Raw genomic sequence first — 72,089 nt, forward strand, 5'->3', positions numbered from 1 at the left:
TATTACCTTATTGTATTTCTTTGAAGATTTCAGACAGATTCATTTCAAACTTGTTTTCATCTGTCACCTCAAGATATAAATTTCTCTTTTATAACTACTTTTCATTGTGCTAAATGTGTTTCTAAACTTTTCCTTGAAATCTCATACTGTGTGGGAATTTTCTCCTCTACTTCCCTTGTCTGTGTGGTAATTTCTTAACTGCCTTAGCCTTGGTCTCCATGGATTGACCAAACACAATCCATGTCATATATTTACAGTTTAGCTCAGAACTCCCCATTTCTGTAGCAACAATTCTCCAGAATTCACATGGTACAGACCGGGAGGGGACTCTGCTATGGACACTGGCCCTGAGCAAGTAGTGTGTTTCTGCCATAATCTAGATGTGTGGGTGGAGCTATGTCACCCACTGTTCTTGGGTGGGAAGCCCAGCACAGGTTCTTCTTACAGAAGGTGCATTCTGGCTTACCTAGGAGGTATTTAACTCCACTTTTGCTTGCCTGGCTCCAGTCCTACCTTTGGTTCCCGTGACTTAACATTTTGCTTATTGTTTAAGTTTGTCTCTCTGTTTTGAGCCACTGAGATTTTGCTCTTGTGTTTTGAGAGTAGTGTTTAAATATATATCTTAATATATTATCTCTCATTCTTATAGATTTGAGGTGCAAGAAATAGGATTGAGTATATTTATTTTGAGAACCTTTTCTAGAGGTTTTTATGCCTCTTAAAAAGTGAGAATGAGGGGCACCTGGGTGGCTCAGCAGATGAGCAATTGGCTCATGATCCTGGGGTCCTGGGATTGAGCCTCATGGGCTCTCTGCTCAGCAAGGAACCTGCTTCTCCCTCTCCTTCTGCTATCCCTCCCCCTGCTTGTGCTTGCTCGTTCTCAATCTCTCTCTCTCTCTCTCTCTCTGTCAAATAAATAAATAAAATCTTAAAAAAAAAAAAAAAGAATGCCTTGGCCACATAACATGATGTTTTGATTACAAAAGATGGTTCTGATGGCTACAAACCAGAGGAAGCTTTGTGGTGTGGGATTGTTGGTTGTGATCAGATCACTTTTCAGTAGCACCAGTTGAAGATAAAGAGCAAGAAGGCAGGACTAGGAAGGGATGGCAGATGGCAAGAATCTCCAGTTTGCAGGCAACTGGCCAGGATCCAGGCTCTGATGAACATCTAGGAGATTGCGGTAGGGGCCAGTTGGCAGGAGCCATAATGGGGAGCTAACATTTATTGAAGGGTTGCTGAGTTTGGGCCAGGCACTGTTTAGACCCTGAAAATAGAGATGAACAAGACATAATTCTTACCTTCATGAAACTTAAGAGTCTAGGGCAGTGTTGTGCCCAAGATCGCGAATCCGAGAAACCACCGAGGAGCCAACACCGATGCAAACGAGGGTTTATTTACAAGCTCGAGCTTGGGTCCAAGTATACCCGACACAGCAGAGCAGGGACTTGGACCCCAAGGTGGGTTTCAGCTTAGTTTTAAGGGCTGGTGTAGGGGACCCCCAGAAGGGGTGGAGGAATTTCTCAAGTTCTGTTTACATTCTGATATGGGGGTTTCAAGCGCATTGAGCTCTGTTCTTATTCTAATAGGGGCTTCCTGCCCTTGGCTTGGGCTGTTTTTATTCTAATGTGAGGCTTTCTAGGATATTAAGCTGTAAACTGTTTTCTTCCTGTAACTGAAGTAAGGTAAAGTTCAGCTCTTATTCACAGGGGCCAGGGTTGGCTGTACTTGTGCTAACACTGAATTTAAGGTGGAATGGCCTTAATTTTCTCGGCCTCCACACTTGAAACAGGCAGAATGACATTACTTGAGGGACTCAGCTGTCTCAGTGTTAATACTTTGCTAAGAGCAGCAGGTAATCTTAGCCAGACCTCCAGGATCCTATAAGTCTACTTCAACATATAAAAATTCCTTTAGGGGCACCTAGGTGGCTCAGCAGGTTAAGCGTCTGCCTTCGGCTTGGGTCATGATCTCACAGTCCTGGGATCAAACCCTGCATCGGGCTCCCTGCTAAGTGGAGAGCCTGCTTCTCCTTCTTCCTCTGCCCCATCTTCTGCTTGTGCACACTCTCTCTTGCTGAAGTAAATATAAAATAAAAATAAAGTAAAAATAAAAATTCCTTTAAAAATTTCCCTTATCTCTAAACCTTCCAAGATACGTGTTGGCAATCATTCCCTAAGCATATGGCCCAAAAATATACATTTGAAGGGTCTCATGTCTAAGGTTTTATTAAACCCAACAATAGCTAGCCCTCTCAAGGTCCTGGAAACCTTGCTTCCAAAATTTCTTAGAGACTTACCCTACCCCTAAACCCCTCCCAACTTGAAAGTATATAATTGGCCACTCCTCATAACCCCAGTGCAGCTCTTTCTGCCCAGGTGTCCTGTCCCCATGCTTAATAAAATCACCTTTTTTGCACCAAAGATGTCTCAAGAATTCTTTCATGGCCTTTGGCTTTGAATCCTAACATCTTTCCTATATCAGCTGCAAGAAAGATTAGTGAGGTCAGTGTGAAGGCTCTAGATGAGGCTGAAGGTGTCATCATACACAGGTAGCACCCAGGAAAAGACAGTCTGAACCAGACAGGTTTGGTTTGATTGTGTGTGACTTTGTTCTGATTTGTTTGTTTGAAGACATTGGCTAGAGAATAGTTAGAGAATGTTCTATGATGGTGAAGAGAGAGAGGAGCAAGCAGGAATGGAAGGTGGGTCAGTAATTAGAAAGAAACTAGCATTTGGTGTTCAGATCTTCCCTCCCTCCCTCCCTTCCTTCTTTTTCTCCTTCCTTGCCTCTATCCTTTATTTTTTAAAAAAGATTTTATTTATTTATTTGAGAGAGAGGGACAGAGATAGTGAGAGAGAGACAGCACAAGTGGGGAAAAGAGGGAGAAGCAGACTCCCTGCTGAGTAAGGAACCTGATGCCAGGCTAGATCTGAGGACCCTGAGATCATGACCTGAGCTGAAGGCAGATGCTTAACCTAATGAGCTACCCAGAGGCCTATCATTTCTTTTTTTAAATATAGAGGGGATGAGAGAACAAGAAGATATTTAGTGAGTGCCACCTCATGAGAGTTGCCATGAAACGCAAACCTACTAAAATATTATTTGCTGTTTATCTGATAGTCACAATTAAGCTGCATCCTGTATTTGTATTTGCTAAATGTAGGCATCCTGTACTTACCCAGCCTTGGCTTTTCCACTTCAGCCTCAGTTAGGGAATCTCTGGGAAGACAGCTGCCACCAGAGGTAGCCGGGTGCTAAACTGACTCTAGATGACAGCAGTCTTAGGGCTTCTGGGTAACTCTGAGGGTGCCTTCCTTTCTCCTCCAACACACCCCATCCCCACCCCCAACTCAACCGCAACTTTCCACTGCTCTCTCCTAATCTTGCTCTGTTAAAATAGCTAAACTCTGGAAACATTTAAAACCCTTTCTAAATGTAAAAAGAATCTGTAATGTGATCTACATCCTGCCTTCCTAGTTCATTGCAGCCACAAATTCTTTCTTCCTTTAGAAACCTGAATTTGGGCAGCCCCGGTGGTGCAGAGGTTTAGCACCGCCTTCAGCTGGGGGTGTGATCCTGGAGACCCGGGACCACGGTTGGTCGGGCTCCCTGCATGGAGCCTGCTTCTCCCTCTGCCTGGGTCTCTGCCTCTCTCTCTCTCTCTCTCTCTCTCTCTCTCTCTCTGTCATGAATAAATAAAATCTTAAAAAAAAAATAAAAACCTGAATTTGGCTTTAAAGCTCTTGTCACTCACCCTGTTGACCTGGGTGTCCCCTACTCTCCCTGCCTTCTCTCCTGCCCTCTAACTACACAGGCTCTTTGCTCCCTCATCTCCCCACCTCCTCCTGATGCTGCTCATCACCATGGTTACGTGGGAACCTGTTTCTGTGGTGCCCTCTTCCATAGCTTGCTTCTGAGGTAATTTCCCCAGTGAATTCCAGCTCCTCTCAGCTATCTCTGCCCTCATCTTCCTCCAATGAAGAAAAAAAATTTGGGGAGAGAGAGAGAGAGGGAGGAAAGAGAGAGAGAGAAGAGAGAAAATCCCAGCTGCTCAGATATAAAAATTCTATCTGCAGCTGAGAGATTTTCTCTAGGTAATGTTATCCCTTCTTTTTGTTTTCCCTGTTTAAGGAGGAAAAGCCACTTTTGTCCTCTCATACTGTGGTGTCACCTAAATCCATATGTAATGTAACATTTAATTAATTGCTTTTTGGTCTTGGGGCTATAATAACACCCAGTAACTGTTTTCTTCTATAACTGCCTTCAATTCTGGAAGTTAAAAGTGTCCTTTCAGGACAGAAAAAGGAACTGCACTGAACCAAGATCACTGGCTCTGTCACGTGGGGGAGGCATCAATGTAAAAGCATCAGCTGGGTCGGGCTGGGTCATGCCAGAGGTTCTGGAGGACAGTCTTCAGCTGTGTAATGAGATGGCAAAGCTAAAGGTCCCTAGAAAAAGGAACTTTCCAAGAGGGATGGAGTGGAAAGATCTCCAACAGTTTTCAAGCCACAGAAATGATTCTGAAAAGCTTTAGGTGCAGCAACATGGAAGCAAAGATCAGAAACAGCAGTGTTTCGATACGTCTTTGGCTTTTGATTTGCTTGGCTTTTGGTATGCTGATATTCTGTGAGTTAGGTATTTTTCCATGTTCCTCATGCACTGCAGGATAACCTACTCAAATTATGCAAATGATCATTCAAAGGAAGAGGCAGAATTATGTTAGTGTCTATAATTCTATTGTAACTATGATTCATAGGGTCCACTCTCAGAGAAGACTTGCATCAAATGAACAGTTGAGCAACTTTTTTTTTTTTTTTTTAATGTCATTAAAGGCTGTAACTCACAGAAACACTTAGAATTCCTGTGTCTTCAGTCACCCACTCCCCTTCCACAGCTGCTGCTGGCCCTCTTGCTTCTAAAACACGGATTTGGACATCCTCTTTCAGCCTGATCTGTGAGTTTTTTTGTGTTATTCCCCTCCCAATTTTGCTTCATGAGAGTCTCTAAAACAGGACCCTGCTGGGAGGACCATGGGAAAGGAAGAAACCGAACAGAAAAAGGCAGAACCCTCTTTAGCTTATAGGGCCAGGGGAAGGACTGGAAATATGTTAACATCAATGTTTTTGTCTGGTTAGACTTACATTTTTGATAACAAAGCTAGCCATAATTTCTTTAAAGCATCTGAGCATCTGCCCAGACCTTTTGGGACAGCTGTCTTAATAGCTATGATTCTTAGTGGTACATCTTACTTGACCCTACTTCTACACATGAGGTCGAAGGAGTCTTGCTAGTTTTCAAAAGCGGTAAAATTCAGCTATACTCTGTCATCTCTGGCTTAACCAAAGAAGAATGGGAGGCAATGAAGTAGGCCCTCACTTTGTGTGTATTGCCCATACTTACCATCTTCTGAATGAGAACACTGACTTTCTAGAAAAGAAGATGGAGGGCAGGACATCTATAGGGAAAATGAGAGTTAAGTGTTTATATTATCTCTCTGGTGTGTGTGTGTGTGTGTGTGTGTGTGTGTTTGTGTGTGTTTAAGATTTTATTTATTTATTCATAAGAGACACAGAAAAAGAGGCAGAGACATAGACAGAGGGAGAAGCAGGATCATGCAGGGAGCTGATTCGGGACTCGATCCCAGGACCCCGGGATCAAACGCCCTGAGCCAAAGGCAGATGCTCAACTGCTGAGCCAGCCAGGTGCCCCAGTATCCCTGTGTCGTGGAGGCAGTGGACATTGGTGGCACAGGCAATGTAATGGTAAATCTGTTGGGGAACACAGGGAAGGATGCACTGATTCAGGCTGAATTTAATGAATCGTTTATATCTTGATTGAGTTATTAGGAGTTTATGTTCTAGTATTCAGCTTTGCATGATCCAAATTGCCATTCTGACTGTTCCTCTTGGGATGACTAGGCTTTGGAAGATTAATCTCCCAGGAGGCAGGACAGTGGATAGATTTCATGGAAGAATGTTATCACTGGGAAGGAAATCTCTTTCCCCCAAACCCCTCCCCACTATAGCTGTACCTTTTCTGGCACTACCCTTTGTGGTCCTGGTCTCCTGCAGCACAGATGTCCACAGCAGTTGCCACGGTCACTGGAGTCACTTGCAGGAGTAGTCTGGTTCTGCTGCCCTCTGCTGGCCACAGGGGGCATATTCCGCCTGTTAACCATTGGGTCATTGTCTCTCCCCCAAAAGGCTGCGATTATTACCCTCTAATTCTTTTTCCTTTGCAATCCCTCTTATTATTAAGGAGGGTGGCATGGAGCCAGGTTTCAGCTTCCATGTAGAGTTTATCTATCTAACATCCCCGGGTGAATGATTCTGGCACCCATCACAATGGATAATGGGTTATTTCTGGGAAGGGCCCTGAAATATGTCCAGGAAATATCTGAGCTCATCAACTATGCCCTGACTCATTCAATATGTTATCAAATGATATCTCTTGACCTTGCCCCCATATATTATGATAGTTTCTATTTGGGAGCCTCTAAAGAGAAAGCCACTTTCTATAGCATAATAATAATTGCTATTGTTATACTTCCTCTACTATAGTATCCTTGAAGCAGTAGCTGAGTGTTGCAGATATCTCAAATCTTAGCATCAGGTTGACCCTTTAAACTGAAAGTAAAGGGGAGAAGTTTTGGAAAGATGCTAATGGGGGTGAAATTGGGTATCCTGAAGATAAGGGACACTAAGTTTAGATAGCCCAATGTGCCAGGTTATCAGGGACCAAATAACACATGCCAAATTTTATTGTATGCTGTAGACCGCCTTAGAATCTTGGGCTAGCCCCTCTGGCCCTTCCTGGCACACCAATGCAGTCTGGCAGTGCTATGCTTGGGCTATATTTCTGGGAGAATATACCCACCATGTAACCTTTCTTCTTTGTCATGGAAGAGCCTTTTAGCAGATGTGTGTGTATAAAAGTGGTCAGCACTTTGCCCCTACACCAGTGTAAATATTGTAAATATGACCATCTGGCCATGTCATTGATAACTACAGGGCATATTTGCCTCATATTAGGAGGGCAAGACAGGACGGGATGAGCACTGGCTGATATACTATATGTTGGCAAATTGAACTCCAATAAAAAAAAAAAGGAGGGCAAGACAGTAAAATCTTCATCAAACAGAGACATCTCCAAGGACTGAGGCCCTTTTAATCTTTTGAGAGAAACTTCCCTTTAAAAAAGTTATCCAAGTATTAAATGAAAATAGATTTTAAGGGTTGGGAGTGCAGAGCGGATGGAATTGATTCAATCCAGTTCCAAGCTGGGCTATGGAGCAGGTAAATGAACTAGCTAAAAGAAAAGGCAATAAGGCCCTGAGTGCAGGCAACATCGATGATGCGTTATAGAGCTCCTCTGAGGCTATTAGGTCAGATCCCCAGAACCACTTGCTTTATGGTAATCGCTCAGCAGCCTATGCCAAGAGAAGTGACAACCAGAAGGCTTATGAGGATGGTTGCAATACCATTAACTTAAAGCCTGACTGGGGCAAGTTCTATTCACTAAAAGCAGCAGCTCTTGAGTTCTTAAACCAATCTGAAGAAGCTAAGTGAACCTATGAAGAGGGTTTAAAACATGCAGCAAATAATCCTTAGATCAAAGAAGGCTTACAGAAAATGGAGGCCCTGGTTGTGCAGAGAGGAAACCCATGGATTATTTCAACATGCTCAATCTGTACCAGAAGTTGGAGAGTGATCCCAGAACAAGGATGCTGTTCACTAATCCTACCTACCAGCAGCTGATAGAGCAACTATGAAGCAAGCCATCTGACCTGGGTACAAAACTAAGATCCAGGGATTGTGACTATTCTCAGTGCCCTCCTGGGAGTGGATCTGGGCAGTATGGATGAGGAAGAGGGAGTTGCAACAGCTCTACTGCTACTTCCTCCCAAAAAGGATACCAAGCCAGAGCCAGTGGAAGAAGATCTTCCATAGGATAAGAAGCAGGCACTGAAAGAGAAAGAACTGGGGAATGAGGCCTACAAGACAAAAAGACTTTGATATAGCCTTGAAGCACTATGACAGAGCCAAGGACCTGGATCCTACCAACACGACCTATGTGACCAGTAAGGCAGCTGTGTACTTCGAGGAGGATGACTGCAGTAAATGCTGGGAGCTTTGTAAGGCCATTGAGGTGGTGTCAGAAAATTGAGAAGACTATTTCCAAAGCTTATGCTTGAATTGGCAACTCCTATTTCAAAGAAGAAAAGTACAAGGATGCCATCCATTTCTATAACAAGTCTTTGGCAGAGCACAGAACCCAAGATGTGCTCAAGAAATACCAACAGGTGGAGAAAATCATCAAGGACAGGGAGCAGCTGACTTACATGTAAACCCTGACCTGGCATTGGACGAGAAGAACAAAGGCAATGAATATTTTCAGAAAGGGGACTCTCCCTAGGCCATGAAGCATTAATACAGAAGTCATCTAACAGAACTCAAGAGATGCCAACATGTACAGCAATGGAGCTGCCTGCTATACCAAACTCCAGCGCCAGCGGAAACTGTGAGGACTGTGAGGAATGTATCCAGCTGGCGCCAACCTTCATCAAGGGTTACACACAGCAAGCAGCTGCACTAGAGGAGATGAAGCACTGCATTAAAGCCATGGATGTCTACCTGAAGGCATTAGATCTGGACTCCAATTGTAAGGTGGCGGCAGATGGTTACCAATGCTATATGATGGCCTAATAGAACCAATGTGACAGCCTGGGGGTGCAGCAGATAATGAGTGATATGGTCATACAGCTTATGCTAGAACAGATGCAGAAGGACCCCTAAGCACTCAGTGAGCACTTGAAGAATCGTGTAAGAACACAGAAGATCCCGAAGCTGATGGATGTGTGGGTCTGATCACAATTTGGTGATGACTGGCTCATCATCCTCTTTCCTTCACCCTCATGTAGAAAGAGCAGGGACTGCAGCAGCGAGTAGCATGGAGCAGAGAGGACAGCAAGGAAAAGCAAACAATTTCTCTCTCTCTGTTTACATAGACCTATGTGGAAGATACAGAGTCTTACTGACTTTACTCGTACTGCCACTGCCTCTGGGCCCTCCCAGCACATGCATGGGCTCTTCTGCTGCCCTGGGGTTCCATGTTTGCTTCTCCATTCCCAGTCACTGTGTCACCTGCTCTCCCATAGCTGGTTATTTTTTATTTGAGGCAATGAGCATGTGTGGGGAGGGGAGGATAGTCTTCCCGACCTCAGGTCCCAACTATATTCACATTGTTTTTAAAAACTCAGATAAAGAATTCTAATAAAAGCAGTAGTAGCAGTCATGCATACTTTGCCATGGCTCTTTTTCCCTCTGATACTGTTATTTAGTAATAGTGGCTATTCCATCAATTCATGTGTTGATGGAATAGATTATGATGACTTGGAACAGTGCTCTCAGTAACATGAACAAGAAATAAGTCTTTATTATTTTAAGCCAGTAATATTTGAGTGCTACCCAAGTATTAATAATCCAGCTTATCCTGACTGATAACGATCAGTGTAAGTACATCAGTGTAAGTCAGTCATTAGGGCCCTGATTGCAGACACCTGGTTTGAATCCTAGTTTAGCTGTTAGCTACATGCCTTACATAGACTTCCTTACCTCTCTGAACTTCCGTTTTTTCTTTAGAAAAAACTAATAATAATAGCATTGTTACAGGGGTTGAATGACTAAATACACATAAAATATTCAGCACGTTCTACATATATTAAGTGCTCAATAAATGGTAGCTATTATTATTGCTTTCAATCATTAACAATATTTTAACCTACTAACCATAAGTATGCAGGCCATGCGAAGACAGGAGGCATGTGTGTGAGCCAGTAGAGTTATTAAAGTAGATGGAATGCTGCCTTTTAGGAGCTATAAAAAGGGGTAAGTTCTTCCAGCTTTGTGGTGAAAATATGTACATGTATGACTATTCTGTGATGGGGAGGGGGATTATATTTGGTCTTTTAAAATAGTATCTCTGCTTGTTCACACTCCATTCACAGAACAAGCCCTCTTTACTAAAACTTAGAGAATTCTGTGCTAAAAATATTCCATTCCCATTTGGTGTAGTGAAATGTCATATCCATTAAACACCAACATACCAAATGCTGCTTGCAGATTCTCAACCCAGCAAACCCAAGTCAACAGGAAATCATGATCAACCTCAGCTTGTTCATACTGTACATCTTGACAATTATTTTAGAGAATATTCTAAGGCTTAAGTGTTATCTTACAGCTATCTTACAGTTATAATTCATGTACTCCAGCCAACTAATTTTTAAAGAAAAGCAATTGTGAGCAAGGAAGTGCAAGTGACTTCTCAAGGTCACAAAAGTATAAAGGTGGTTGTATGAGCCAAGATCTCCAAACTTCCAAGCTACGTTTTTCTCCTATAATAGAGAGTTACAGATATTTCAGAGCTCTAAGGACCTGTAGGTTGACCTGATCCAGTTCCAATATCTTATAAAGAAAACTAAGGCTAAAAGAAACTCAATGTCTTGCTTTAGGTAATCCTTAAAGCTAGCACATTGGAAAGCTTTGGCCAAGTATTGTAACCACAGGCTTGGTGTTCCTGACGTGCTGCTGGTCAGTTCAATGTGATTGGCTAACAACATCACAATCACCTAAGGAATGTTTAAAAATAAAAAATTCCTGGGTCCTGTTCTTTGAAGATTCAGTTTCAGTGGCTCTAAGGTGGGGTCCCAGGAAGCTAGATAGTTTTTGCTTTCTAGGTGGTTCTGGGAGGGAAACCAGTTGGGGGAACCATTATTAATAGAAGTCAGTGTTTTGTGTTCTTCTCTTCTTTGCTAAGGTTGATCTATGATAATTTCCAGCTAATGCCTAGATACCTGTGGGAAAGCTAAGTAAGGAAAATCCTGGGCCAGTAAGGAGCCTTTAAGATTTTAATCTTGAAGCCAATCTCAAGGTGATCGGAGCAAAGAGACAGCTGCCCTTGCCAGGTGAAGATTGATCTGAAGTGGAAGCACATCCAGAATAAAAAGTGAGCTAGGAATGCTTGATCTCATCTCCCAGGGAATGGGTGGCCACTAAATCAGAATTGGCAGCTTGATTTCACTTGGGAAAACATCATTTTGAAACAGAGGATATCAGTTTAAATATTTTAAAACAGAATGTTTGAGAGAACACCATTTACAAATGTATATAGCAATTGTAACAGTGAATCGTCATGAATAATAGACAAAGATGGGAGATTATATTTTGTCAAGTTTTGCAAAATAGGAGCCGGAAGGACTCTTTGAAACCTTTTAGTGAAGGGCTTCTAGACACATTTAAGGGTGTGGCCCCTTTCCTGGTAACTCTGGCTCTCTGAATCGAGATTCTCCACAGAGACCACACCTCCGGTTGATGACTGTTGTTGTTTTGCCTGTTCAGCATCCTTTTTTATTTTTAACAACACTACAATTTTGCTTTAGGGAAATATTCTTACCTCACTCTCATTGCACATGATTCTCACCCATGGGTTCCAGGGGTGGGCATGTGACCCACACCCGGCCAATCAGAGCCTTCTCTCCTTAGCCAGAACAATTGCTTCAGGGATGAGCCCTGGGCCAATGAGCATCAGCTTCAAACTTTTGCTAGAACTACTGGAAAAGGAGCACTGTGTTTTTATTAAGCACAGCTAAATTGGCAAGATGTCCTGTTGGAGGAGCTGATGGGTATTTCTGTACCACAAAAGGAGAGACTGATTAGATAGAAGTCAACAATAGAGTCAGAGATAAACAGATTCATGAAAATAGCATCTGAATATCTGGTCCAGGTATTTCTAAAGTTATATGTATTTTTATATTTAAACTATTGTAGTTGGATTTCAGCAACTTATAACAAAAAGAATCTAATCCACTATGTCTCCCCAGGGATCAGATCCTGGGTGGAGAAATGATTAATGATTAATTAATTTGTCTAAGTTTATAGTTTGTGAACAGCCACAATGAAATGCAAACCCAGGTCTGTCTGCATCTAAACACATGTTGTTAACTACTATGTCCCCTGCTCTAAAGAGAGAAATATTGTGGCCAACAGCAGGTTAGATCTACAGGCAAAAAGCAAGAAAACACAGGTCATGTTTCACTTTTCCTTTAGATCCCTAAAGAACTTACTTTTGCCCCTTTTATTGTTTTTGCATGCTGCCTTTTAGAAATAAACCCCAGAGGTACATAAATCCTTTAAGGGTAGGGACAATTTCTCGCTCATTTTTGTTTTCTTCATACCATCTTCCATAGTACTTTGCCTATAATAGATGTTCAGGAAATGTTTTTGATAAAATTGAGCTTTTTGTGTCCATTGGTGTAAGTACTAGTCAATAGTCCTAGGATACTTGGAATGTTCTGGGGTCTTGACTGGGGTGTTTATCTGGCAGCTTACAAGAGTCCTGACATTTAAAAAAAGATTTATTTATTTATTTGAGAGAGAGAGAGAGAGAGCACCAGCACAAGCAGGAGGAGCAGAGGGAGAGGGAGGGAAAATCTTAAGTGCACTCTGTGCTGAGTGAAGAGCCCTACTCAGGGCTGAATCCCAAGACCCAGAGATCAGACCTGAGCCAAAACCAAGGGTTGGACACTCAACTAACTGTGCCACTCAGACACCCCAAGAGTCCCAGGACCCTGAGATCCTGACCTGAGCTGAAGGCAGACGCTTAACCCACTGAGCCACTCAGGCACCCTGAGTTCTGAATTTTTAAAATATATTTTGTCTTTAAGAACATTATAGCATGGTGTGTCACTGATGGATACTACCCAAAATGAATCTTGACTTTGCATCTTAACTGGCTATGTGGCTGGGAAAGTTACTTAGCTGTTTTAAGACTAAGCTTTCTAATTTGTAAAACAATGCCCTATTGCAGAATCACAGAGGATGGAATAACAATACAGATAAAGCACATAGTATAGTGCCTGGCTCATAGTAGGTGCTTAATAAATGCCACTTATTATTATAATGAAATTAAAATGTTAAAATATAAATTATAATATTAAATTAAAATATTAACATTTCTAAAGTTTTGTGGTATTTATTTATTTATTTATTTATTTTAGAATTGTTAAATATGTGTGGGTAGACAAGGTTAAGGGAATAAAGGACAAAGAACAGTTGTCCTGGGATCTGGCACTGTTGGGAGGACTGATTTCTGGGACACAGTTTTGCAGAGAATTATTGTTAAAAGCTTCAGCTAGGGAAGATGCTTCTTTCGGGACATCTCTGAGTAGTGCTGACCATGGATGTGGATCCTTCTCGGGGATAAAACTTTCAAAGGGCATAGACTTTCTGAAAGTGTTAGTATCAAGCTTCTTGTTCTTGGGTCTCCATGGATTAATTAAATTAGTTCCCATCCTTCATTTTTGTGGATCAGTTGTTAGGTAGATTTGCTTCTTATGCTTGAATGGAGATTTACTTAGAAAATAAATTATGTCTTTTTATCTTCTAGAATACCCCAGTTATCCCAGGGAAGCAGGTAGGCTTGTGCAGGTCTATTCTTTTGGGGTAATCCATGACCAGGATTCTTTATGGGGCTGGAAATTTGCTGTAGGGGAGGAAACTGCTTCTGAGATATGCAAACAAGAAGGCTAAAGCTGGTGGGCTTAAAGCTATTTCATTTCCACCAGCTTTTTTTCTACAACATAAGACTATTCCAGGGGATAAAGGGGGGGATGGGATGTAAAAATCACAGACCCCTAAGACACAGTCCTGACCTGCAGAGATGTGTAACCTGGTAGGAGAGATGGATAGAACAACAACCAACCATAATACAAGGCAGAATGAACTATGAACCTTGCTTATGGTAAAAACCATGGGTTGAGAAAGCTGGAGAAAGGAGAAACCATATCTAGGTGGTTAGGTGAGGACTAAGATGTTCAAAGGTAGAAGAGTTGGGAAAGGGCATTATTGGTGGTAGGGTAGCCTGGGCACAGAAGCAAGTACATGCTCAGATGAACAGGGATTGGCAAATTGTGAGTGTAAAGGAAGTGTGGGTAAAACAGAGGATGCTGGAGTGGAAGGAGAAGCTGGCTAGATTTTGAACTCAACCTTTAGGACTTTATAGGGCCACTTGTAGGTCTTCGTAGGCTGGTGGTGGTCCTAGATGTTCTATGCAATGGACATCCATTCAATCATGTTAAAATGCATCTACATCCCACACTAAGATCAACATGTAAGAACTGCGTTGAGGGAGTGGAGCCCTCATTGACTAGTCAGTGTACCTACAGATGTGATCCCAGGACCAATATCAGGCCAGATGGAGTCTGGAATCAGTTTGGGATGAAATGAGTACAAGACTTGAGAGGAAATGTTGAGGAGCTTTTACGGCAATCTGTCATTGCCACAATAATAAAGTGTGTGATTAATTTTCTGGTAATTCAGTTTTATTTTAATTTCCAAAAACATTGGTCTACAACACAATGGAAAGACATTGGCCAAAAATACATTGGATTTTTTTTTTTTAATTTCCACAGTTTAATTTTTTTAAACATTGGAACAATTTTTAAAAGTGAGCAGCTCTGATCTAGTCAAAGTAATATTACTTTTTAAAGAAATGAGCTAAGAGATGACAGAGAAGAGAGTCTGTGAACTTGAAGATAAGATCAATAGAAATCAAACAGTTTGAATAGCAGAGGAAAAGGAGATGGAAATATCCAGTACTCAGCATCGTATCCACACTGAGGTAACTATGCCTATACATTCTGACTTAGGTAAAGATAATTGTGTGGCAAGTACAGAAATCCATTCAAACTAACATAGAACAAAGCCAAATGTGTATGTGTGGTGATGGTGGGGCAGGGTTGTTAGTAGAAGGCTCCAGAAGTACGTCAAGGAATTCAGGGGCAGGCAATGCCATTGCACATAATGAGGGATGAGTGGGAAATGGACAGTCACTAGGAATCTCTTTCACTCTTCTCTCTCTCCCTCTTTCCCCCTGCCATGCATGCTGTGTTGCATTGCCCAGATCCTCCTTCAGGAATAAAAGACTTACTTTCCTAGCTGCTGGGAGGACTCAGAAACAGCCTCTGTTACCTCTGCTAGCCTCTGGGGATTGCTGTGGTTAAAACACAGCCTCACTTGGGGCCATGCTTTCTTCCAGCCTACATCCAGTGACTAATCACCATGGAGGTGAAAAGATCTGGTGGGTCTCCTTGCTCCAACTTGGGATACCTGAGAAGGAGAATCTCAGTTCCCTACAGGGCTGCTTTTATTGGAACTGCATCATGACTCAGCTGCTCTCTGCCAAATTCTCCTTTCTTCTCATCCTTTCCAGGTGGCATCCCAAGGGTACCACCTAATAAATGTGTGTATGCTAGCTTCACAGAGTCTGGTTCTCAGGCGAATTTACCAGGGTCACCAGACCTCCCTCCCTCTTCCTTTTCCTCCCTTTTCTCTCTCTCCTTTTTTCTCTCTCTTTGCTCTTCCTCCTCCTCCCCCTCAGACTATAGCTTCTCACCTTCGCTTCTCTCTGACCTTCTACATCATTCTCTTCTTACCTTTCAGACCAGCTTCCTCTGCTCTTACAGCTGCTCCAAAATGGTGTCTTCAGCATCTCTGTCATTGTGCCTGTAGCATATGCCCTTGTTTCCCGCCCAGAGGCTCTTTATTGGGTTGAAGTACCCATCCTGCAGCTGCCATGGGTGTCAGTTCATAACAGCCTAGATTTGCATACTTATCCGGAGGATTGTCCTTAGCCAACGGGAACCTTCATTGCTGGAGATGTCCGAGAGGTCATCTCTTTCATGTCCCCATACTCTTTGGTCAGAGACTATCAGATGGGAGGTATAAACATCCATTCTCCTTGCCTCAAGGCAGGACACACTGTGTGGTACGATTCACACTCTGGATTTCTGGATTGGAGTCAGTCTGAAGCTAACTTCTCCTGAAAGGACGTCTCTGTGTAGAACCTTCACCTGCCCTGGTCTTATTCCCTTATAAGTATAGCAGGAGAGCACTCCCTCAGTAAATCCCTTTGCTTTGAGGGAACCAGATTTAAGATAGTCACTTTACAAATCTGATGCCTGTAGCCAATTGACCCAGCCACTGTGGTCCTAATTCCAGATATCCAGGAGAGAGAACTAGATCAGTTCAGGCTGAGCCCAGTCCAGTTTCCGGGCTGAACCCTGGATCAGGAGTACCTCCAGGTTCAATCATCTGTGGCTGGAGAGGAGCCAGGGTTATATAGTATAGGATAGAAGATGGGTACAGAGAGAGAGAGAGGGCAACTCTCAGGAAGGATTGGCCAATTCCTGTGAACATGGGCCCTACCATCTGTCCTTCTCAGTTTTTCTTAAATTCTTGTCAGTCTTCTCACTCCTCACCTCTTCCCCATCTACAATCCTATGTTTGGATTGGAGGGTGAGGTGTTGAAAGGTAGTACCATATGATGAAGAAAGATCTGGATTGAGTGTCTGTAGGCTTAGGTTGTAGCTGCCTCCCTCTGCTCGCTTTGCTTTGTATCTCTAGCTCTCAGGTTTCAGGTAAATTAGAGAGTCGGTTTGCCAATTTAAATAGTCATGCTTCTGTGAAAACAAAGAATCTAGGCCTTTCTTTCTTTCTTTTTTCTTTTCTTTTTTTAAAGATTTATTTATTTATGAGAGAGAGAGAGAGAGAGAGAGAGAGAGAGAGGCAGAGACACAGGAGGAGGGAGAAGCAGGCTCCATGCCGGGAGCCCGATGCGGGACTCGATCCCCGGACCCCAGGACCGCACCCTGGGCCAAAGGCAGGCAATAAACCGCTGAGCCACCCAGGGATCCCCTAGGCCTTTCATCTCTGCATCTCTGAACTCGGCAGATGGGCTGGCACAGAGTTAGAACACTGGCAACATATTGAAAACAAGAGATATCCTTTCAAAAGGAAATGACCATGAATTACATTAAGGTAATAATGTAGAGCTTGACCCAGAAGCATGCAATATTCTGAGTGTGGAGCCAGCACACTTAGTAAGTGCTAATTTGTGTCAGGTCTCTGTTAAGTACTTTGTGTGCTGTTCTGATCACTGCTGCAATGTAACAAATCACCACAAAACTTAGATGCTTAAATTGACCATTTTATTATGCTCATAAATTCTGTGGGTCAGGAATTTGGACCAGATGCTTTGGGAATGGCTTGTCTCTGCTTCATAATGTCCAGGGCCTCGGTTGGGAAGATTTGACATCGAGGAGCTGGAATCACCCAGAGGCATCTTCACTCATATGACCAGTGCTTCATGTAATGTTAAATGGGACCTCAGCTGGGGCTGTCGACCAAAGCCTGGACTTCCTCGGAATGGTGGCTTCAGCCTAGTGGGATCTTGTAGGTGGCAGCTCTGAGTTCCAAAAGCAATTGGCCCAGTTCACAAGATAGAAGCTTTGTTGTTTTTATGATCTAGGCTCAAAAGTCAAACTGCATTATCTCCACCACATTCTACACATTCTATTGATTACAAGCCTGCCCAGATTTAAGAATAATGGAATTAGACACTACCTCTTGAGGTGAGGGGCAAAGTTCTCATAGAACATGTAGGTTAGAAAATATTGTGGCCATATTTGGAAAATTCAATCCACCAAATGCATATTATCTCATTTAATCTTTCCCCTGTACTTGGAGTAGGCATTATTGTCCCTTTACAGATAAAGAAACTGAGATTCAGAGGACTTCAGTAACTTGCCTGTAGACAAAGCCAGGACATGGCAAGACTGGATTTAAATCCAGTCTGTACAAAGCAGGTGTTCTTCAACAGCATATATGCCACTTATAGAAAAAGGGAACTGAAAAAAATAAAGAAATCCAAAGGCCAGTTCTCCCTGGGCGCAAGATCAGGAATAGGTAAGACTTCTTATCACCCATAACTCTAGTGTCAGTTAATATCTTCCTCACGTGGTAAAGGAATTTGTTTCCTATGTATAACTTCCTGAGGTATTGCTTCTTGGAAAATGTGTAACCATTGTGTGTACCTTTGGTGCTTCAACTTTGCCCAGTATATGCTGGCAGTGGGGTTGATGTCTGCCTTCCTCCCCCTACCCATTCATTCGGCAAAGGATTGTGGGGAATAAAAAGCTGGAGGAAGCTCTGATTCACACAGAACCAATTCATGCCATGAGTATCTTCTCCGCCGTGATCCCCTTTTGAAGCCATATGTCCCCTTTAAGTTCAAACAAGGACCACTTCCTCCAGGAACTCATCTTTGATACTCCCAGGATTTTTATAATCAGAATGTTCAGATGATGGTTGGCACTTACAGCTTACTCTGTAGGTTTCTGTGTCCTAACCCTCCAATTAATCTAAGGCCCCAGAGGGTAAGGGCCATGTCCTATTCCTCCTCAATTCTTCTCCACAACACCACAAGAACAATACCCCATTCTGAACAGGTACTCAATAAATAGGACTGATTAGATCAGAGGGACTTAGAAGTTTATTATTATATTGTATCAGGAGGACACACATGCATCTTCAAAAGCAGTTTTGAGAGCCTACCCTATCATAGGCATTGTGCTAGGTGCTAACAATCCATGTGATCCAGGAGCAGGAGTTTAGAAATCAAATATGAGCCTCCTGGGTACTCTGCAACATGTCAATAACATCCGAACTGATGTCTAGAAGTGAAGCATCCTTAATCAGATTTGGAGGCCTCCATATAGGGTGAATTTGAGGCAAGTAGTATAAGGTTACAATCTCAATCAGCTCTTAGATGATTCTAGGTTCAGACACTTAGAAAGTCCCTAAATACGGTTTTTAAAATTCAAAATCTTGACTTTCACTTCTTTAATAAGTTTTTTGAATATTTTTTTTTAGCTAGAGCTATCAGATAGGAAAAGGATGCTGGCCTTACTAGTCTTTATTTCCAATTAGTCTTCCCTTCCAATTTGTAATAAGCAAATTTCTCTATCCTGCTTTAAATTTGTCACTATTTCACCACAAAATGTTCTTAAAAGCTATGACCTTTGGAAACACCCTTAAGTGTTCCAAATCAGCCAAAAAAAACCAAACCCTGTTCATAAATCTTGGGTAATGAATATTAGTGTTTCATTTTCACTCCTTATTCATACCATGAGCTCTTGATCTAAACATAACCCTGTTGTATAATACTATTTCCTCAACATACCATCACCAAGAATAAAACAACCATAAATAATTACCTTTGGGATATGAAAGAAAATGTAAACATTTTATTTGGCAGTTGTTTCTGAACACATGAATAAATAAATGGAAAAGTACATATTAATATTTCTTTTTGGAGTAACAGATACCATTAAACACTTATTTACACATCTTCACTGCAAAGAACAGTCACACGATTCAATTTTGTCTTATAAAAGGTCACTTCCCACACCACTGGACTGGACAGTTAGGGATGGAGATACTGGTAGTGCTTGGTTCTAGTAGTCTCAATGTTTGAAAGGCATTCATTTGCAAGTGTGATAAGAAGAGTCATCATGCATTGAGTTCATCCGGATCATGTACTGTAGAAAGTTTCTGATGGCAGCCACAGAATTTGGTGTGTCATGCGCTTAAGTCAACTATGACATGTTTGTAAATCTGTGTATTTCCCTTAAAACTGGAAGCAAAAAGAAAATTACGCTTATTAATGGACACATGTGTGAATGATCTCGGCGCCTGAACATTTAATTCCTGAAATTTCACAAATTTGGCTTTCTCTGCATCCCAGTTATACACTTGAGTAAAGGAATAATCACTTCCAAGAATTGCATATTGGTAGTTATTTATCTGAAGAGGCTGGAACACCATGGATCCTCGTGATGGCATCCTCTGAATATCCTGAAATGAGGAACCTCCCCATTTCATTACTTTGGAATCACCAATGAATCTTGTCAAGCAAATGTACACGTCACCTTTCACGGAGAAGTGCTTAACAGCATATACATCCTCCATGTTAGGGATGTCAGTTTGGTTAGTGAATAATTGTGTTGCTTTGTTCCACTGATAAATTACAGGACGCTGGGAACTACTAGACAGGATTAAATGAGGCGTTCTGAGTGTCTGAGGTGTTCTGGCTATTTCTAGATATTCCACATCAGTGTCCCTGTACCACGCATGTAAGGATTGATGGGAGTAGAATCCATTTCCATTCCATTTATAAATGGTAGTAAAACCAGCTTTTGAACTGTCAGCAACAACAAAGTACCAGTTGTTTTCAATCTTGAATGTTTCAATGTCATTGGGCTTTCGGATTTTGAGAATTTCAATATCCTGGATTTTTATAAATTTATTTGCAAAACTGTCTCGCTTATAGATGTGAGAGCCGCCAAACAGCTGGGCCACAATAACATAGAGCTGAGTTTCAATGACTATAGGCTTGCACACTACAGTGGACGTGCCTGGGAAAAGACAAATGAGAGATTAGTTGGATGGCCATCCTCTTTTGCAGCATGTAAATGTGCAGGCTGAGGCCATACAACTTCCACCAAGATCAGCCTGGAATAAGACATTTCCTTGGTTGAATAGGCAAGGCCAATCTCCAAGGCCCAATGGCAGCAGGATTATGAAGTTCTGTGCCTTTGTGCCTCATGAGGCCTTTTACCGAAAACTGAGTTGTCAAGTCACATCCAACCTGCACTAGACGTTCAGGACACACAGCTACAGCCTGAGTTTTCTCCTCTCACTTCTTGCAGAAAGAAAGCATTGCTTTCCCTGACACATCATGAGTTAATTACCATAATTATAATGAAAGTTGCCGTTTCTTGAGCACTATGTGCTTTGCCAAATCATCGCATTAAAAATTCCCAATAATCTTAAGACATAAATATCATTATCCTCCCTTTTGTAAGTGAGCAGACTGAAGCTCAGAGAGTTTCAGTGCTGCTAGGAGAAGGCAAAGTTGTGAATCAAATCCAGGTCTACCAGAGTCTCTATGCTTTTAACCCAACCTTTGGGGAGGTGAGCTATTCCAGGGCTTCCAACTTGGACTAGAATCCCACAAGTTTCTAGAAACCTTGAAACAAAGTTGTTTTGTTTTGTTTTTTTTAAATATTTTATTTAATTATTCATGAAAGACACACACAGAGAGAGGCAGAGACACAGGCAGAGGGAGAAGCAGGCTCCACGCAGGGAGCCCGATGTGGACCCTGGGATCACGACTTGAGCCAAAGGCAAACGCTTAACTACTGAGCCACCCAGGAGTCCCCCGACTTACAAAGTCTTGAACAGTGATCTGGGTAGCCCATGGTTCTACCTGTAATTAGTTTGTTCCTAGTGTGAATGGCTTCTTGCTCTAAAAATAACCTGATTTTCCCCTAAGGAAGAAAAGAGATGCCACTTGTCATTTTTCTGATGCTTTAGGTCACTGGTGGCAAGAGAGAAGACAAGGAAGAGGAATCCTTGAGAAAAATGAAAAGAGGGTTACAGTCACAGGTAAAACTCCTGAAAGTTATTTTGGGATATTGCAGAAAACAATATGGATCAGTATCCTTGCTCAGTATCCTTTCGGTAAGAGTTTGACATATATCAGTAAATTCTGATCAACTAGAGGGAGCTTGGCTCTAGGAAATCTAAACAGAGCAGGGAAAATCTGGGCCTCAAGCCTTTTCTAATTTTGAAAGCTCCAAAGCAGTAAGATCTGCATCAACTCTTTCTACTAAGGTGAAACTATTCTATTTGTAACACTTTTCAGGATTCCAGTGATTGTGTGATTTTGGGAAAATCACTTAACTTCTCTGTAATTCAGTTTTCACTCTGTACAATAAGGGTTTGGACTAGATTACGGATGGCCACTAGATCTCAACTATGTATCAATACTGATCAACTGATTGATTGGAAAACTGTGTTGAGAAGGATTCTGTAGCTCTGTCTGCACTCTGTAAGTAAGAACACCATGAATGATTAGCAATATCTTTCTGGAGTAAGGGAGGTCATAGTGGATGCATCATTTGGAATATATTTGTTATCTTTGATGAGATAATGTCCTCTGAAAGTCTGTATATATGTGATTCATTTCTCTTTCAAGTGTTCATCTGAAGAATCATCTAGAATAATTGATAGACTATACACAGGTAAGAACCTAATTTAAACTGCACAAAGCTGTTGCAGTTCATTGGAAAACTGAGGGGTTTGGGAGAAAGGGAAGCATGATCTTCCTCCTTGAGAAAGAAGGAAGCTTCTGGGAGGACTTCAGTTTGGAGAAAATCTCTTCATCTGGGCACCTCAGTCTCAAGCAAACTCCAGACCTGTCTTGATCCTGTAAGTAATGGGGCTGAAGGCCACCAACATAATCTAATTATGACCCTTCCCACCCCAAAAGGGTACTCTTATACAGGGAGGTTTGAACGTTCTTAGGAGCAGATTTCTTTTTTTAAAATTTTAAAAAGGATTTTATTTATTTATTTGAGAGAGAGAGAGAAAGAGTGAGAGAGAGCATAAGCAGGAAGAGGGAGAGGGAGAAGCAGACTCTCTTCTGAGCAGGGAACCCAAAGCGGGGCTTGATTGATCCCAGGACCCTGGGATCATGACCTGAACTGAAGGCAGATGCTTAACCAACTATACCATCCAGGTCCCCCTTAAGAGCAGATTTAAAGGTATTAGAAGCTAAAGCTGATGGAAGCATTTCAGAGGAAGCTCCATATTCTAACTTGTTTAAAAACTATAAACTTGTGGAAATGAGAACAAAATTTAAGAGGTCACCTAAGTAAAAGTTTTCATGGAAAAAAAGTGGTTCCCAAGCTCAAATTAAATGCACAAAACACTGGAAAGAGGCTTCCTCACTGCTAGACTTCTCAGAGCCTCATATGTGTATTATTATGAATCTCTAAGAGGGCGATATGGCTCACAGATTTATTGAACCAAAAATCATTTTTGTCACAAGGTGTACATTAACATTTTTTAGGAGTCACATTTGTGCAACAGCTTGCAGAGTCATTGATCTAAAATAACATCTTTATTTTATTGTTAAGAAAAAAGGAAGGCTCAGTGAGGGTGAGTAGCTCACCCAGCTAGTTTGTGGCAGAACCTGGATTAAAACTCATGATTCCTAGTCCAATACTTTTATTTTGAAGAAAAATAATCCATCTTTTATTGCATATTTACTTTGCTAAATTCTATGCTAAGTTTCTTGAATATGTGATCACATTATCTTATGATTACATCATCTTACGACAATCCTGTGAGTTAGGTACTATTATTCTCATTTACAAGTCAGGAAATTGAGGTTTAGGAGAGTCCTCAGTCACTTAGTAAATGATACAGTTGGGAATTAAAGGACTCTAAGCCTGCCCACGCATCCCCTATATCAGTTGTCTTTCTCTGTTGTCCTTGGTCCAACTTGCTTGACTTTCTATTCAAAATATGATTAGGCTTTTCATACCTGTAATGTTGTCATAATTTCGGAAGGTCTTTTCTACGTGGTCCCATTCAAGGAAAATGCACTTTCCAGTAAAAGGCTGAGCAATGACTACATACTCATCATTCATATAAGAAAAAGTATCTATGGACAGTGATTGATAAGGCAGGTCTTGAGACTTTGCAAATTCTGCAAAAATAGGAAATGATGATGAATAACCATGTGCTAATGCGTCACTCCTTGGCTAGATCTCAAATATTCTTAAGAGATACATTTATTTAAGAGTAATAGTAAAATGATCATTTTACTTTGCTTTTAAACACACGAAGTTTTAATGCTTTATCAAATTTTAAAAAGTAAAATTGGTTGGTTGGCTTTTAAAGATATAAAAAATATCAATTCCTGCACACACAAAAATGTAGCCCTATTTTTAGCTTTATGAGGTGGAATGATTTGGAATAATTACCTGTAATAATGCAATCAAAATCCTTGGGAGAGAGACTATTGATTTTGCGTTTTTTGTATTCTGGGGGGCCTTCACAGTAGATGTCTTCAACAGTTGCATTGGTGTGGCCCAGCCATTCTACCAGCCACTTCAGTTTACAATCACAATTAAATGAATTTCCTCTCAGGTCCCTGAAAGACAAACTTCAGTTGCTTTTGCTGTAGGATTATTCTACCTAAACAGGTATGACTTACTACTTCAGCAATTAACACATGGAGAATGCCTTTACCCAGTTTTACATCATGCCCCATAATCTACCTTGAACTTGACTGACAATTCATTTTAGAGAGTTCCCACAGTTCATCCTTGAATGCCACCCAGTCAATAGAACTTCATAACTTATTCCCTCTTGGATCAAAGGTAGCTCTGTCTAGAGCTGTGCTGTCCGTAGAACTACAGTGTGAACTATATATGTAATTTAAATTTTTCTGTATTTCTGAAAAAACAAGAAGTAACAAGAAGTAGGTGAAACTATTTTTAAAGATGTATTTTATTTAAAATAACTTATTTTATTAATTTTAAAATAATATAATTTATTTAATATTTCACACAAAATATTATCATTTAGATGTGTAGCCAATACAAACATTATTAATGAGATATTTTACAGTTTTAAAAAATATCTCAATTTGGATGCTAAGTTTTCATCAGAAGTATGTAATCTATATTTAGATTTCATAAAATTTATAGTTGGAAAAAATAATTTCACACATCCAAGTTGTTCCAAACATAATTCTTTCAATAATTGAACTGAGAATCTGTTTTTCAATTTAAATTTAGTTTTTTACTTAATTTTTTCAGAATTAAGTGAAATTTTTTTTTTTTTTTTTTAAAGAATTAAGTGAAATCTAAAGCTTTGCTCCTTAGATGCACCTGGAACGCTGCTTGGTAACCACATGTGTGGCTACCATGTTGGCCAGTGCAGGTCTAGAGGGTAGAATATAGTCCTTATTGTATCATATTCAATTAAATCAAGGGAGCTATTTGTTTTTGTTCTTCCTCACAGATGTAATTCATCCTGATGCTATTCCATGGTCTACAAATTCAATTTTAATAGGAAATGGCTTTGACACAGCAGAGTTAACTCAGATGTACAGCAGCTCATGTCTGTGATAAACTATACAGCATGGATAATTTCAGTTTCCACATATGATCCCAACTCACCAAGCTTTCTGTTTATTTGCATTGCTTCTGTTCAGAAATTCCAGCTCCTTCCTAGACCCTTCTCAGTCACGCAGAATTCCTACGATAGATACTGCCTCATCTTCACACAGCACGTGAATAATTTTTAAATGTTGAAGCATTTAAAAAAGTTTTTTTTGGGATACATTCAAGAAAACCAAGAAATTTGCTAAAAGACAAGTTGGCAAGGATCCTTGTACTTCTTAGAATTAAGAATTATCTTAATTTGGGTATATCAGAGTAGGCCCAAGAGGCCAAACCCATTATGGGATTTCCATAGAGACTGAGTCAATTTCAAGTGTGTTTTTGTTGTTGTTGTTGTTGTTGGTTTTTTTTGCTTTTTTTTTTTCTTTCAAGGATGGGCCAGAGGATGACGCCCAAATAAGCTGCATCCTCAAGTCTGCCATGGCGTATCATCTAACTTCCAAGACATTCCCAAGACTGACTTCATCTCCCAAGAATATTCTGACCCTAAATAATGAGTGTGAACTTCTCTGGGTGATTGTAAACCAGAACGGATAACTGTGGTCTGTCCGAGACCCTCTTGGATGTGTCTTGCTTCTGGCACTCTCTTGGAAATAAATCATCATTCAGGAATTGGGGCACTAGGCATTGAGGCGGGGCTGGGGAAATACCAGAAGGAACAAAGAAAGTTTTTCATTAGCTTACTGATTTGAAGTTAAATACTAGGTTTAGGAGAAAATACTTGACTCAGATCTCAGATTGGAGAAAAGTTGTTTTGAGTATATATTCTGTAGCAAAATACCTTAATTGATAAGAAACCTTTTTTTTCATATATCCTTTCATTTGTCCTTGTATCTACCTTATGACCATTTAAATACCCTTCTAATGTCTGGAAGGAACTTAATGAAGCTAAATTGCTTTTGAGAGAGTTAGGCATATATTACTTGTTTTGCTTACAACAAAATATACAAATTCCTTACAAAGATCTTTCACTCTGAGGCTTAAAAGTCAAAGTTTGAAAGCTCTTTTGTTTGAAAAAGGGTCAAAAATAATTAAGTTCATTCCTTTTCCTGGGGCTTAAGCCAAATTCCTGGGGATTAAGCCTAGAGTTGTTGTTCAGTCTAAGGAGAGAAAAGGCAAACTTGCCTCCCTTCCCCCACTTCCTGCTCCATTTCTCTGTTGACTGACCAACCCATGGGTGTAACCTTTCTTCTACACTCGGTCAGTTTCCCAGACTCCTTTATGTTTTTCCTTTTGTAGCCCCATTTCCTGGACCTCATGAGAAAAAAGGCATCTTGAAATTTTACTCTGGGCCTCCTCTTCCCACCCCCTCAAAGTCGCTTATCAGCACCTCCTCCCATAGGGCACACACTTTGCCCCAAGGAATGCCTGGGCACTTTATGTTCAGAATTTCCAGTGGGAAATACCATAGAAGACTCAAACATTAGTTCAAGTAAATTTAAAATTTAAGCCAATTTAAAATTTAAATTGTAAGGCCCTAATTAAAATTTAAAGCCAATTACAAATTCTAAACATCAATACTAGGCTTCTTTGTTAACTACTACAAATTAATTAATCAATGATTTCTTAGTTCCTCTTACACATTTGTTAAAGAATCCAGGCCTTTGAAAATATCTTTTGGGAGTGTCTGGAGATTGTTGTTTGCAAGGCTCCTGGAAAAAGAAAAAAAAAAAAAAAGACTGATGTAAACTATAATGATAAACTAAATAAAATGCATTTTATGATAAAACTTAATTATGAATTCCTTTTATTCTTTCCTGACTTCACTAAATTACTTGCAGTACCTTTTTTATTTCTTCTTCTAAAATACTACTAACATTCCCACTATCATATTTTCAATTCTTGGTTTCTTTGCTTTAATGCTCACTCAGTCTTTATGGCACTTTATATATCATGGCAAAAAAGAAACTGACAACCCCCAACTCACCAGCAACAAAATGAATGACATTGGGCATTGATCTTTCTATGTAGAATGGAATATGAGATTCATACTCTTAGACATTCAGTCTAGGGGATGTGTCCCAAATGATGACTAACTAAATGGGTGACAGTGCCCATTTCCCTTCACACTCAGGCTGCCCCTGCTCCTCCCTCTCTTCTCATTTGCTTCAGACCATGGCCAAACCCCAACTGACAGTGCCAATAGCTCTAGAGTTTGGGGATCTACCTAACACACATCGTTTCTTCTTTCCAAAGTATATACTCCTTTTTTATATTTTTCTTTTAGTTCCATTCATCTGACCTCAGAAAACAACTTTCTCACAAATATCCATCCATATGTCCATCCATCCATCCATCCATCCATCCATCCATCCTTTTTAATCATCTCCTTTCCTTTTCTTCCAATTGTCTTATTGTCACAGGAATTGTTTTCTCTTTCTCCTTCTATGTGTTCTTTCATGAATCACTATAATTTTTCTAATCAAAGCTAATGAGTAAGGAGTGATGGTATCAAGAAAAGAGAAATGTGTCCATATTGCAGAAGTGTAGACATAACAAGGAGTGGCCCCTGCATGATAAGAAGGGATGTAGGTGCTGATAATTTTCTCTTAACCAGACTTGTGTGTGTATATACCTGTTATATACTTTTCTTATGAATGTTTTCCTTCCACAAAAAAATTAAAAACTAAACTGAAGCAAAGAGCTTATGTTGTTGGCCTTCAAAGTCCTTGAAAATTCTCTCAAATTCCATTTAAAAGACTCTTAAAACTCTTCTGTCTTTTACCTGCTCTAATTAATATGAGATTTCTCAAGTGCAAACATTCAAGACTTTTAAAACCTATTTTTAAGTTAATTATGTTGTTTTCCTGAGTTTTAGAAATTGTGAGTAGGTTGGAAAACTCTTTTCAATGGACCTTGGAACATAAGAATGGGAACTGAATCTGAATGTTCCAGTCTCAATGATGGTTCATTATGTAAAGAAGGGCAGTTTTGGAGCTATTCAGAGCTTGGTTTGAATCCTGCCTGACTCCACTATTTCCTGGCAGTGTGACTTTAACTATGAATCTTCTTTAGGACTTAGCTTTTTCGATTTTAGGGGAAGGTAATAATACCTCGTGTCACAAGATAGAGAAAGTAAATGAGATAACTCCTGATGGTACCTGGCATCTGGTCTACTTTTTAACAAAGAGCAGCAGGGAAGAGGGTGAGAGGAAAAGCAGGAGAAGGGCTTGCCAAATAAACAACATTTAGAAAATTGGTCATATGAAAGAACCACTATGACTGTAGTGGTATTAGGATTAATAAAATGTTGCTAAAGAAGACTTTTCAAAAGAATGTCTCTATAATTCACCTTTCTGCCTAGTTGAATGAAGAGACTTTCTGGTGTCTTGGACTAGTCCTGAGTCACTCCCAAGTTGTGTGTCTTAAAGTTCTCGTGTGAACTTCTAAGTGGATGAAACAAAATGCAACTGGTTGCAGGGTGCAAATTTAGAGGAGGCTGGGTCATAGGACAGTGGGCGTGAAGTGAAGAAACAGTTAAGTCCTGAATTACTACTGCCATCAGGGTTGCCCAGGGAGAGGCACCATGTTTGCGTTGCTGCCCAAAGCAGTTCTTTTAAACAATGAGCAAATCTGGGAGTTCCACTTGCTGCCCAAAGGTTAGAAGCTCTAGGCCTCACATACCCAAGGTGAAGGCTGTTGGGGCCAGGCAGGAAGAGAAACTCCTCAAGATGGCGGATACCCCAAAATGGCTGAGGTTCCTGTCACCACCTCCACCTGGGACGTCAATGGACCAATGACCTGCTGACAGCTTGACGCAGACCCTTAGACCTCTCCTTTGGACTTCCCCAACCGGACCCAATGCCCTTCAAACCCCAGAGGAGGAAGTCACCTTTGACTGACCGAATTGCAATCCTTCCTTTGCATAGTGAGGGTCACTCTGACGGGTTGGATTGCAATCCTTCCTTTGCATATGAGCCAACCAATAGGAAACCGTTCTGCCTTACAACGTTATGTAAACCCCCTGCCACCTTGTCTTGGCGCGACTTCCCCGACTCACTCTTTCCCTCCGTGAGTCGTGGAACCTCGCCCGAGGGTGCCTGCAATAAAATCTGTTCTTGGACCCTCGCTTGCCTTGGCGGTCTCATTTCCATTTAGTTACTAAAAAACCTAACAAAGGCCAACTACAGAAGCAGCTGTTAAGACATAGACTTAGGGCTACAATGCTTCTGGGGTAAAGAGAGATCATTTTTCCATGACAAGATGGGGGTCTTTTAATTCAACAGCCTTGGGGGATGGGGCTGATGAGGGCAGGCTGGCATTCTTGGGCTGTAAAATGAGGCTTTATGCCTTTTGAGGACTTCTTGTCACAGGCAGGCTCTCACTCTGGGGATCAGTGGGTGGGGGAGGCAGGGAGGCAGGAGAGGTGCCAGAGACAGAAATGGTGGATGGATTTATTGCACTTAATGTGACTCTCTTCCTGTTCCACTGCCAAAATTCAGTGAAATACTGACTCACAGTGGATTGTTTCTGAAAAAGATAGGACGGAGCTTCATCCCTAGGTTTGCTGAGGAGTAGGCATAAGAAGTCTGCCTGGCCACATAAAAGAGGCAGAAACAAGAGGAAGTAAGACCCAGAAAGGACACGAAGGCTTCTGGATGGATGCCTGAGGTCCAAGAAGGATTTATTTTTTTTTAAGATTTTTATTTATTTATGAGAAACATGAGAGAGAGAGAGAGAGAGAGAGCACGACAGAGACATAGGCAGAAGGAGAAGCAGGCTCCATGCAAGGAGACTGACGTGGGACTTGATCCTGGTACTCCAGGATCACACCCTGGACCAAAGGCAAGTGCTCAACCACTGATCCACTCAGGCTTCCCCCAAGAAGGATTTAGATAGTTTACCTAAAGTCTTTGGGAGGCCTCAGTGACTGGGTTTACATTTGCATAAAAAGAAAGGAGGCAGAAGGGACTGGAGCAGAGAATGTCCTAGGAAAGCAATTCTGAGAAATCCCAGGAATTATTCTGCAAAACAAATGCAACAGCCCTAATATAAAGTAGCTTTCCAGTGCGGACTGATGGGTAAATGGTGAAGGATGCATAGGGCATATAGGAGACCAGCAGAATATGCAAAGTTAAGAAGAGAGATACGAAAAGCCTCCACACATTAATTAGCTGGCCAATTAAGAGTATTTACCAATTTACCAAGTGAAGAGGAGTTGAATTATTTTGAGCACAATTGGGGAAAGATATTCATTCTAGCATTATGTCTAATAGAAAAGAATTGGAAACAACCTACATGTCCATTAATAAGAGATTGTGTAAATAAGTGATGGTTTATACTTAGCATGGAATATATTGCAGGATATTTTATTTTATTTTATTTTATTTTATTTTATTTTATTTTTTTGCAGGAAATTTTAAAACATGAGGTAGAGCTCAATGATTTAACACAAAATGATGCTTAAGGGGAAAAAAAGGAAATTGGAGAATAGTAAGTAGAGAGTAATTCCACTTGGGGAGGGAGGACACATATCTAACAATGCATAAAGAAAGGTCTAGAAGGAGACATAATCTTTTACATTTGGAATCTTTTACTTTTGCTATATAGACGTCTAGATTGTGAGATTTTTTTTATCATCAAGCACGTATTGTTATTCTAAATTCAGAAGAAACAAAGAATAAAGTTGAGGTTTTAAAAACACCCCATTGGGCAGCCCTGGTGGCTCAGGGGTTTAGCGCCTGCCTTCAGCCCAGGGCCTGATCCTGGAGATCCCGGATGGAGTCCCACGTCAGGCTCTCTGCATGGAGCCTGCTTCTCCCTCTGCCTCTCTCTCTCTCTCTCTATCTCTCTGTTTCTCATGAATAAATAAATAAAATCTTTTAAAAAAATAAAAATAAATAAAAACACCCCATTGCTTAGTATGTGTGTATGGAATGGTTCTGTCCAGTGAGGATTTAGTGATTCTAAAACAGCCATTTTATTTCATTCATAAAGCCCCAAAGTTACTGACCTGGAGTGTGAATAAATGTCAGGGTCAGTATGTGGGTGCCTGAATGGTCAGATGATATCAACTCTTTCATGAGATGGGTTTCAGGATGGAGCTCCCATTTTTCTCACAAGATTCCCACAGGGTTTCAGGCCCTCATCCTCTGGAGAATTTTAGGACTGCAGTTAGTCTAGATTGGGAGCCATCCCTCTGATTTTTTGTACCAGCTGAAACTCAGCTTTGAGGAGCACCTGGAGCTTCAAAAACCATCTCAGGCATCTGGGGGCCTAAGGGAAATTCTCTGCGGGGGGTGGGGTGGGATAGGGTCTCCTGAGGACTCTGCACCAGGGTGGCCAGGAAGAAAAAGTAGCAACTTCCCAATGCTCCCTGAAGCCTGCTCAGCATTTGGTCCTTAGGTGAAAAGGGTGAAGATCTGGTGCCTATTAGGTTATTTAAACAGCTAGAGAGATTGAGTTAGCATTTCATGGGTTAGAGGTAGAGTTTTTAGGCTTGATGTTAGGATCATTTGATTCTTCAGATTCCATCCCTGCATTGAGTCTTGCTACTGGAGAACAAAATGGAAAAATCAAATGCATTAAATTTTCTCAGTTTCTCCTTTCCCTCCATCATCCCCCCAGCTTCACAGAGTAACAGCTTCATATTATTATTCCCTTTTCCCTAATAGAGGCTCTAGTTGAAATATGTTCTGTGTCTTTTGTAAAACTGGCTGTCATTCTCATCCCTGGCATCACTGAGTGAAGCCCTCTCAAGCAGACAGGGCTTCAGTTTGAGTGTCCTCATTTTCAGGAGTATGCCTTTCACCTACTTGATTTAACCTCTTTTGGTTTCCGCTTCTCCATCTGCAAAATGGAGTAAAGAATACCAATTTCATTTATTGTGAAAAAAGTTTTTTTTAAAGATTTTATTTATTTATTCATGAAAGAGAGAGGGGTGGGGGCAGAGACACAGGCAGAGGGAGAAGCAGGCTCCAGGCAGGGAGCTCGATGTGGGACTCGATCTTGGGACTCCGGGATCACACCCTGAGCCAAAGGCAGATGCTCAACTGCTGAGCCACCCAGGCATCCCCATTTGTTGTGAAAATTAACACACACAACAAATTTTTTTTATACACATGCTTTTGAAGTGGATTCCAGATAAAACTTCTGCATCTCTAGGTGAATATTTAAACCTTATGTCAGATAATTAAGGCCACAAAACTAATTTGTTTGTTGTTGTCAAAACCAGTGATATTTAATACCTAAGAACTTTTGAATGCTCAGCTCAGGAGGATGAAATCATCTATTTTCTTTGCCTCTCTGAATAGACAAGACTCTGTGCCTTGGTATTTTTAAGTGTTTCATCTTTAATGATATACATAAAACATATACATATATTTTTAATGTGATATATATGTCACTGGCATATATATTTTTTCTTATATATATATATACATGCATACATATATATGTAATATTATTTCTTCAAGAAAATTTGGTAAGTGTAAAAGTTATTTTTTTAAAGGATAAAATAATCATCTGGCAGAGGTAATCACCCTTAAGATTTTTGTCATATTTTCTTTCAATCATTAATACAGATTTCATCTCATGGGGGATATTTATTTCGAAAGCAAGTGATTGCAGAGAGACGTGCTACTGGTCCTCAAGGTCTAGAGACTTTCTTCTCTCCCCTTCTGGTCCAGAGTAAGATGGCATGAAAGAGTGTGAGCATGAATTGGGGGGGGGGTGTCCTCCTTCCTCTTTGAAAGTCTGTTAGGTGAGCAAGGGCCAAATCGGTGCTGGATTTTAAAACTAAATACAAGTATCATTAGGAATAAGAGAAAAACAAATTAGAAGGCTGATGGAAAGAGAGGCAAGGAGACAGAGGTGGCCACCAGAGTTGTCAGGAAAAGATGTTCAGTGTGGTATGACTGAAGGAAATCCTGGTGACTGTCCATGCTGACCCTCTGCCTGTCTGCCCTCTTCATGGCTCCTTGGATTGGGCAGGGGAGTGGGGTGGAAATGACGTAGTCCAGGAATGGCATATCTGGGTTTGAGTCCTGGCTGTCTTCTTTTGTATAAAGTAAATGGTCACTTGGTCAGAATTATTTGCAAGTTCTATTCTAGTTCTGAAATTACATCTTTATGCTTTTCACCATGAAAGTCTATGGCTTCATCTTTAAAAATCATGAAATGATATGAGGAGAGGCAACACTTTAAGCCACGTAGTTTTGAGTCAGTGAGTTTTTATACAGAATAGGATGGCACTGGAATGTCTGAGTAGGGCAGGGCAGGGTGGGGGAGGGTGGGAGGGGCACAGATAGAACTGATCAGGAGGTTAGTGAAGACAAGGGGATGAAAGGTTCGAGGACATATTTCATCGATGTTAATTTTTTTCTAGGTTGATTCTGCTGTGAGTACTGGAAGGATGCTCTTCTTACCACTGTATTCTTAGTGATTGGCACAAAGTAAGCCCTCAGTAGATACTTTGAAAGTAATGAATGAATGGGGCAGGCTGGAGTGGAGGAGAGGAAGGACAGCAATCTAGACAAAGAAAAGAGTAGAGGATGCTTCTCTTAGACCCCTTGTACCAAGACACTGAGTTGGGAAGAAAGTGCAAACCCTGGGAACTGCCCTTGCCACCCACCCCCACATCACATGGACCTGCTGCTCACAATGTGCCCTCCTCCTCCTTTTCACCTCCGTGTGGCAATCATTCCAAAGCAGTGTGGAGGCTCTCTAAAGTGTGCCTTCAACTAAGCACCATTTCCTGGTGATTCAAAGCCAGCCTAAGAAACATTCCTTAAGATACCAGAAACTGCCCAACCGAACATCTAGTTGCCTTGAAACTAGATGAGAAGTTTCAAGCATTCCTATTGGCAGGCAGTCTTTCCTTCCCAACAGAGGGGATGACCATTCCCTCCACTTTGGTGTCATCCTGGTTTACCTGAGAAAACCTCTGATTATGACTATGGAATCTACTGGAAAGTCTTCTCTTTAAGGCAGACCAGACTGGCTCAGATAGCACGTTTGTTTCAGTGCCACTGGGCTCCACTGCTAAGAAAGCAGCGCCCACAGCCATCTGGGGTGCTCCCAGCCTCCCTGCAGTGCAGATTCTCAGCTTGAGTCGGTGTCTCACTGATTTTGCGGTGTTTCAAGTGCAGTTATTTTAATTTCATACAAAATGCTTAAAGTGGATAAAAACTGCAGCATTTGGAATCCTGATCCAGGACCAACAGAGGTTAGGCAGCAAGTGTTAGTTTATTCCTACATAATGCTATTTACTGCATACCAGGTTCTGTTCTAAGCATCTTGCATTGATTAACTCATTTGATCTTAGGACAACCTTAGGAGCCAGGTACTCCTACATACCTTATTATCTCCTGTCCCTGTTTTTACAGATTATTATCACTCCCATTTTACACTTGAGAAATCTGAGGCACAGTGAAGCTAAGTGACCTGATATCCCACAGATGTTCAGGCTTTGAACCTGGACAGTGCAGTGGCAGAGGTCACTGTCAGCCACTACACTGCACTGCCTCTTTATATACATGTCATTGTGAAGGCTGAAATGAAGACATCCTACCTGACTGACTGGGGATACACAGGCATCCTGAGTTTGGGGACTACTGTATATATCTCTTGCACCCCCCACCCCCCAGTGCTGAGGAATCAGCAGGTGCTCCACAACACATATAGATTGATGACAATTTTCCCCAAATATTTTTATACATGCATGCCAACAGTCCTGCTTCTATTGGGCCTTAGTCACAGTGATACATATGTGATACCAAAGGAAATCACTACTAAAAAATCTGGAGTTAACAGAAACCAATACATCATGTTTAGAGATTTTGGTCATCATTGGCCATAAGCTATTTTTTTTTTTTCGGCCATAAGCTATTTTTAATGCATTTTCACTCTGATTTCATCAGAAAAATTCAAACCTTGTTGAAAAATATGAACTATTCAAACATTAAAGTTAAACACGTATAACATTGGGACAGTAACTCAGAATAAAGTAATAAGATAGAGGGTCCCAGGATTTGACTGGCATTGTAAGGACTGAAATGTAAGGAATTTTCCCTTTTCTGAAAGCTAGCTTGAGAGGGAAGAGGTATATATAGTAACTTTCAAGTTGTCTATAAATCTCTTTTTAGAAGTTAAGTCTCCTGAGATAGATGCATTTGAAAGTGAGATAAGTTTGTTGCTTCCTTAGGAACTAATGGAATTTGTAAAAATGCTCAGGTAGGTGCAATGTTAGGCCAGAGTGGGAACCAGTTGGATCTAAAAGTATATGTCTGAATACAACTATTTGCATTTGGAGTCTAAAAGCAAAGTTAGGGCCCCTGTCTTCAGGATCTTCTTCTCTAGTCATATTTGCTCCTGAGACCATGTCTTGTGGAAGGATCCAGGCAGCTCAGTCAAAGCTTTCTGGTCCTGCTATGACTGACACAATGGAGAGGGCATGAGACATCCCATTAATGAACCCAAGAAACTTCTGCCTTTACTACTACTAGATGGGGAGCAGCTTAAATGCAGGGTACACCTCCATGTTCTCATCTGTCAACCAGGGGTAGTGTGCTAAGCACTATTTTGTAAGGTCACCAGGAAACTATCATGAGGTCAAGAATCTGAAAGAGCTTTGTAAACTTTTCCTCCAGTGTTTCCCTTTGATTGGGTAGAGTTGGTCTGAGGTGGAAGAAAGTGCATTTAAAGCCTAAAATCCTAGAAAGGAAACTAATGGCTCAAACAAATGTCAGATTTATTTATAGGTGGTAAATAATGGAAAATTAATTTGATGTAGTGAGCAGTCAGAGGGACATTTGAGTTTCAAATCCTCCCTACCCATCTCTCCTTGAAAGGAAGAAAGGAAAGGAAAAAAAAAAAAAAGAAGGAAGGGAGGGAAGGAGGGAGGGAGGAAGGAGGAAATACATCTTGAATAGCATAATTAGAAAGGAGAACATAACTTGGGGACAAAGGCACTCAGTGAGAAAATATTTGTTTGTCTAATTCCTCTTGTCAGACTGAGCTCCTCCAGGTTGGAACTGGATCTTATTCATCTTTGTGTGGCACTTCCTAGAGACTATTTAGGATGAACCATATGGCGTTGCATTTTTGTAGATCAAAAACAGTCTAATACTGGCAATGCCATATGAGTCAACCTAACTGTTAGATAAAGATGCAAGAGACCCAAGGGTCATATTCACTCAATTAACTTTAACCTGTTCCCTCCTAACACTTTCTTCCCACCTCTAGCATCTGGTCAGAGGGTTAGACTTCCCTTTCACTGTCTGACCTTTTAGATTCATGCTTCTCTCTTTGAAGACTGACTTTGGTGTTCCCTTGAGCTTGAAAATGTCTGGATACTAAGCACATGCTATACTAGTGTCTCCTTGTGATAAAAGGCCTCATTATGACACAAATTTCAATTCCCATTTCATTTGATGGACCTAATAGGCTCCAGTTAAACAAAATAGATATTTTTCATTAGTGTGTTACATAAATTTTTTTCATTCTCCCTTGCTCCCCATTGCTCCTCTCTTTCCTTCTGTTTTCTCTTCCCCTTCTTTCCTTCCTTTCTCCCTCTCTCCTTTAACTCTTTTGTCTATCCTTTTTTCCTCTCTTCCATCCTTTCTTCCTTCCTTCCTCTTTTTCTTCTGTGTCAGGTAATCCTTTACACTGGAGAGAAGATACACCTGAATGGACCAATGGGAACAGCAAGGCTTATATCCCGAGTTCCCAGAGAGGGCACCTGGATTTTACATCTTTCCTTTAGCACTTTATGATGCTGAGCATCACACAGAAGCTATGTTGAATGGGATTTATGTGAATTAAGCATCTCTCAAGTTGAGGTGATGACTCCCATTTCCCCTTTCATATATTTGTTTCTGTTTTTTTTTTTTAAATTATTTTCTAAACAATGGGGTTTATCAGTGTTTGGCTCTCTGACAAAATGGCATAATGTTTATACCATACACAGCTATTTTTGCATTGTGTTACATCATTGACATGTAGCATAGCATAGCAAATATTTTTTATTATAATGACTTTTTATAGAAGACTTGAAGAACCTAATGATTTGAGCATAATACATCTGCCCATCAGTGCCCCATTACTGCAAATCCAAACAGCAGTTGAGACAAGTTCGGTGAGAGGAAGTGTAATGGCTATGTGGACATACTAGAATGTAGATTCAAAAGGCAAGTATTTTTGTCTGCCTTGTTCCCTGCTGCATTCTGAGGCTTAGAACAATTGTCAGTGAGGTATTATGAGGGACATGTAAAAGTTAACAGAATGACATCGGGATCTCCTGCATCTATGTCTTAATATTAATGAGACACATATTAGGCACTTGAAAAATACTCTTGAATGAATGAGTAGCCCTTGCAGTTCAACTGTTGAATTGATGTTATAATCCCATAACTATTCAGCTCACTCGTCATATATCTCCTCCAGGTCTCTGTTTTCTCATTTCTAAAATGGGGATTATTGTGTCTATCTGGCAGGATTGTTGAGAGGATTAAATGAAAATCCAAGTAAAGCAAATTGACTGACCTAATAGTAGGCACTTAATAAATCTTAGTGCCTTTTCTTCCCATGCCCTCTAGCTTCCTTCAAAGTGTGTGTGTGTGTGTGTGTGTGTGTGTGTGTGTGTGTGTGTGTGTGTGTGTGTGTAGGAGGTGAGAGAGGCTAGGAGAAATAAGTTATTTGGTTCATGTTTTTCAGGGCTTCCCAGCCTCAGCACTATGCCATTTCAGGGTGCAGATTCCATTTTTGTGGGGGCTGTCTTGTATATTGCAGGGTTTTTAGGAGAGCATCGCTGTCCTCTACCCACCAGATATCAGTTACAGCACTGAGTTCTGACAACTAAACTTGTCTCTAGATATTGATGAATGTTCCCTAAGAGGCACAATTGTCTCCTGTTAAGAACAACTATTGTAGCTCTAGTCGTTCATTGAATAATTAAATATTTAATTTATAAACAAATTGTTCAGATATTGTGTAAACATAGCTGGTGTTTATAGTATATGTCTAAATGTATATAAAGTCAGGGCTTACACAGAAAAAGAAAAACAGCACATATCAAATTAAGGTATATAGTCAACCCATAATTACCCATGAAGGGAGTAATGATGTAGATGATAAAAAAGTTATTTCAGTCACACAACTTTCCTGCATTAGGTTGTTTTCCTAATTATGGTTGGATTTGGCTAATCATATCAATAGTAATCAATTTCCTGAACCCACACTGGCTGATGACTGGGAGATATATGGCACGTGTGCATGGGGATAAATCATTCTTAAATTTTCATGGGCTACCTATGAAGTGGGCATTTGAACCACAGATTATCAAACTGCATTGTCCCTTAGTACACTTAAAAAGTAAGAGCAACATTCATACTTACAGGTGAATTAAAGACTTTAGTCCCCGGAAAGTATGTCTTGAAATGGACTTGATGTTGTTGTTTTCTATGAATCTGCAATGGGTTATAATATTTGTTGTCAGACAGCTGTAGGAAACTGAGAACACTTGTCCTGAATCATTATGTCAAAAAAAAAAAAAGTTTCTTTACTTACAAATACTCTAGATGTGGAAGACCAATAAAAGCATCATCACTGATCACATCAAAGGAGTTCGATGTGAATAATCTGCCCAGAAAAAGTACACAATGAAAATGGTTAACCTGACAGGGAAATGAGTGAGAGTTGTATATGAAAAAATGACTGGGTATCTGCCTTTTACAGTGTTATTTATTTAGGTAATCTTTGCAGCTTTTTTTTTACCCCCAATTATTTCCTCATCAAATACACATTGGGAGAGGCTTTATGTCCCATTTCTCACAGTGATGGATGTCACATACCTTGGGTAACATTTTGAGATACAATTGGACAAGTATGACAGTCAAAGCAGCCAAAGCAACATTTTGCACATTTTCACAACAAAGACACTAACAGAATCTTTCCCTCTTGCTCTAGAAACTACTGGAACATTCTATCTTCAAACAATGGTAACTCAGGGTATTAAGCCTGGAAACCCTGGAAAAGTATCTCCATCAAAGCCTAGTTATGCTTTGATATCTCATAGTAGATAAGCTATTGACACTGGCTCAATGAACATCAACTAACCTTCGAAAATAGAACAGGCTGAAGACGGGAAACAATGCAGTTTAGGAAAGGTCTTAGACCCATTTTATTACTAACTAGTTGAAAAGAACAGTTTCACTTGGACACATTTATTTGCAATTTCAAAATCCACAAGAATTTGTTTTGAAATTATTGATGAAAAGGAACATCAACTAGCAGTCCCAACGTCATGTTGAACAGTTTGGAAAAGTTGCCACTCTCTGAATGGGAGATTTAAAAGACGTGATTGTAGGCCAAATAATACAGAGTTGGTTTTTTTTGTTTTGTTTTCTTAGAGTATTAATTTATGAAATTCATTAGATAAAATGTTGATACAAGCTAAAAATAAGATTGTAAATGTACTGATGACAAATTTATAGTGGATTCAAGTGATGTTCAGTCTACATATTAAGGTTCTTGTGTGGGGAGCCTCTTATTCCACTTATAACTATTATCCAATATGTGACCATGGTCATGGATCAGACCAGATGTTTGACATAACTTGACAATTCATGTCTCATACATGCCGTTTAACTGCACTATGTAAAGTCCAATATTCTCTGTTAGTAACCTTTTTGACTTTTGAAGTCTAGGAATTAAAAATAATTGCTACTAACCACGTTGGTGACTTTGCCTCTCTGTGCTGATAAACTAAGGAGATTAAAACTAAGAGACCTCACTTTCTGAACATTTATGAATAACTTATTTGATATCTGGGATTTCTTCCAAATAATCAGGGGAGGAGAAAGCAGTGGGTTAGAGATGAATTGAGCATGATTGATAATCTTTGAAGGTAAAAGATGGATACATGGAAGTGAATTTTGCTATTATCTCCACTTTGATATATGCTTGACATTTTCCATAAAAATGAGGTAAAACCAAACCAAACAAATAAAATTAGATGATCTGTTCCATTTCTTCTTAAGCTATCAATTCTGGAGTGATGTTGGATTCTCTATCTCTCCTCCTCCGTCATAGCTTTATACTCAAATCATTCACTAGGCTCTGAAATGTCAACATTAATGAATAATGATACATATTAGATACTTGTAGCTATTAAAACAAATTCAAAGACTTATTATTTCAGTCCAACTTTGGCCACTGTTTCTTCTTACTACAGGGTTTGGGAAAGCAATAAGATTTCCCATCTTTACTCCAAGGTAAGCTAACATCCAAAGCCTTCCTTAAGTTTCAGATTTTTGTTTCATTCTGTACAGGCAGTATCAGGGATGGAGAGAATAGAATAAGGCAAAATAGATACAGAGAAATACCTCCCGTGCTCACTGGTTCACAAGCTGCCTCATGGTTGGACCAGCGATTTCAAAACTGTATACCCAAGTCTCCAGAAGAAATAGCTTTCAGTACTAGTCTCCCTTATGTTGAAAGCAGATGCGCAACAGAGCAGGAAATGGATATTAGTGGGCAGAACTTGCCCACACATGTCAGGGAAATAAAACAGAGAATTTCCACTAGAATTTGTATCTGCTTGTTCATTGCTTATCCCTAGCACCTGTGATACTGCCTGTCCCATAGTGGACACTGAACAAATATTTGTTAAACCAAAAGGAATTCACTCTACATTAAATTCTTGTCATTACTACATTACTAGATTGAATGTTCTTTATAGCAAGGGCTTACCCTTGTTTGCCTTTGTGTCCCCAGCCCTGAGCATAGTTCCTGGTTAAATAATGCTTGTTGAACCAGATTTCAAGGATCAAAATCTCTGGCTAAAGCTGAAACTACATGCAAAAATATGAATGAATCTCACAAACCTAAGTTGAGAGAAAGAAGCCAGAACACAATAAAGTATGTCTTATGTGATTTCATTTATATAAAGTAAAACAAAACAAAACAAAACAAAACAAAACAGTAAAACTCATCTATACTTGTTACCCTCAATGGGTAGTGACTGGAAGGGAGCACAAAGGGAGGCTTTGGGGTAATGATTGTGCTCAGTTTCTTGACCTGGATGCTGGTTACAAAGGTGTTCACTTTATAAAAAATCATGGTGGTGGGGAGGAAGGAATGACTAGACAGAGCCCAGAGGAATTTTAGGGCAGTGAAAATACTCTGTATGATACCATAATGATGGGTACATGTCATTAGACATTTGTCTAAACTTGTAGAATGCACAACACCAAGAGTTAATAGTGTAAACTAGGGACCCTGGGCGATAATGTAGGTCATCGACTGTAACAGATGTCCCCACTCTGGTGGGGGATGCTGGTAACGGTGGAGGCTATGTATGTGGGAGGGTAGGGGGTATATGGGCCATCTCTGTGCCTTCTCCTCAATTTTGCTCTAAACCTAAAAATTGCTCTAAAAAAGTTGTCTTAAAAAATCATTGAGATAAACCCTTAGGATATGTGCACTTTTCATTATGTATATTATATTTCAATAAAAAATTTCTTAATAAGAACTTTTAAAAAATCCCTCTGGTTAAGGTAATAATGAATATCTTATTCTTTTGATTCTAAATTCAATTTTAGTTTCCTATGGACAAGGATTCTGTGGACAAAGATGTATAAAATTATACATACACGATAAAAATAGTTGAGCAGGGTATTTTATTGTCCTATGTGTATTTAAAAAGACTAAAAATCATATTCTATAAAGAGGGCAAAACAATGATCTTTGGTTTTTATGAGCTTCTTGGAAATATGTTTGATTTCAATACTGATTTGTTATTGAGCCAAGAATCCCACGGCTCTTGTTAAAAGGAAACTGTGCCACCCCCATACCATCTTTGCATACGACAGACCTGGAGAGGACCAAGGTTGGCCATGTTTCATAGCACATGACCTCTATCCCTTTCCACAGGTTATTAGGGCAAGAAGGGCTCAGGTCTTCATCCAGAGGTGAATCCAGATCCTGAGGTGGGCAGTGAAAATACTCTGTATGATACCATAATGTAAAATAATCTGTATGATACCATAAAGCTTCCCAAGGCCCAAATACCCTAGTTCAGAAAGGTGAGTCGGGGTATCTCTTCCTGGGGATTTGGGATCAGCAGAAATGGAACCAGCCAGCAGAAGAGCCAAAGGAGAAAGGATGCCTCGGGGTTGAGTTAGCTCCATGGCAGGCAAAGCATGTGCAAGGCACACTCAAGAGAGAGCAGAATGTGGAAGAGGACTTGAAAAGGGAAGGGCATGTGAATGTTGGAGCAGGGGAGATGCCTAAACCACTGCTTCTCAATCTTGGTTGCACTTGGAATGACCTGAGAAGCTTTAAAAATACTGATATCCAGTTCTAACCCTGAGGAGTTAAATTCTACATGTGGAGTGTGGCTTAGGCATGGGGATATTCAAAAGTTCCCCAGGTGACTCTTACATGCAGCTTGACTTTCCTTCCACATCAGTTGCACTACCCTCCCTCCCCATTACCTGTGGCAGCTGAGAAAGCAGTCTGCTTTTTGCAGCAAGTCTGGTTGAAGCAGTGGCTCTGGGATATAGAGGTGCTGTGGACTGTCCCGTCCCCAAAACTATATGCAGTAAGAGTCTGCAATAATGTGACTCAGATTTGACAACCATCTTCACAATAGCAGCATCATGGAAGGGTTGGTGGAGACCAATGTACTATATGAATGAACTTGTTATTCTGAGCCACAAATCAGAGATCTGAATCCCATAGCCTTGCCAAGCAATCATCCGGTGGATTTGTGCAGACAGTGTAGAGTTTGCCCTTTACCTTTGGTCCTGTGGGAACCTGTGAGGTCTCTGCCATTTCCACCAGGCATTTACCCCTAGCATTTTGGTGGAGGTGAACACAGGGATGTGCAATGATCTATCTGTACTTCAGCCCCATAGGTGATGCACTTATATCTTTTAATTAGCACCCTCACAAATTCAGTAAGAAAAGGGACAATAGGAGGAATGAACTTTTTTTCCCCTCTGCAACCAAGAGAGTATATGTTTCCTTACAAGAAGGAGATTTAGGAAGACTGTACATACCAACTGTTAATTCCAGGCAGGCAATAGTTCATTCTTTAAAGGATGGTTGTTGCCTTCATAATAGCCTATATTTCATGGGCTCCTGCTGGATTATTTTATTTGGTCTTTGGAAAAACTCTGTGAAAGTGGTAGAGGAGGTGTTAATATCTGCTTGATAGGAGGAAACTGAGGCTCAGAGGGCTGTTAACAGCTTTGCTTAAGGTCACGAGGCCCAAGAATCCTTGTCCAGTGCCCTATTGGCACACCCAAGACACCTTGTCCAATGCCCTATTGGCAAATATCAGTATAGGATCACATTATAACTTAAGATCTACATTCTGGTAGACAATCTTAACAACACTGCTCAGCTCATAAGGATTTAAGAAATCTAATTAGATAATAATCCCCTTTTTAAAGGAACTAGATCAATTTAAGTAGTCTCAAAGTGACATTAAGATCATTGAAACCTGTACTTTTTTTCAAGTAAAGACTTTAAAAATTTTTAATGCACTTTGGTGTATTTTGCACATGAATATGCTTATTATAGAAATTCTGCAAAAACACAGAAAGGCTTAAAGGAAAAAATAAAGATTGCATAATCATACTACACAAAGATATTGATATGCGTACACGATACATATATGAGATATACACATATATGTTTATAAAATTGGGATAAAAATGTTATGTTTTTCTGTCCTTTTCATGTACTTATTTTTTCATGAAAAATTTCTCATGACAATTTTCAATAATATAATTTTATTCTTTAAGGATTTTATTTATTTATTGATGAGAGATGCAGAAAGATGCAGAGAGGGGCAGAGACATAGGCAGAGGGAGAAGCAGGCTCCCTGTGGGGAGCCTGATGTGGGACTTGAGCCCAGGACCCTGGGATCATGCCATGGGCCGAAGGCAGATGCTCAACCACTGAGCCACCCAGGTGCCCCTCGATAATATTATTTTAACAGATGATTAAGTTTTGTATAACTTTTTATTGTTGATTCCAATTTTTATTTTTATTTATTTTTTATTCCAATTTTTATTATTATAAACACTACTATAACCATTCTCATATACAAATACTTTTACCTATTTTATTACCACATCCTCATCAACATTTAGAATTACAAATTTTTTTAGAATTATAATTTTTGTTTCTTTTTCTACGAAATCATCCTTTGACCATTTTTGTTGCTTTCTGAGCATTTTCTATATATTAAGAACATTACTGGTGCACCTTGGTGGCTCAGTGGTTGAGTGTCTGCCTTCGGCCCAGGACCCTGGGGTCCTGGGATCAAGTCCCACATCAGGCTGCCTGTGGGGAGCTTGCTTCTCCCTCTGCCTGTGTCTCTGCCTTTCTCTCTGTGTCTCTCATGAATAAATAAATGAAATCTTTAAAAAAAACAAAACAAAACAGAACAGTACTTATTCCTTTCTTATCTTTATTTGATGGGGGTTTTCCTTATAAATTATGATTTGTCTTTTCATTCATGATTTTTAACATATAGAAATTTACATTTTTAACAAAATATTGTATATTCTTCCTTTGCTTTTATTCTTAAAAATGCTCTTTTCTGTATAAAGATCAATAAAATAGTGCCTACAACTACCCCCTTAAAACTTTTTTTAAAACAATTGACTCCTTGATCCATTTGGGACTTTGATGTTTAATGTGAGGTGAGATACTGCCTCGATTCTTTCCTAAATACTCAAATTTACTTAAAATCTTTTGTTGAATAATTGATGCTTTCCCCACTTATGAGTAATGCTTCCTTCAAATGTCTACTATTTTATTGGGTTTTTCCAAGAATCAAATCTTGGATTTATTTATTATTCCTACTGCTTCCTAATTTGTTATTTTATCTGATACTTATTTTCTTAGGATATTGAGTTTAGTGCTCAATTCATATATTTTTATTCTTTCTGATTTAAAATGAAAGTATTTAGAAATATGACTTTACTCTCAAATAAGGCATCCAGTGAGTTTTGAAAGGTAATAATCTTTTTAAATTGTATATTTGATTTCCACAAGCATTTAGAATAATAGTCTTATAATTCCTGTCAATGATAGGTTGTTTTCTATTTTTGTTTTTGTTTTTAATTTTATTTATTTATTTAACATACAGAGAGGGGGAGAGAGAGAGAGAAAAGAAAACACAAGCAGGGGGAGGGGTAGTGGGAGAGGGAGAAGCAGGCTTGCTGCTGAGCAGGGAGCCCAACATGGGGCTCGATCCCACAATCCTGAGATCATGACCTGAGTTGAAGGCAGATGCTTAACCAACTGAGCCACCCAGGTGCTCCAATGATAGTTTTTTTTTTTTTTTAAGCTTTCATTATTTTATTGTTAATATTGCATTGGGAACAGAGGATGATATTTGAAAAATATCTGTTCACCTCGAGCTCTACTCCCTCTTTCTGGTGCCTACATCTAACTACCTAGATGGGTGGGTCACATGTCTTCACAAGCAATAAATTAACACCAAGGCCATGAAGTTGTTAGGGGGTTCCCAGTTGAACTGAAAAGCTAGGACCAGAGCATTTAGTTCAAAAGGAGGAAAGAAGTGGGCAACAACGTTGGTGTGGAGCTCAGAGTCCTGAGGGAAACTGAGGTGGCAACAGAGAAGTAAAGAAATGAGCAGATTAGAAAATGCAAATCTAGCTACAGTGGAAGGTCAAATTTCAGGTTGCCCAATGCCCAGCCAAGAAGCCGGAAATGGGAGTCCAAGAGCAAAAGGACTGGGCAGGCCCATGTGTCAATGAGCCTGAGGCTGATGGGCTGCTGAAGTAGTTTCCTGCCCTGGTTCCTCACTTTTCCAGCACAGTGAAGGGGGAATCAGGAAGCTTGGGTCTTAATTCCCATGAATTGGTTGTAGATCCTTTGTATGGCCTTAAGACATTTATCAAATGAGGGGGCTAAACAAGATGATTTTTTTTAGGTCGTTTCTAGCTTGAAATATGTATGAGTCTATGCTTGTAGCATTGTGGGCTTCATTCACAAAAGACTAAGCATGGGCTCTGCATGGGGAGCAGGTAGTGGTGTGAAGGCAGGTCTGCAGAGAGCTGAATGGCAGGAGTAACCCTCCTGAGAAAATCTCCCCTTGTCTCAAACCAGACTGCTCATCTGGTCATGTGCCAGGGATCTCTAGCTCTAATGACACTTCTACATACTTCCTCTAGTCACTTGTGACATCTCAATCACCATCAGAATTGTCATTGACCCATGAGTGGTCTGCATGGTATCTTCTAGCCCAAAGCAGATTCTCTTGGCTATGGAGGGGAGATGATTTAGGGGAATCTCCCATACACTCTCCTCTCAGTGAGGACTACTCTGGATGAAGAAGAAAAGAGTGGGCAGCCCATACTTGTTTGCTTGTTTGGCACTTGGAGATGGCATTGATCAGATATAGAATGGAGAATCTGGTTTCTAAGTTTGTAACTGGCACTTACTATGTACATGGTACATAAAGTAGGTGAATCTGTTTCATCATCTGTCAAGATAGGAATTATGATAGCAACAAGACTTCCTGGGAGATTCTAAGAATTACATGAGATAATGTATATGAACATATCCCCAATGCTTCTGCCAAAGACTATCTAAGTAAAGAGCATAGACATAAAACATCAGAGCTGGAATAGCCATTAGATATAGTGAAGAACCTTAGTTTTACTGCTAGGGAAATTGAGATCTAGTGAGATTGTCATCTGTCCCAGAGAATTGTTATGGGCATTGTACAGGGAATTAGGCAGCCATGGGTAGTGTGTATAAACACAAAACTGCACAAATGCAGGCAAATATGTGATGTATATATATATGCATATACAGGTAAATAAGAGATCAAGCCATATAGGCCATGGGCTGCTAGATGAGCTAGTTAGGGGAACAGTGGGAGGGGTTTGACAACTTGTTTAGAGCTTACTGTGCTGAAATGAGTCAGCCCCTTTAGATATTAATATTCTCCTTTATCTAAAAGACTAGGGCTGGTTGAATGATAATTAATAATAGGCTGATGATTCACCTTAGTTAAATGCACAATTCTAAGGGTATGTGCCATGTGAATAATTTACATTTGCATATTTAAAAATATGCTTTTAAGATAGGAAAGCATTAAAATGGGAAGCATCACACGTGAGCACATTATGTCAGTTTTTTGTTTTGTGGAGTTTTTTTGGCCTCTCATCTTTGAAAAACATTTTCAATGAAATTCAGCTGATCCTTAAGCACACTACCACCTAAATAGGAAAGTAGGAAATAACCCTACTTTAGCTTCACATAAATCTGGTGGGGGGTGAGGGGCAATCCAGAGAGATATATAGTTCAATTCCTCTTTTTACAGGTGAGGAAACTGAGGTCTGCAGAAGTTAAGTGATTTACCCAAGGTCACATACATCTTTTATCAACAGCAGGCCGGGATTAGAATGTAGGTTTTAAATTTGCAGGGATCCCCTTGGGAGTATTCTTGGCATGCATACTAGCAAATATCGGAGCATGGATCTATCTCTTTGCTTTTATAGTCTATTAACTCTTACACCAGGACAGTCAAACTTTCTAGGAGTTGGCATAACTAGTCTAGGAATTGGTATAACTAGTCAACAGCCCACCCTTCTGATGTTGTTTATAAATTCAGTCTGTATCGCTCTGGTCCTGAAGCACCAAGGAGAAGGGACTTAAATTTTATGGAATGCCTACACTGTGCCCAGTCTCATCTTCAGCAGTTTGCCATCTATGAACTCATTTTAATCTTAAAATAAACACTGTAATTTAGGTTTTATATCCTCTTAAAATATGAAGAAAATCAAGGTGAGAGAGGCAAAGTAATTTGAAACTTGAAATTGGCAAAGCTAGGATTCTGTGCTTTGACTGGTAATGGTCATGGGCTTTCAAAAAAGAAGGCCATGCTGCTTCTTTTTTGTCCCATCAGATTTGCCCAGTGTTTGCCGCAAATCTAGAACAGCCTTGCCCAATAGTTCCCAGAGTATATTCCCTGGAATTAAGGCTTTCATAGGGTTGAGAGGTTTTACATGAACAAAAAACAGATAAATCTGGGGAAAGTACATAAGTAAAGATAAGTAAGGTTTTAAATTACATTAATCTTTTTATCCTTAAATAAATTGAGACTCTTCAAAAGGGTATGAAATACGCAGTTTCCCAATCTTATTCATCATGGGACCCTTTTTCATTGAGCTTTATGTAAACCGAATATACCATGGAACAGACCCAGGTAAATGCTGGATTAGGCATTTGGGAAATGGCTGTGAGGGAACATGCTCCAAACAAAAATAGTGAAAGTGTAAATGTAAGCTCAGGGGCATTTTTCCTGTTGAATATGCTGCAAGTGGTAATCTACTTCCTTAGAAAGAAGGAGCATCCACTGGGAGGTCCTCAAAGAAGCTATGTGTGCCAAGCTGCTCGACTAGGTAGACACTGTGAGAGGGAGGCATGCTCCCAGATATCACACTCACACTAACAAAATTGAATTAACTCCTTATATGGAGATAGATATTTTAGTGTTTCCTTTAAGATGGAATTCTTTGTACCTGCCTAAGCACTGCTAGCAAGCTTTTCTAGAAGAGGTGAGGTATAAATAATTAAGCTAATAAATAATATGAGTACCAAAGGCATAGATTCCCAATATCCTATGAGATGTTAAGAAAAGTGAAATGACATAAAATAATTCCAGAGGCTTTTTTAAGCCAAAGTGCTTTGTGAGTAGCCAAGGTAGGGATAAAATGTGCAGTTTCTCAAATTTTTTTGGAGCACAGACCCGTTTCTTTCAGGATAACTGTTCCACAGGACACAAATTTAGAAAACATTGGTCTGAGGCATAACGTTAAAGTATATAAGTTCTTTTTTGCTTGCTATTTTCCTCTCTCTCTTTTTTTTTTTTCAAGCAAGGAGACCAGAGCTTACACATACAAATTAGAGTTGAATCCTAGGGAAACGAGATGTTCTTGCCAGTAATGCTACCACTCTTTCAAAGGGCTTTTGAAACTCCTTCTCATTAATTGTCTCCAGGAATCAGGACACATTCCCCTGAATACCCTCATTAATGGCAAAGGCTGTCCCTTTGAGAGGGGGTTGGATTTTGGGAACGGAACTATGCAAAGTCAAGTCCTGTGATTCATGTTCAAGAGGAAGTAGATAGAAGTAGTTAGAAATGAGGATGTGGGGTTAAGCCCCAGATGTGCCACTTAGGAGGAGTGTGTCATTGAGGAGATTACCTAAAACCCTTCTATGACTCTGTTTTATCTGTGGGATGGAAGTAATTATACACCCTCATAGGGTTACTGTGATGATGAAGTAAAAAATTAGATCTATAAAGTGCTTAGTATCAGGCAATACAAAAATGACAAAAGCCTCCTAACAAAACTGCCTGGTTTTACTGCATGGCTTGTAAACTGGCAGTGAAGACAGTTCTCAAAGAAGGATCTAGATATGTTTAGCTATGGAAGCATAGTTAGGAGGAATCCATGACCTACCACAGGAATTCTATATTGATTCCAGAGTTATTTGTACATATAAACTCTAGTCTGTTTACTTTTTTTTAAGGACTCATTGCTCTTTAATCACATTTTACATAGGCAAACACCTGCCATCTTGCCATGTAAATGGGCACAACAATTTCTTTCCAGTCCCTGCCCTTGGAAGGGATAATGAAATACTGTTTTATCATCATCCACCATGAGGAGGTCTTGGTAAATCCCAAGGGTTCTACTTGGAAAATTGAGAATCACATTATTATTTTAATAATGACTTTATGATAGCCAATTCCATATTATGAGGCTCTTTCATCTAATAATCCTATTTACTGGTTTGTTAAAATTGATCTAATAAATTCTATTTCTTTAACAAGACCACTTTCTATATTGTATTAATTTAAAGTAACTCTATCTGTAGAATAGAATAGAATAGAATAGAATAGAATAGAATAGAACCTTTTTAAGCCAGGAAGACACCTTAGTTAATTAAATATATCCATCTCAAAATGTCAACTTATGTTTTGTTTGGTTTTTATCCTTTTTAAGATCTGCTTCCAGATTTTTGCCTTCTCCTAAAAATTAGGAAAATATGGCTCCATATTCATGTACCATATTCTTATCAGCAATAACCAGCTGGAGCTGAGGATGTCATTTTTAGGCAAAGTATGTCTTCTCTGATTTACCTCAGTCACTACCACTGCCTATTGTCTATATCCCACTGCTTCTTTTATTTACCCTGTTACCCAACCCCTATTGGCATTTGAGTTTGAGAACCATAAATTAACTATCTTTGGTATTTTTTTTTTCTTTGGTATTTTATACATATACAATCTGAGGCCCAGGGATATTTTGTGACCAACCCAAGTTCAGAAAGCCCATTAGTGGTTGAAATGGATTTGAAACTCATGTCTTCTAGTTCAGACCTCTTTTCATCCTACCACAGAACCACTCATCTGAAGACTGGTCAGTGTTAATAATTTTGAACAAAATCATGTTTTACAAAATGTGGTGCCAGTTGTTTTTTCATGAGGAAGAAGTGAGAGGATTCTGCTTCTTCTCAGTCTTCTACCCCAGAAAGGTAAATGGTTCATGTTTTCTGTGAGAAGTATTTCAAGGAAAGATTTCTTATCAGGTTCTGATGGACACCTATGGGTAGAACCACAACATTTTGAATCTAGGATCATAAGCAAACCCAGCCCATACAATCAGATGCTAATCAGATATTGTGGTCGGTCAAATTAAACTGATTTTCAAAAAACTGTAATAAAAACTAACGTTTATTATTGAGTTACAGGAACTGTGCCAAGCACTTTATATTTATTGCTTCGTTTAATCCTTACTGTAATCCTGTGCAATAGGTACCATGGTTGTTCCCCATTTTTCAGATGCAGATAATGAGGCTTGATTCAACTTGCCTCAAATCATAGAACTACTAAGCAGCAGAGTGGTGATGGAGCCCATGTTTATTTGACCACAAAACCTGTGTCCTTTGCTATTTGCCACATTGCCAGCTTTCCAGGGTTAGCCATTTTCATATCACAGCTGTCAACATAAAGCTCCTGTAATCATTTTGTAGCCTATATCTCAACAGTTGGCAAAAGTCCTATCATCACCAATCAACTGAATATCATTTCAGACAAAATGAGAAAGTCTATCAAGACTACATTATGATAAAAAAAATTTAAAAAGAGACTACCTTATGATCCGTTCAAATGCAGGCAATTATAATTTACCTTTTTAGGGATCACTGGCAGCTTGGAGCTGCCATATCAGGGCAGGGAGGGAGACAGAGATGATAGTCATCTTTGTGTCCCTCACAAAGCCCAATGCTATGCCCGTTGCACAGTAAAGTCCCCAAATGTTTTTACTGAAATGGGAGTCTTTTGCTCCTTTCATTTTGTTACTGCTTGCCACACTACGATGAATACCTACTTTTAACTAAGCAAATATAAATAAGTCTAAAATGAAATTACCTTTCGGTTAGTGATTTTTTTTTTTTTTTTAAATTTACTTATGATAGTCACAGAGAGAGGGAGAGAGAGAGAGGCAGAGACATAGGCAGAGGGAGAAGCAGGCTCCATGCACTGGGAGCCTGATGTGGGATTCGATCCCGGGTCTCCAGGATCGCGCCCTGGGCCAAAGGCAGGCGCTAAACCACTGCGCCACCCAGGGATCCCTGTTAGTGATTTTTTTTTTATCTTAAAACTGCTTACCCAACATTTCCCTTTGGATGTCTTGTCAGACTGGATAAAGGGGAATTTCACCCTTCACACACTTGATGCTCGTCAACCTCCAGAGTCAATAGAGAACCTGGGAGGCAAATATGATTTTTTTTTCAAATATGATTTTTTTATACGTCAAAGGCCAAAGGAAGTCCAAGCGGGATAGAAGGGTGTTAGGCAAAGGGTCTAAGGAACACTTTGGATGCTTTGCCTTTTTTTTTTTTTTTTTAAGATTTTATTTATTTATTTATGAGAGAGAGAGAGAGAGAGAGAGGCAGAGACACAGACAGAGGGAGAAGCAGGCTCCATGCAGGAAGCCCGACGTGGGACTCCAGGATCAGGTCCTGGGCTGAAGGTGATGCTAAACCGCTGAGCCACCCGTGCTGCCCTATGCTTTGCCTTTTTAATTCTGGTACACTAGAAATCTCTGTTGAAGAAGTTTGACATCATAGCACCATGATTTTTTCCTTTTTTTTTTTTTAAAGTATAATTTATGTGTACAAGCAATACACATGATACAGAAGAGGGGATTGGGACAGCCCAGAAATGGGTGTGAAGAGATGAGGGAAAAGGCAGCAAGAGCGTGAAGAGGCACTGAAGAAGAGGGAGGTGTTTGCCATGCAAACTGCCATTTTTCCCTGGCCTCTCCTGGGGAAGAGGATGTGCCCGTGCCTCTCAGTCTGCCCTCTACTATTTTGTTCTGGTCCCAAAGGCAAGGTAGTTGCCTGACTAGACTCTGCCTGACCCATCCAAATTCAGTTTGAAATTCAGGCCTTCAGGAGGGAGGGTCCGAGTCCTCCAGGAACTGGAGCCGTAGACCTGGGGGCTCCCTCCATGATGCCCTGTTGTGTCCTGTCTCACATTTTCTAGGTTACCTGGGTCCCTAGGACAGATTGGGGAGCTTCTCTTTGGTTTGAGGGAGTACCACCCAACCACGACTCTCTTTGTTGGGTTAGTCCTTCGTTTCTAGGGAAGGAAGGAAGATGATTCCCAACATAAAATGCCAGTATGCAGGAGGTAGCTGAGTCGGTGAACAATATGTTTATTCTGAGACTGAACAGACTCTTTTCGCATTTTTTTGGTTTAGTTCACTTTCTAGACCTCCACGCAGTTAGTTCATGTGAAATCTGATAGGGTACACCAAAAGTTAAAAAGAATGTGATTATCTACTGATAGAAAAGCAAGACTCTTTAATATAAAATTTGTGAAACTATGGATTGAATTCAACAAATATATGCTAGTCTAGGCTTGCAACATCCCAGCTCTTTTCTAGGACCTTGGCTATTGATAACCCTCCATGACGTCCAGAGACATGGGGCAGATAGAAACACAAATAGCTCTAGTGACAGGAAGAATTAGAGATATCTAAAAAGTCTATAGAGTTTGAAAGAACAGAGGTCAGGGAATAAGGTACTTCAGTTTGTTATGGCTAGGGTTTAGGGAGTGTTTGTGTGTACATGGGTGTGTGTGTGTTTGTGCATGGTGTCAATATTATGAGAGATGACCCCGGTCAAATAAGCAAATTCTATTAATACCAACTCAGGCATTCAGACCTTTTCTGTTTCTGGGGAATCACTAAAAATTTCCAAGCACAAGAGTGACATGATGAGATCTGTGTTTTAGGAAGGTAACACTAATGGAGATAGGTATGATGGGCACCCAATACAGAAGTTCCCACAGCAACCCATGAATCACTGATTGCAGCTTCAATTAGGGCCATGGCCTTGGGGTGAAGACGAGGTGGCAGGTTCTCATCCTGTTTGAGAGAGGATTTGTCTGGTTGCAAGTGGACAGTGAAGGAGATGTGGCTGTAACTCTTATTTCTTGCTTAAATAATTGAGAAGATGAAATACACTTTCAGAGAAAACATTGGTTGTATAGGGTTAATTTGCAGTCACAACAATTAAGTAATTAAAAAGTTTAAAAATCAGAGCTAGGGGTCATTAGGCAAATTTTAGACAAAACAATCTAGTTGCGGACTGAAATCTTTACTCCTTGTTCTATTGTAGGGGGCATTAGCTGGCCACAAACCAAAACATGCTCACCCATAATTAGCTAATAATTCCTCTAGCAGCCCTCTTAGCTTTTAGGTCTGGCTTGAGTAGTCATTAAAGAGTGCTACATTTTTCTTATGCTTGTAATATGAGGAGGAATTTGAGAAAGGGGTTGATCACTGGAAAGGTGACACAGGCCATGGATATTTTTTTCCTGGACAAATAATATTTTGAGGGACTACATGATAAAACCTTCATAAAGATGAACTCATTATTTATCTTGTTCATGGTATTTGCTTTTTCCTTTTTTAATTTTTTACTTCTTATGAACTATGTACTTGTGTCTTGATTGTGGATTATTAAATAGTGATTTTTTCCCCCAGAAGGATCAATTCTATTGCTTCAAACAAAACCAAATATTACTGGATTAAAGAGAATTTTTTTCTGACAACACTGAGTTCTTATATACATGGAATTTTTTTTTTGAGCACTATACAAAAATCAACCCTGTAATTTATTCCCTGCAAATAGAAGTCTTGCAAGAGTCAGAGGGATTTCGTTTATTAAAAATTTTATGAACAAATGGCAATGTGGCCACGTTTTATACTATTCAGTTAGAATTTTACTTCTGCAAAGAGCTTTTATTATTGGGGATTTCAGTCTGTAGTTGAGAAGAACAGGGTTTTAATGTGTGAAAACACATTTCTGTAAATTGCATTCACTACAAGCATAGTTCCCCACTGCTAAAAGCAAACCCAAATGAATAATCATTCTCATTGGTTATGTTTCACACCTGGCTCTATGGAAAACATGAATGAAATTGCATTTGCTCGGGCAAAGTTTTGTTATTGTGGCTGCTTAAAACCAGAAATAAGATATTTTTTAAACATTTTGTACAGCTAGGGACACCTGGGTGGCTCAGCGGTTGAGCGTCTGCCTTCAGCTCAGAGCGGGATCCTGGAGTTCCAAGATCAAGTCCCACATTGGGCTCCCTGCAGGGAGCCTACTCCTCCCTCTGCCTGTGTCTCTGCCTTCTCTCTGTGTGTCTCTCATGAATAAATAAATAAAATCTTTAAAAAAGTTTTTTGTACAACTGATTTGATGAATTTTTACTAGATAATTCTTTTTCTTCCTCTCCTCTCTACAGAGTGTGGGCTTTTGTTCTTTTTGCTCTCTGACACACGTCAGCCACGGCCTACCAGGATCTTTTCTCCCAAAACACTGAATGTAACTTAAGGAGGCACTGCGTCTGTTTTCCTCAGTACCCCAGGCTGACATTTCAAAAAGTACTTCTCATCATGCTTCTGCAGAAGGTCTGAAAAAGCATTTGGGGCCATAACAAAATCATCAGATTGTCAGCATGGATGGTGGTAATGGGTCATTTCTTTTCCCTTTCCAACAACAGAGCAAGAAACCAACTGCCTTTGCACATCAAACAAGCAGGATCAAGTCTGAAGTTTATCTCTTCACAGGATTTGACAGGTCAGTTTGGTAATCCATGGTCACAAATGCTATTAGAATTCATTGCAAACCACAAGAAATGGCTGGTGTGATCCAGGCCTCATCTTACGGCAAAAGTCAGGCAAAGGCAAATTCAGACCCCTTCATCTTCATGTGCCAGGGGGTGGGGGTTGGCAGCCCATGTGGGGTTTTCAGGGCACTGGATGGCCCTGCCCCACAGAAGAACTCTTTTCATCTGTGAACCATCTATTCCCATCAATGTTATGATTATGGCACAATTCATGTTTGGAGTCTTATGATTTATTTCCTTCTCAATGAAAATGAGCTTATTAGACCCTCTCCTCAGGAGAAGGAGGAAGTAAAGACCATTGGGCAGGAAGAATGGGAAACAAAATCATTAGGAAACAAGGTGCTGAGATCGGAGACAAACTTTGACACCTGACACTTTTGCATAAGATCTGCTCCGGCACAAATCTGCATGTTGAGGTTAGCCAATGTGAGTTAAGCAAGGACAAACAGGGCAAGAATTACTCGCCCTTTTGTTATTTCTGAAACCTGAACTGCTTTTAGAAATAAAGGCTGGAATGTTCCATAGGAACTCAGAGCATGGGACACAGGGGCATGGCACACACTCCGTGTGGGCTATTTAAAACCAGTTCCTTGGCTTCCCTCTGTGATTCTAAATACGTGTAATCACATTACCCCGCAGCAGCCGGTAACTATTCCTATACCACTGTCCAGCATCTGCGCTTGTGAGGCTGGTCCATCACTGTAAAAAAAAAAAACAACAAACAAACCAAGTAGACGTGTTCTAACTGATTGGGTGTTGCTCAAGCCAGGTTTTCTGTCACAGCTAACGTCTACTTACTGTTGGAATATTAGTATGTATTGACTGATGCCTCTCCTTGAATTTTAAGGACTCATCTATTTAACTATTCTGGGGAGAAAGAAGTGCCTTAGCTCCTGAAAAGGTTGCCTTTTAAATGAGCCATTTGTTTATTTAATAAGTGGACAACATAAGCACAGTTATCACTTTTCCAGATACAACCAATTTTTATGCTGCGGAAGGATCGCAGCATTGGAGACTTTGCCTCTTTATGTGCTAAAGACTCTTTTTTGGATTTGTTTGATGTGCTAACAATTCCCCTAATCATACCACTAGCCCTCAATAAGATCAATCCCTTAAGAATATTCTACTCAACTGTATATCACCCCCAGACATTAGCTAGTAGAAGGACATTAGCCAACATTATTACATAATGTCTGGACACCTGGTCAGGTTTGTGATTTCAATGAAATAGGCCAGTTTTGGAATTTCATACAGATAAAACAACAGATTAATAGACTTAATAGAATTTGTTTTTAGCTTTTCAGCTTTATGTACAAATTAAAAACCTATCTTTCATAAAATGTGTAACCATTTGTCATATCTGACACCAAGCATTTTATCTACTTAAATCTTATTTATCTCTGAAAACAACCCTTCAATGTACTATCACCTCCATTTTACAGATGAGGAGACTGAGGCTCAGAGAGACTTAGTCATTTGCACAAGTTTCCATGTCTAGTTTCTAGTGAGTGGTGAGGATAGATTTACACAGGTCTCTCCAATTTCAAACCATGCTGTTTGTCTTTGTATATATAACCTCGAACAGCCAAAATGGCCAATTAGGGCAAAAAAACAAAAACAAAAACAAAACAAACTACAACCAACCAAAAAACCCCAAACAAAAAAATAAGCAAGTAAAAAACTTGGGTCCTGAATCATGCAGTTCAGATAATGAAAGCTCAGTTGATCAACAATTGGCTAATTTCCTCCTGGAACCATGTCACTACAACTCTAATCTGTCGCCTGACACCTGAGTCCTGGAGGGGGGAACTTCTTGACCCTCACGTGGTCCAGCTCTAAGAACTAGCACTCCAATGGCCAAACATTACACATCAGAACAAATTATACATGTGATATTGTGCCTGTGGAGAAATCTGATTTCTTAGTTAAATATTGTTTTTTGACTATTTTGAGACATAGCTGGAATATGTGGTTCCCTCGTGGCTAACTCAAAACACACAGCAAAGACTAATCCTTTGCACTATCCTATATTAATATTTTCTTTCCCTCCTTGTAAGGGGACTAGTTATAAATTATGGGAGATCAGAAAACAGCCTCACGAGAGTTAATATATTAAGGAGTTACCTAGAAAGAACCCGGATTTGTTTTTCCCCACATGGTAAATCATACAGAGTAGCAGCCTGCCCCAGATCCCCGGGAGACAACATCTTGAGTGCATATGTTATGCAGGGTTCTGTATCGACTAATTCAAAAACTCCAGGGCAAAATAAGCAAAGTTCCCAAGTCAAAAATGAAAGTAAAATAGTGGCATGGAATGGGGATCATTGTTGCAAACATTCCAACAACTTCATAAATAGCCATTAAAGTAGACAGCATTACAGGTTAGCAAATTTACCATTGCAAGAATCAACCTGCACTGCCCGTGTCAAGTCGCAAACAAACCCAGCTACCTCTGACTTTACTAATCATCTTTTTCTTTCCAGAAATACAATCACATTTGACAAAATTAATATTGAGATCGTTTTACTAGAGGGCTTATCCAAATATATGCTATATTAAAAATAGTCATGATATAAATATTTCTCACAAGAGCTGCAGCGATGGTGTGAATAAAAAACTCCCTTCTGAGATTTCAGTAAAACCAGATCTCACAAAGGATCTGAAAGAAAACAAACAAAAAACAAACAGACGTACACAAAGAGACACACACACAGAACAAACCTTATGTTAATCTGGTTCAGCAAAACAGTCACTATTTCGACACTATTTTATGAAGTACGATACTGTTCCTTCCCAGATGAAGTAGGAGAGATGAATCTGCTACAGGTTTCTCATAATAATGGTCAGGGGTGGGGGGCATCTAAGCATGTTCCATAGCAGCTAATCAAAATCAAAATTTCCAAATGCAGCAAAATGTTAGCACTGTCAAATGGCCAAGCACGCAAGAGGAATCTCTCTCTCCATGCCCTCCTACTGATACATACAAAGCCCCAAATACATCAGCTGGAATTTTTAAATCGTAAATTAGATATCAAAATGCTTACGGGCCTTACAATGAGATAACATCAGGAGGAACGGTGCGTGGAATGGATCTGGCATTCTCACATAAAGCATTATCTTTGGTACAAGTACACACGGCAGGGCATTTTGGCTTCGCTGGTTTCTTCCCCTCAGTCAGCAAAAGCGCAGATAAGAGACATAGGAAATAAGCAATTCTTTTCAGGGGGATGCAGGCATTTCCCATCCTTTGGCTTCTCTCTGATTCCATGCAGTCGAAAAAATATCCCCGAACATGAACAGGGCTTCTGGAATTCAGCTGGTGATTGTCTTGCTCTGAGACCAGGTCACACAGGAGTCCACCCTTTTCCTCTGCCTCTGTATCTCTGCTTTTCAAAACGGGGACCTGCAGCTGATTCGTGAGCTGCTCTTGGCTCCAGCAACGCACTGCTCGGGAAGAGACCTGTGAGGTGCTGGCGATGGGAGGGACCCAAGTGCTGGAGGAGAGAGCCGACTTGCATCACCACGAGAACGCCGCGCAGACCAGCCTTCGAAGGCAAAGTGAAGTGATGTAACAGCAAATAAACAGCCCTTTGCCTTGCACCGGGAGGCCCTTTAATTGTTACCCAAAATAGGAGCGCTTTATGTCCTATTAGTGAGTGGGTGGGCGGGCGGGTGGGAGCAGGCATCTTGTGTCAGGTCTCGGCAGTCTCAGGAACCTCTGGGAATTTGCTGTGCATGTAGCAAAGGACCGAGTCAGAAAAACTCGCTTCTGAGCCAGCCCCGGCTGGAAAAATGAAGTTAAATGAAACTCTCCCTCTGCAGCATTTGGCTAAAACCTTGGTATTTCGTGCTGAATCCACCTGACCGGTGCCATCGTTGAAAGACAAATAGGAGCACATGGAGAAGGTGACTTGCAGGGAATGAATGTGAGTAAATACTTTTCTGACACTGACCAACTCTTATGAATTATTGCTTTTCATCCCCCCTCCCCCCATGTGTAAGCCATCTCCTCCTTCCGTGATGAGGGAGGAAATGGGAATGTAGACTGCCTCTGTGCATAATCCACCCTCTTCATTTCTCACACTCCCTTCCCTAGCCCTAGGACCAGAAGCCTGAAGGAGCTCCCTGCCAGCAGGAGGCAGCCAACTTTGGCTCTTTGGGGCCCTGTACAGGGCCTGGTTTAGCCCTGGAGGCTCAGACAGGGTGGGGAAAGCCCTGGACTAAAGAGCCGGGGCCCTGGCTTTGAGGTCCCAGTTCTGCCACAAACTAGCCACTGTTATCCTTGCATCTGTTACCCTGTCTGTGAAATGGGAATGGTAGCATAGATGTTCCATAATATTATGAATATTACATCAAAATGGTAGGCTATGTCACTGCCATATTTGATGGGAAACAGAATGTACCTTTGGGATAGAAATTTATTCGAAGAAGAATAAAACAGACCTTGACACTGGGGCACAGTGGTAGAGTCCAAGAGGGTGGGAAGACCTGTAGCTCGGAGGACAAGGAGGAGAATAGACCCTTGGTCCTCTTACCATCTCTCAAGCTGGCACAGCCGGCCAGGGGATGTCAGTCCTTTCTCTCGTTCGGCTTCTTAGACTGAAAGCAGTAAAGGACTGTTCCAGCATATGTGTGATTATGACCTAAACTCCTCCTCCACAGGAGCTTGATGCATTGGCAGTCCACCCCTGCCCTCCCAACACACACCCCACGCTCCCTGCAATCCCTTGTTTCATCTCAATAAGCTCTGGAGGTGGGGGGGGGGGTGGCAGGCATGTTCATTCTTGTATCTGATTACTGTCCGTTGACCCAGCCGACTGTAAGCTTCTGGAGGACAGAGACCTGAAGTGAATCCAATGCCTGGATGGTGTGGTGCACACAGTGGGCAAACAGTGTGCCTTGTAGAGCAACAATGGAGCCTATAGGCTATTCGTGACCAGAACTTGCTCATCCAAAGAAACTTCACATCACATCTCCCAGTTAGAATACAGGAATTTGATTTCATCAAGGGGGTCAGAGGACAGTTCTCTGAAGTGATGATTGAGCTGAGTTCTCAGGTAAAGGGAAATGAAAGAGAGAGCAGGAACCTTCCAGGTGGGGCAAATAGACACACAAGGGCCTGGCCTCGACCCTGAGGACAGTGGACACCTCTGCAGTGTTTTAGGCAATGAGTGATATAATCTGTTGTATTTTGACAAAAAAGGAAAAAAACCTCAATCTAAGAGAAGTAATGATTTTAGAATAAGTTCTACTAATGTTTCACTGCCAGAGTCTTTGTGGAGGGAGGGAGGATTGATAGTGTTTTTATTTTTTAATTTTTAATTTTTATTTATTTATGATAGTCACAGAGAGAGAGGGGGGTAGAGACACAGGCAGAGGGAGAAGCAGGCTCCATGCACGGGGAGCCTGACATGGGATTCGATCCCGGGTCTCCAGGATCGCGCCCTGGGCTAAAGGCAGGCGCCAAACTGCTGCGCCACCCAGGGATCCCCTGATGGTGATTTTAGAAACCGTGACCCACAGGCAAGCCCCACTTGAAATGGTAAAAGTGTCACTTAAAAGTGGGCTGCAAGCCAGATTTCTGTAAATTGAATCCTGTTTCAAGTGCACAGTGGAAACTTGCTCCATAAAATAATTACGTGGTAAAAATTTTATAGAGGATTGTTTTTATTCTAACTTACCTGACTTTTAAATGATGCATTTTGTACTTATAAAATAAAGATCCCAAGAACTTTCGGGGACCTCAGAATTCTCAGATCCAATCCCCAAAATGTTACAGATGGGGAAAGTGAATTCCTGAGAGGTCATACAGATGATTGGGAGCAGAGCTGCCACCGTGTATGGGGTGACATTCTCACAGATACTTGGTTAAACTGATCAGTGTGGTTAAACAGATAATTCACTCCCTATGTTTCACTTTGAAATGTATCAAATTATCAAGATTGCTTGATCAGCCCTTGGCTTTGCACTCCGTAGACTCGGTCAAAGAAAATGTGAGCAGTCTTTCATCTATGACTTGACTAAGCCAGAAGGGCAAATGAATGAGGGAAAGAAATCATAATCACAACTTCACTTTGCAGCTGTATTTATCTGGTGGCTCAGTTTGTCCGTTCAAGTGGAAAAAGGACCATGGGGAGGGGAGTGGGGGACTCTAAGGACAAATTACAATGGGCATTCTGAAAAGACAGTAACTTTTTCTTTTTCTATGGCATTTAAAACCCAGACTTGAATTCCCTATTGAATTAAAACACCCACTAACCCACGAAGATCAGGCAAAATTTTAACCGTGTAATGTGGAATGCTGATGGCTTTTTCAGGGAGGAGAAACTGCCAGGCTCCAGAACTGGATCTGAGGAGGGGCCTGGGAAGAGCAGTTTGCCATATTGAAGTGTTGAGGGACCTGGAGAGGGGACTCTTAGTGCTGATGAGACTTCCCTTCCCCACAACTCCTCCTCCTCCAGGAAGCCCTGGGAGGGCACAGAGAGGACGTGGGAGTTGGGAGGGTGGAAGCTTAGGGGTTTCCACCAAACTGGACACCTTTAGATAAGGTTTGACAACCTGTGGATCATAGTGGGGGCCCTTGAGAGAGTGGCCTAGAAAGGACCAAAGAGAGCTGGAAGAAGGCCCAGGGAGGCTGTGAGGCTTGGCTGCAGAAGGCTGGATGCACAGGCCCAGCTGTAGAGGAATAGCCGAGTGGGTCCAGGGCTGGCTCTGCGCTTTGCCAGCCATGTGACCGCAGTCCACAATGTAACCTTTCTAAGCCTTGGTTTTCTCCTCTGTATCATGAGTATAATAGTAATACATGTCACATAGGATTGTTGACTGAATTAAATGTATCTAAAGTGTTTAACCTGGGATCTGATACTGGGGAAGATTTGTTAATCATCATCATCATCACTGCAACAAGACTTGAACTCCGAACATGTGACTCTTGATACCTGGGAAGCAAAGCTCTCAAATAAAAATGGGTTTCTCTTAAGTCTGTATTCACTCTAGGGAGCAGGCACTTCTGGGCAAGATGACAGTCTGTGGCCTTGCCAAGAGTCTATTTGCATAAAGCAACCAAGGATCCTCCTGAGAAAGAAAGAACTCACCAGTCTGGGTGAGAGTGAGAACAGCCAAGCTCAGTCCAAGGACAAGATCCAGAGCTGGAGAAAAAGAAGGTGGGTATGAACACAGGATGGAGATTGTTGTCAGCCTGTTGCCCTTGAACATGCCTTGAACATGTTAGAAGGGGTGAGAAGAATCTACTTTGGGATCCCTGTGACAAAAGGGATTTTTTTCTAGTTTAGTGGATATCAGGGCATTGCACGTGGGTGCTAGGAGGAACTGCACACAGCCTTGTGGCACTGGAGCTGCTGTGGAGATACAACAGCATCCCCATCCAAGCCCATGACTCACTCACACATCACCAAAGTCACTGGGTTTTCCACCAGGAGCAGCTCAACATTAGTGGCCCAGCAGCAGTGACAGCCACATCGAAGAGTTGGCAAATGATGCCAGCAGGGAGCCAGAGCATGAGAGGAGGGACATGAGGACCTGGCCTGTGTTTGGGTGCACATGTGTGATGTTCTCTGGGCATCCTCAGAAACTGGACTGGGGCTTCATGGAGGAGCTGGAGATTCTGGGGGAGCTGATGAAAGCAAAGCGAGAGAGGAACAGCCTGTGCTGGTTCTGATCCCAGCTCTCCCCTCAAGCTGGCGTGGCCTAGGAAACACGCATTATGCAAGTAAACAAATCATTATTACGAGCCTTAAAAGCTCTAGCTTGGCCCTGCCTCCTTTTACAAACACTCACACATGCAAACGGGTATCAGCTCTTCTTTGCATGTGCCCGTGGGGGGAGAGCTTTGATGTAAAATGTTTCTTACTATCAGTCTATGACTGAAAAAAAGACAAAAAAAAAAAAAAAAGAAAGAAAGAAAGAAAGTAAAAGAAAATACTTCATTAGAGGATGCAAAAGATCTTCACCCACCCCAGGAGTCTGTGAAATGGCAGAGAAATGTTGAACTCAATTCCAAAAAATTTCACTCACTGATTGAGGGGCCTGGGTAGATTGGTTGGAATATCATTTCTGTTATTAACTAGCTGTGTGACCTTGGGCAAGCTGCTTAGCTTCTCTGTGCCTCATTTTCTACATTGCTAAAGTAGCAGTAATACCATCTTTGCATGTTGATATTAAGATTAGTGATAATACATGTGGAAGACATGTCACAAAGAAGGCATTCAGCTACTGATAATTCTGCCAGAAATTAGATGGGAAGAGGGCAAGGGCATAGAGCAGAGGACCAGATTTTATTTTATTTTATTATTTTATTTTTTAAAGATTTTGTTTTTTTATCCATGAAAGACACAGAGATAGAGGCAGAGACACAGGCAGAGGGAGAAGCAGGCTCCATGCAGGGAGCCCGACGTGGGACTCGATCCCGGGACTCCGGGATCACGCCCTGGGCCAAAGGCAAAAGCCCAACCGCTAAGCCTCCGGGGTGTCCCAAGGACCAGATTTTAAAGATTACTTAGAAGGAGTGTGTCACTTAGGACTCTTTGGTAGAAAGTGCCAGACACTGATTCTGCCAGTCTTAGCAAAAAAGGCCCTTATTGCCATGGTGATAAAGTGACTTGTGGAATCCAAGGAAGGGCTGTCCAAATAGGTTTCAGAAAGGAGAAACTTGTGGGAGTTTGGGGATGTAAGCGGCAGGAGGTAAGGGACAACGTCCTCAGGTAAATCCATTTCAAGCAGCTCTTGTCTCCATATTCCTCCCTAGAGGAGAGAGCCCAGTGGCCTGAGCTGGGGTCAGGTGCCCACCCATTTGCCACAGGAAAGCAGGACACCTTGGCAGCAATCCCATCAAGGGTGGATGCAGTGGAGGGGACATTGTGCCCCAATAGAAACTTTGGAATTATTACCAGGAGTAGAGAGGATGGCTGGGCAGGCAAAACCAAGGGACGTTCACTACGAGATGGTATGTATACCAGCATGTGTTAGCTAATATCATATCCCGTGGCCCCAACCTATCATCCCAACCAACCAACCTCATGATTTTTGAGAGAATGACCAGGGTACAATTTAGACTAACAGATATGGATAACTTCTGAAAAGACAGCTAAACCCTTGTGTCCTGACTGTGGAATTGGGGCATTTTTGACTCTCCTGGTCTAACTTTGGCCAGGAGAGGAGTTAGAAGACCGTACTAACAAAAGCAGACATTTACAGAATGCATATTTTGTGCCATTTGCTGTTTTAAGCCCCTAATGTAATTAATTCATTTAATCCTCATAACAATCCAATGGGCTAAATACTTATTATTATTGTTGTTGCTGTTGCTATTTCCTCTCCACTTACAGAAAAGAAAACTTAGGGCCAGGAGGTGAAGTAGCTTGCCAGGGTCCTGTAGCTGGTAAGGAGTGGCACTGGGATCCAACCCAGGCATCTCTCAGTCTGATGCCCACGGTGTTAGCCCTCCTGGGAGCTGCCTCCCCAAAGGGTCAGGGGGAGAAGGAATCCCGGGTGCTGCTTTCCAGGCCCATAGTGCCTCATTGGCGAGGCGCGGCTCTTGTACTACAATTCCCAGCATGCAACTGGGCTACCATCTTAACCCCCTCCTCACCAAAAGTTCTTCACGGTCTTGGTAAAAAAAAATTTTAAGGGCAAACGTGGCAAAATCTGGTCTCCCTAAGGGATAATTATGCAATTGAGGCATGAATGCAGATGTAAGTGGGAGTATATAGAGGAGAAGGTTAAATTCTAGTTTAAAATACTCTGCATTTTTTTAGTGTTCAGAGGAAGGTACTGAAAATCACTGTGGGAAAGATCGTTTTTTAACTGAGAAATGTGTACCATGATAATAAAACCAAGGCCATGTTAAAGCACCTATTCTCAAACTTTGTTGCACTTCGCAATCACTTGGAGAGTTTCTAAAAATATATAATGCTGGGGTCACATCCCTAGAGGTCCTGATTTGATTGGTCTGGAGTATGACCTGGACATTAAGACTGTTAAAGGTTGCATGAAATTCTAAAGTGCAGCAAAATCTGAGAACTCTTGCTTTGAAGAAGAGAAGTATTTAGGTGGGGTCATAAAGATAAAACAAATTGTGACTAGCTCAAGGAAACTTGTAAGAAAAAAGAGAGAGAGACAGAATAGACTCACAAGCAGTGTTTTTCAATCCGGGCACATTAGGATCACCTAGGAAATGTTTTTAAAAATTACCTTACCCCAGACCAATGGAAGTAACATCTCTGGGGATGTATTCTGGTGAAAGAACTGAACCCCAGAAGAGTGGTCCTCAAAGTGTTCCCAGACTGGCAGCATGGCTATCACATGGCAACTTGCTAGAGATATAGATTCTTGGGACCCACCTCCAACAAATGGGAACAGAAACTGTGGGGGAGGGTCCAGAAATTTGTGTTTTCACAAAGCTTCCAAGTGATTCCAATGCACTGTCAAGTTTTGGTAACCATAATCACTGCCCTGAGATGTAGGCTCCACGGAGATAGAAACTTGATTTGATGTTTTCACCTAGCAAAGTGTTAGGAACAGAGAATATGCTTTCCATGGTCTGTTACATTAATGGTCCTCAATGACCCAGGCCTGCCAGTATTCATGCCCTTGTGCCCTCTCCCCTGGGAGCTAGACTGGCAACAAAACGTGCAGAAGTGATATGGTACCAGTTTCCTGATCAGAATCTTTAAGAACTGGTAGCTTCTGCTTTTATCCTTTTAGGAGCCCTGAGGTGTCATTTAAGTAGTCAGGCTCCTTGTGAAGAGGCCACATAGAGTTAAAAATCCTGAGTTTCTGTAGAGAAAGAGACCCAGCCACCCCGGAACCCAGGCTGAGTTCAGCTTCCAACTGGGTCTATCAGATGAATGCAGCCATGAGAGTGACCACTGGCAAGACCAAAAGAAGGGACTCCCAGCTGAGCCCAGACCAGATCAATGAGCTGTGAGCAATAAAATGATGTTAAGCCAGTAAGTTTTGGGTGGTTTGTTAATGCAGCTACAGGAAAAATGAAATAATGCTCAATAAATACCTGTCGAATTAATGGACATGGAGCTAGACCCAACCTCTCTCCTTTGTCAAAGGAGGAAAAACAGAAGTTAGATAGAAAGCAGGAACATACTAGCCAGGATGGCTAAGGAGGGAGCTTTGACCAGAAGCCATTAATTCTGTACCCACAGCCCAGACAGCAAAGGCCCAAGTGCCTAGCTAAGAGCAGAAGAATCAAAGGTACTAACTCTTGCTACCACTCACTGACTACTGATTATATGCCAGGTATATGGATAAAACATTTTACTAATATTAATTCTCAACAACAAATATTACATATTCTAAATGTATAACATACACATGACTCATACAGTGTTCTATATAATTGTATTATATATATCTGAATTAGATATTAATTCTTCTCAAAGGTTTGCATAAGTACTATTATTACCCCATCTCATAGAAATGTAAGGTCAAATGGGTTAAATCATTTGCCCAAAGTCATGGAGCTATTATTAATTGGAACTCAAATCATATTTTTCTAATTCTAAAATTCAAGGTTTTAAGCACACAGTAGGACCAAACTATCCAGGAAAACTGAAGAGTGACCCTGTGGGTAGCTCAGTTTTAAATCATGATAACAAAGAAGATTACCATCTGCCTTTGGTGGTAAATAAAACACACCATGTTCACACGTCAACGTATCTCCCATTTTAGGATAGATGTCCATGGAAAAATAGATCTTATGTTACAGCTGAAGTTGATAGGTTACATTAATTTGGTAAAACAAAGGAAACCAGTAGTTAATCATAGGTCCAGCCTTCTGTGATGAAAAGTGGTCAGACATTTAGGCATTCTGAGAAACCTAAACCAAACTTCTCAGTCCCAGAAGTGAGTTTCCTGAGCAATCGGTTGCTTAAGAAAAAACACAGCCAGATGCAAGCCACACCAGAACAGCTTCTTTGGCCTCTATCTGTTCAAAACTATACAAAAAAAACATATAGGGTTTTCTTTCTTTCTTTCTTTCTTTCTTTCTTTCTTTTCTTCTTTCTTCTTTCCTTCTTCCTTCCTTCCTTCCTTCTTCCTTCTTCTTTCTTTCTTTCTTTCTTTCTTCCTTCCTTCCTTCCTTCCTTCCTTCCTTCCTTCCTCCTTTCTTTCTTCTTTCTTTCTTTTTCTTTCTTTCTTCTTTCTTTCTCTTTCTTCCTTCCTTCCTTCCTTCCTTCCTTCCTTCCTCCTTTCTTCTTTCTTTCTTTCTTTCTTTCTTTCTTTCTTTCTTTCTTTCTTTCTTTCTTTTTCTTTCTTTCTACTTCTTTTAAATTTTTTCTGACAGAAGCTCCAGTGTCTTGTGTAGGAAATATCTTAAAATCTCCTTCAATCGATTTGATGCACCAATGCGACATAGTTGTGTCAGAACCATGGACAAGAGAGGGAGGGTCCATGAGTTCCTAAGGTGCTTGGAACTGTAAACCGCCCCGTTGGATTGCTCTTCATTTATTGGTTCAGTGTGTACTTCTGAATACTCTGTTATGCACAAGGCTTTGGGGGAATGCAAGGACACACAAGGCTCTGTCTTCAGCAAACAGAAAGAATACCCAGATTATAAGAAGGTAGGCAGCTCACTTTCCATTCTTAATTTTCTCTCTGCTTCTTTGAGAGACAGCAGGAGAATTGTAGAAACTGACAGATCTCAAATTGAATTTAAATTTTAAAAAATGTAAAAAAAAAAAGAATATCAGGATAATGTTGCTGACTTTAGAGTAAATAAAATTGTGTGAACGGTGCCCCCCCCCCAAAAAAAGAAACTGACAGAGCCGAGTTCAAATTCTGACATTGCTACCTACGGGCCGTGGGATCATGGTTAAATTACTTGCCTCTCTCTGTCTCCATATCTTTGTGTGAAATGAGATCAGTGTTGACCTCACAGGCTTTTGTCAAGGGCTGTATGAAATTGTGTCTATGAACTTATTTTATCAACTTTAGTCTTTTACAAGTACAAGGAGTTATTATGCTGTTTTAATCATGTTTACTAAATTGAATTCTACCCTTGCTCCCCGACTAGCTTTTTTTTGAAAAAAAAAAAAAGATTTTATTTATTTATCTACTTGAGAGAGAGACAGAGAGAGCACAAGCTGGGGGAGGGAGACAGAGAAGCAGACTCCCTACTGAGTGCGGGCCTCCAACTCAGGACCCTGGGATTGTGACCTGAGCCAAAGGCAGCCGCTTAACCGGCTGAGTCACCCAAGCACCCCTCCCCAGCTGGCTTTTATCTCTGATTTTTCCCCCTTTTTATTTCCCTTTATTGTAAAGGTAACCAAGATTTGTTTTAATTGGGTATGGTAAGACCAGCAGACATGGAAGTTACTGTCATGAAGGAAGAAGTTGCTGTACTCTCCCCAGGAGTGTATAACAGGAGGCATGCCACGCAGGGAAGCACATGAGGAAGCACTTGGGACAGTCAGGAGGCAGAAAGTGTGAAGGGAAAATGTAGACAAGAGCCTTTATTGTTCTAGTTTGAATATGCAGTGGGCTTTGGGATAGAGGAGCTGTCCCTAATTGTCTGATAGCTGCTTCTGGGATGATTAGGGCAGGTGGAAGAGGCTCAGAGTAGGAGAGCCCAGTAGAGGAGATGGTTGGGGAGCTGGCCTCTGCATTGGTGGGTTTGCATGTGAAAGATATTCTCACAGATGAGTCATTTACAAACTCTAGGAATTGGTTAACTCTGGCAGAGGTGGTCCCTCCAAGGTGAGGAAGACCTTGAATGTCAAACCATCAGAATATAGAAAATAAAAAGACATGTTTAATACACACTTCCAACCACTCCTCAATAGGAAGCAAATGACAGGGCTCTAGGAGAACTAAGAACAGCGTGGAAGCCTGGGGAACCACCCCATTAGAAGTCGTGGTCTGCAAGGAAGGGAATGGGAGGGTCAGTGAGTCCAGTAGGATTTTAGCTTTGGTGCTCTTTGGTTTATGGAGATTCTAAGCCCATCACAGAGTGAAGCCTGGGTGGATGGGATAAAAGGCAGCAATTTCTACTGCTTTATTTATTTTTTATTTTATTTTTTATGTATTTATTATCTTTTTAAAGATTTTATTTATTTATTCATGAGACACACACAGAGAGAGGCAGAGACAGGCAGAGGGAGAACAGGCTCCTTTGGGGAGCCTGATACAGGACCTGATTCCAGGACCTGGGGGTCATGACCTGAGCCAAAGGCAGATACTCAACCACTGAGCCACCCAGGTGCTCCAGTTATACTGTTTTAAAAAGCCTCCTTGAGGGCAGCCCTGGTGGTGCAGCAGTTTAGTGTCGCCTGCAGCCTGGGGCATGATCCTGGAGACCCTGGATCGAGTCCCACGTCAGGCTCCCTGCATGGAGCCTGCTTCTCCCTCTGCCTGTGTCTCTGCCTCTCATTCTCTCTCTGTGTCTCTATGAATAAATAAATAAAAATCTTTTAAATAAAAAATAAAAAGCTTCCTTGAAGACAGGATCTTCAATTTATGTATCTTTCTATTCCCTTGACTTAATGATCATTACCTAGGTGAAAGAACTAAAATGGCATTTATAATGGAGAAAATATAGTTTAGATGTATGGGCTGGTATTTTCTTTTGCTCTTAAAAAATAAACTTTGTTTAATTTTTATTGCTATAGTTTAGTATGCTGAATTTATATTATTCATAGCTGTCTTCATTATTGAGTAGCAACTGAATTTGGCATGGACTGGGGACCATTACTTGCAGCCTCAAAGAATGAGGACCTCTGGTTCATGCTGCAGAGAGAAATTAAACTGGCCCTGCCTTCTTTCCTCTGTGAAGTTTTCAGGGGAGGCAATTGATGTAATTGATGATGAAGAAAGAAGATGACAGTGGTGTTGCTGCTGACAAATAACACTTAGCATGTGCTTCTAGCCTGGCAGGCAGTGGTGTAGGTGCTTTGGAGCTGCTACCTCACTTAATTGTAACAAACATCGTTTGGCTACTATTGACTCCCGATTCATAAATGAGGAAACTGAAGGGCAGAAAAGAGTCAGCTTGCCCAAGATAAGAGGTCCATCTGGCTTAAAAACGGAGACGTGTCAGGGCACCTGGGTGGCTCAGTCGGTTAAGTATCTGCCTTCAGCTCAGGTCATGATCCCAAGGTCCTGGGATTGGGATTGAGCTCCGCATCGCATCGGGCTCCCTGCTCAGCCGAGAGCCTGCTTCTCCCTCTCCCTCTGCCTGCTGCTCCCCCTGCTTATGCTCTCTCTCTTTCTGTCAAATAAATAAAATCTTAAAACAACAACAAAAACCAGAGATGTTTCACTCTCTTTATCACTCCACAGCACTGTCTCCTTGCTTCTGGGTGGTTTCCCGGAACAAAGGATACCTCACCTTACTCACACAATAAGCAGTTGGAAACTATGGGGTGCAGAACCCCTGTGAGTGATGGGTATTGGGCCCTGGTGCTGGCCTGGCCATGTAACCAGGGCTGATCCTTGGAAAAACTGTGGCATATGGGAAGTTCATCTCTGGGACATGGTAGACAAGGAGCCAAGATCTGGTTCTGGGATGAGCTGTACGACCTTGCATATAGTTCCTGATATTGAGGCTCTGGTTTTCAAAGGACGTGCTTGGGCTGGATGAGATCTCGGGATCCTGGACATGTGAACTGCCTCTGCCAGCAATCCCACTGGAGAGAAGATGATTGGAAAGGTAGGGAGAGTGTTGAGCAGGTTCTTGAGTGTACAACAGCGAGTCACTCATAGCTATGAGAGTGCCATGAGGAGTTGTGAAAACATTGGCCTAGTTGCCTCCAGCTTCACCCTGGCTGCAACTGTTGGACTGGAGAAGCCAACATCCTGAAACTCTTGGAACCTCCACACACAACAAAGAATTGTCCTGCCCCAAAGCTCTTAGCATTCCCACTGAGAAGGAACAAAAGAAGTTCTCATAGTGGGAACATAAAAACTTCTTTGTATATTCTTCTGAACATTAATCAATAATCCATTAACCCAGGGAAGCTGAATGCTTTACATACAGAATCCAAAACAAACTGACAGATACCCTCTGGCAAGAACTGCTAAGAGGCCATGTGGCTGTGGGCAAGACTTTCATTTCCTCAGGCCTCAGTTTCTCCATCTTCATAGCACTAACATTCTAGAACTTCCAAGCTTCTCTCCTCAGGCAGGAGAAATACCTTGTCAAAACAGAGGCTTAAAAAGACTTTGTTTTCCTTATTTTTAAAAAGATTTTATTTATTAATTCATGAGTGACACAGAGAGAGGCAGAGACATAGGCAGAGGGAGAAGCAGGCTCCCTATAGGAAGCCTGATGTGGGACTCGATCCCAGGACTCCGGGATCACGACCTGAGCCAAAGGCAAGACACTCAACCACTGAGCCACCCAGGCGCCCATTTACCTCATTTTATATATGGTGACTGCATGGACTACAGGTAACTAAAATGCACGTGGTGAAGTTTAAATCAAAATACAAAAGCATACTGTATTGACTGTAGTTAACAATACCATATTGCACATTTGAAAGTTGCCAGGAGGGTAGATCTTAAAAGTTCTCATCACAAGAAAAAAAAACTTTTTTTGGTGGCTATATATGGTGATACATGTTAACTAGATTAATTGTGCTGATTATTTTGCAAAACTCCATGTAAATATTAAGTTGTACGCTGGAAATTAATGTGATATTATAGGTCACTTGTACCTCAATTTAGAACAAAAGTGTACAGAAGCAACTGATCCAAGAATTTTTTTTATAAGGTATGATTTTAGCTATTTAGCATTTTCTCTAGAACTATATTTGAATTTTTCAGAGCCAAATGCCAAAAGTGCAGGGAAGGCCTTGGTAGGCTGCCCTTCTACCAGCTAGACTTGAATAGCAAAAAAAAAAAGGTTGTTAGTGAATAAAACAAGCATAATTCTAAGTCGTGGGCAAGATGAACATAATTGAACCAGAAATATGA

General features: G+C 40.9%; 1 protein-coding gene and 1 pseudogene across 2 annotated transcripts; one reads left to right on the forward strand and one right to left on the reverse strand.

Annotated features, from left to right (window-relative positions):
- Window positions 1-4,562: 4,562 nt before the first annotated feature.
- On the forward strand, window positions 4,563-8,870 carry LOC121476951 (annotated as a pseudogene).
- Window positions 8,871-17,925: 9,055 nt separating this feature from the next.
- On the reverse strand, window positions 17,926-58,998 carry LGI1 (leucine rich glioma inactivated 1). 2 transcript variants are annotated; one of them, XM_041746433.1, is made up of 8 exons: window positions 58,199-58,991; window positions 57,733-57,804; window positions 38,447-38,518; window positions 38,275-38,346; window positions 26,521-26,592; window positions 23,735-23,904; window positions 23,293-23,457; window positions 17,926-19,533 (listed from the first exon to the last, which is right to left on the reverse strand). In XM_041746433.1, exons 1-8 carry the CDS (start codon window positions 58,411-58,413, stop codon window positions 19,496-19,498), a joined length of 876 nt encoding a protein of 291 aa, XP_041602367.1. In that variant the 5' UTR covers window positions 58,414-58,991; the 3' UTR covers window positions 17,926-19,495. The 2 variants fall into 2 exon arrangements, with proteins under 2 accessions (XP_041602367.1, XP_041602366.1); XM_041746432.1 differs by having other exon boundaries at window positions 17,927-20,314; window positions 58,199-58,998.
- Between the last annotated feature and the right edge of the window lie 13,091 nt (window positions 58,999-72,089).

This window comes from Vulpes lagopus, chromosome 2 (assembly GCF_018345385.1).
Source record: "Vulpes lagopus strain Blue_001 chromosome 2, ASM1834538v1, whole genome shotgun sequence".
NCBI lineage: Eukaryota > Metazoa > Chordata > Mammalia > Carnivora > Canidae > Vulpes > Vulpes lagopus.

Bases quoted from the DNA above. Each gene is read 5' to 3' on its own strand.
- LGI1 (XM_041746432.1), bottom strand. From the start codon at position 58,413: ATGGAATCAGAGAGAAGCCAAAGGATGGGAAATGCCTGCATCCCCCTG. The intron at 38,347-38,446 runs GTAAGTAAAGAA...AACCCATTGCAG, and splicing joins CTTCCACATCTAGAGTATTT to ATTCATAGAAAACAACAACA. The intron at 26,593-38,274 runs GTAAGTATGAAT...TTCTTTTTCCAG, and splicing joins CTAAAGTCTTTAATTCACCT to GAGCCTTGCAAACAACAATC.